Source organism: Setaria viridis, chromosome 3 (genome assembly GCF_005286985.2).
Source record: "Setaria viridis chromosome 3, Setaria_viridis_v4.0, whole genome shotgun sequence".
In the NCBI taxonomy this organism is placed as follows: Eukaryota; Viridiplantae; Streptophyta; class Magnoliopsida; order Poales; family Poaceae; genus Setaria; species Setaria viridis.
The window spans coordinates 33,095,591-33,167,679 of record NC_048265.2 but is presented as its reverse complement, the minus strand read 5'-3'; the positions used below and the strand labels follow the sequence as shown (position 1 = coordinate 33,167,679).

General features: G+C 43.5%; 2 protein-coding genes across 6 annotated transcripts; both read left to right on the top strand.

Annotated features, from left to right (window-relative positions):
• The first annotated feature begins 12,365 nt into the window (after positions 1-12,365).
• On the top strand, positions 12,366-23,612 carry LOC117849943 (DNA-(apurinic or apyrimidinic site) endonuclease). 5 transcript variants are annotated; one of them, XM_034731691.2, is made up of 10 exons: positions 12,371-12,698; positions 14,917-15,009; positions 15,582-15,726; positions 16,368-16,566; positions 16,966-17,088; positions 17,229-17,307; positions 20,038-20,099; positions 21,143-21,229; positions 22,003-22,106; positions 23,075-23,612. In XM_034731691.2, the coding sequence occupies exons 1-10, from the start codon at positions 12,453-12,455 to the stop codon at positions 23,161-23,163; spliced, it is 1,227 nt and encodes a 408-aa protein (XP_034587582.1). In that variant the 5' UTR covers positions 12,371-12,452; the 3' UTR covers positions 23,164-23,612. The 5 variants fall into 5 exon arrangements, 2 of the variants coding, with proteins under 2 accessions (XP_034587582.1, XP_034587583.1); XR_004639127.2 differs by lacking the exon at positions 23,075-23,612 and having other exon boundaries at positions 12,366-12,698; positions 20,038-20,103; positions 22,003-22,056; XR_004639128.2 differs by lacking the exon at positions 23,075-23,612 and having other exon boundaries at positions 12,366-12,698; positions 16,966-17,102; positions 20,038-20,103; positions 22,003-22,056.
• Positions 23,613-29,166: 5,554 nt separating this feature from the next.
• On the top strand, positions 29,167-39,845 carry LOC117848306 (lysine-specific demethylase JMJ705). Its single transcript, XM_034729654.2, has 7 exons — positions 29,167-30,208; positions 33,207-33,285; positions 33,385-33,452; positions 34,181-34,331; positions 34,639-35,315; positions 36,405-37,055; positions 37,791-39,845. The coding sequence occupies exons 1-7, from the start codon at positions 29,362-29,364 to the stop codon at positions 39,560-39,562; spliced, it is 4,245 nt and encodes a 1,414-aa protein (XP_034585545.1). The 5' UTR covers positions 29,167-29,361; the 3' UTR covers positions 39,563-39,845.
• Positions 39,846-72,089: the final 32,244 nt, after the last annotated feature.

Below are 72,089 nucleotides of genomic sequence, written 5' to 3'. Positions count from 1 at the left end.
ACAGCTTTGGATGATTCGTACCTTAGGTCAAACTCTGACAGAGCTAGGATCCACTTTCCAATCCTCCCTTTCAAAATTGGTAATGACAGCATGTATTTTACCACATCATCCTTGCATACGACTATGCACTTCGCCGATAACATGTAGTCCCTAAGCTTGGTACATGAGAAATACAGACACAGGCACAACCGTTCTAATGGCGAATATCTTGTTTCGGCATCCAGGAGTCTTCTGCTGACATAATATATTACTCAATCCTTTCCTTCGAACTCCTGTACCAGCACCGATCCGATAGCTTGTTCATCGGTCGATTAGTATAGTGTGAACGGCTTGTCAGCCTGTGGCAGGACCAACACAGGTGGCGAAATCAGATATTGCTTGATGTCTTCCAACACTTTTTGCTGTTCTTCTCCCCACACGAATTCCTAGTCGGGTTTCAACTTCAACAAAGGAGTGAAACCTTGAATGTGCCCGGACAAGTTGGATATGAATCTTCTGATAAAGTTGACCTTGCCGATTTGGGACTGCAGCTCAGTTTTGTTCTGCGAGGCCACAACCTTGTTGATGGCAGCTATGATCTTCCGATTGACTTCTATCCCGCGCTCATGGACCATGAATCCTAGAAATTGTCCGGTCGACACACCGAATGCACACTTGTTTGGGTTCATTTTCAACCCATGCTTCCTTGTGCACTCCAACACTTCTCGCAAATTGGCCAGATGTTCCTGATGTCCTTTTGACTTGACCACGACGTCGTCGATGTAGATTTCCACTAGGACACCAATGAGCTTATGGAAGATATAATTCACAGCTCGTTTATATGTAGCCCCGGCATTTTTTAGGCCGAAGGTCATCACCACCCACTCGAACACACCGAGGTGGCCCGGACACCTGAAAGCCGTCTTCGAAATGTCCTCTTCGACCATTAATATTTGATTGTACCTAGCATTACCGTCCATAAAACTGATGACTTTATGTCCTGCGGCGGCATCTATCAAAACATCGACTGTCGGCATCGGATACCCATCCATCGACGTAGCCTGATTAAGAATCCTAAAGTCAATGCACACGCGCAGCTTTCCATTTTTCTTGTATACGGGTACGATATTAGAAATCCACTCGGCATAACGGCACTGCCGGATAAATCCTGCTTCTATCAATCTCGTAATCTCGGCCTTTATATCAGGAAGGATTTTAGGGTTGCATCGTCGTGCGGGTTATTGATATGGCCGATATTCTGGTTTTATAAGCAACCGGTGTTCGACAATGGACCGGTCTAGACCAGGCATTTCATGGTATTCCCAAGCAAAACAATCTTTAAGTTCTTTTAACAAACTTGTCAATTCACGCTTGTACTCAGGGTCTAAACTAGCACTAATATATGTCGGCCTTGGCTTGCTACCATCTCCTAAATCCACCATCTCCAAAGAATCGGCCGACGTAAACCCATGCCCCAGCTTTCCGTCTTCTCGGACGAACTGATCCATCTAGTCTGATTCTTCAGAACCGACTGCTCGGATCGGCTGTAGGCCAAAATCAGACACCTTTAGGAAATTGGTATCCCAGGTTCAGCCAGATATGCACTTGACGTGTTCGCAGCTCCACTGTTGCGCATCGGTCGCAGCAACACTGTAGGCGGAATCTGCGGTGACTATCTTGATGCTGTCGTCGACCCACTATACGAGGCACTGGTGCATTGTAGACAGGATGCAGCAATTCGTGTGTATCCAATCGTGACCGAGCAACATGTTATAGGACCCTTTGTTATTAATGACAAAGAAAGTAGTGGGTAGGGTCTTCTACCGATGGTGAGGTCGACGCAGAGCGCTCCGCGGGCGGGGGATACGTTGCCTTCGAAGTCCTTGAGCATCATGTCCGTCTTGGTCAGATCTTCGTCACTTTTGCCCAATTTTTGGAACATGGCATACGGCATGATATTGACTGCAGCGCCTCCATCTACCAGTAGCTTGGTGACAGGTCACCCGTTGACGTATCCTTTGAGAAATAGGGCTTTGAGATGTTGTCATTTTTCATCCTCGGGTTTCTCAAAAGTGGCTGTCATTGGCTCCAAATCCAATTGCGCCATTTGCTCCTCTATCCTCGTTGTGTCGTCCTGATCGGCGGGAGCCATGAACTCCATCAGCAAGATGAACACCATGCTAACGTCAGCTGCCGATTCCTGATTGTCGTCTGCCTCATCGTTTCTTCTTTTGGGGCACCAGACCCGAGACCTGTCGTCCTTCTTATCCGTCATCTGCCTCTGTTCTTCTTCTTGTTGTTCCCATTGGCGCAGACGCTGGATTCTTCATTTTTGGGATTTGGTCAAGCCATCAGGGCACCATCTAGGGTTCACCGGTTTGACCGGCGATTTTGCACGCTCCCAGTCTGGTTCTCGTCCTAGGGGGTGTTCATCCGACACCCTGGCGTCGGCCATCCTCTCTAGCCGATCATGTGCGCTGGTTCTGCCCCCCAGTCGTTCGCGCTAGTCAACTCTATCACTCGGTCGATCATACTGGTCAACTCTGCCCCCTAGCTGATCACGCACTGAAAAGCGCCGATCCTCTTGTTCGCGCCAATTTCTGCTGATCGGCTCTGATCCTCGATCCTTGGATCGTGACCTTCTGAATGGGCAACTGCTTCGATACTGACCGCTGCGCTTGGGGCAGTTATTGGCTGATGGTAACTTGAGATTGTTTTCCCAGCAGTGGATGAAGAACGGGCACCGCCAGTGATCTTCGTGTCGACGCATCATTTCTTCGCGGTGTCTGGAATTTTCTTGCTGCCGCTGGTACTTGTTGAGTAAGAATTGGGAGCTGACGGGTCTACGCGATCTCTTTGATCTTTCACCCTCATCTTCAACCCGTCTTTTCCCTTTGACATCATCAACCGTAGCCTGATTTCTAGGGTCTACGGCGCCGCTTATTTTGGCCGATTCCGACGTCAGCACCTTGGTCTGGAGCGCGTTTCTTCCCGTCTCAACCATGTTAGTCGGGAAAGGATGATGATCGATCTTCATTGGCTTTACTAGCTTTACCGGAACTTCGAACTTGAGCCTGTCTTGCTCAATGGCCGATTGTATCTGCTGTTGGAAGATCTTGCACTTGTTCGTGTCGTGGGACGTGGCATTGTGCCATTTGCAATATTTCATCTTTTTGAGCTGTTCGGCTGATGGAATCGTGCGATAAGGTGAAAGCTTGATCTGCCCTTCTTGGAGAAGTAAATCGAAGATTTTGTCAGCCTTTGACGTGTTAAAACCGAACGCTTCTAGTTCTTTCTTTCCAAACGGGCATGATATCGGCTTTTTCCCCAATACCCATTCTGCCATGCCAATTTTCGCCTCCTCTTCTGATTCAGATGCCTCCAAGTATGCCACCTTCTTCTGAAAATTTCTCCATTGGTTGAAAGGGCGCACCTCTTGACCGGACAGTCAGTGGACGATCTGGCTTAAGCTTTCGAACTCCTTAGAGGCGTACTTCTCTTTGATGTGCGGCAGGAGACCTTGGAAGGCGATATCAACCCGCTGAGCATCGGTAAGGACTAAGGTGTAGCACTTGTTTTTGATCTCCCTGAACCTTTCTACGTAACTGGTCATTGGTTCGTCGCTCCTCTGCCTGATGCTGGTCAAATCTGAGAGCTTCATCTCGAGAACTCCCGCACAGAAGTATTTATGGAACTGCTTCATAAGATCGGCCCAAGTAACGATGGAATTGGGCGGCAGCGTAGTGAACCATTGGAAGGCCGATCCCGATAGGGACGAGGAGAATAAACGTACTCGCAGAGCATCTTGTGTGGCAGCTTCTATGCACTGGATAATGAACCTGTTCACGTGCTCCACAGTTGACGTGTCATCCAGTCCCAAAAATTTGGTGAAGTCAGGAACCTTGTACCGATGGGGAAACGGCAGTAGATCGTAGGCAGGCGGGTATGGCATCTTGTACATGTAGGTTTGCAGCTTTGGTTTCAACCCGAATTGATCTTGAATCACCTCTGCTATCCTTGCGGTCCAATCCACTTGCTATTGATGACCGACTGGTTGAGGAATCGGCACATGTTACTGGACCAGCAGTGCGATGGCTGGGTGGTGAACCAGAGTGTGCTGCAGATTCTGCGGTTGCATAGTCAGCTGAACAACCGATAGTTGATGGCGCAAGGGGTCTGCCGCTCCGTCATATAGTATCATTGGCGTCGCACCCCTGAGTGTCTCTGTAGTGTCTGCCCCCCTGCCAATTTCTGACGAAGCCGGCTGATGTTGTGGAACCGTCGGCTGACTGGCCGACTAGAAAGATGCTTGGATCAGAGAGTGTCTGTAACTAGTTGACTGATCTGGTCCGGCTGCTGTTGTTGGTGCCCCCCAAGGCATTGAGTGGGACGGTGTATGCGATTGGTAGCATGGCGTACCGTTATACCCTAGGGGCATTGAAGCATTGTATCCTCCATGTTGGGTCGGTATCGGCTGAGGAGCCGAGTGAGATGTGCCTGGTAAGCCTCTGGCTGGAACTACGATGGGTGGGGTGTACGCTGGTCCCTGATACCCCTGAGCTACTCCGCTGACCAAGGAACTGATGACGACATTGTATACCGTGTTGGTCATCACTGAGGATTGGTCGATGAAAGCCTGGTATACGGACTGTTAAACCATATCGGACATCTTGCCTGAGTCCTCAACGATGGTGATGTGGCGGGGAGTTGGAAGAGGAGCTTTGTTGACGGTCTCCTCGCTTCTGGTACGACTGAAGGATTGCAAGCATGTCTTCTTGTAGTCTTCTAGGTGTCTTGCCAACTCTTCCTTCTGGTCATTCTTGAGATTTGCTTCCGTAATTTCGATGACGTTGTCTTTGGAGATTTCGGCAGCTTTCGACATGTTGGATGTTGTTTAGGTCCCACCAGGCGTGCCAAAAGTGTGTTGGCGCTAAAAATCGACCGATCATCTTCAGCGTCGGACACACAACCCGGGAGAATCTACTTAACTCCTGTTCGGGTTATCGCCCTGGTGTGGTTCGCGCGACGTGCCAGTCAATCTAACCTGTTGATTGACAAGGAAAGAAACGTATTAAATTACAGAGGTTTCGATCGGCTAAAGTTCCAATCTATCTCGAAAAGCGTATCAGCGAATGTGCCGATTTACTGTAAAGATAATCGGCTATAAAGCAGCCGATGATCGTGTGGCGATTGCAAAGAAATTACTAGAACGAATTAAATAACGCTACAGGTGCAACACTTGAAATAGATCGAATCGGCTATATGACGATAAATGAGAATAACAACGACGAAGCCGACAGTTCGAATTTCAAGCTGGATAACTAGTGATAAAAGTAGAGCAATAGATAAAACCTATAATTCTAGTAAATATCGATAATTGGTGAATAAATCTAAACGAAACGACAACGATGCGCCCGAAGTTAAAGCTTAGATATTACTCGATAAACGGAACTTATAGAATCGGCCGGAGATCGTGTCGATGCAATCCTGCCAACCCGTACGAACTCGTGAAAGAAAAAGATGTATTGGCGAAGTCACCGACTAGAAAGTAAAGTACGATGAAAAAGTAGATTGTTTGTATTGATTGATGTGTTGTTTTACAAATCTCTAGAGATGGCTATTTATAGCCTATTACAACTGATTTCCTAACCGACTAGGATCTATCTCTAATTTTAAATGATAACAAATATTTATAAACACAACTCGTATCGGAGTTGGTTATCATACTCCCACAGGCCAATCTCTTTCTATCTTCTTCTCTAGCCCACCTTAAGCCCATATTGGCCCAACTGCCCCAACCTTCCAATCGGCCAACCTTTATCAACTCCGTTCACCAACCGGCTGAAATACTGTAGCACCAATTGGCCGATTCCCAACTGTAGCTTTTAATCCACCGCATCAGCCAATCTTTTCCTTCCCTGACGCCGATTCAAACACGTGTCAAAATCTAGCTTCAACATAACTCTAGATGGCAGTTTCATAAGGTAGGTTTCTGCATGAAGCATGATGAGAAAGTACGCTTGAACTTCAACCTGATGCATCATCTTTACCCGGGATTTTGTGGAATTTACTCTTTTTAAATAGCCTTCGTAAAATGATCAACTTTTCCTTAAGTGAAAAAAGTTCACGTGCTTTATAAAACTCCTTTTATAAATAATGTTTATAAATAAGAAGAGGTGTATCGGATTCACCTTTTTATTCTAGGGGTAGATGAAGAGAGGTGCTTCATAGAGGAAAATAAAAGTTTTTCAACCAAGTAATATTTTATTTCCTAATTACTTTGTGATATACTTTGTCATCTGCATTTTTAAGGAATATTTATGATATTGACGGATTGATGGAAAAGGTGGCGGACAAAGCACCAAGCAGTAACTATCAGAAAGTGCAGATTTTTTGTAGCTTTATTCGAGTTAAGGACTCAACATTCTATGGATCATAGGCATCTCTGCATCTGCAATCTATTTTAGGACATGGTGGTTAGGATTTAGAAGTGTGGAACCTCTTGCTGTGACCTGACTGTGTGAATGACAAGGGAAGAGTAATTGTGTCAAAGTTTGGATATATGTATGTGTGCATCTAAACTTCTTTGCTGTTTCAATCTTGTGTTTATATAGATAACGAAATTTGTATTGTTTTATTCTTATGTTTTTCAGGTAAGAATTATTGCTTACTAGAATTTTTGAAATCACGTGTGCTACATTTGAGGATCTATATAAATCATAAGTTAAGTTTAAAAAAGATACCTGCAAAATGGTATGGATTAAGTTTTTGATAATGTGGTTTCTAAATATAAAATTCTTTCTATAAAGTTTTTTGAAAATATATTCTCACTGCATGTACATATTTGCTAAAGATATAAAATTATTGTTTACTAGAGTTTTTATAAATATAAATTCTTGTTTATTGATTCCAATAGAGGTAGAGTTTTATTTTGAATTGCTATATCTTATAATTTTCAATGATACAGTAAACATCCAATAAATGGTTGGAACCAGGTCTTGTATCCTGATAAGTCTTGTAATGGTTTAAGTGAAAGGATGCAAATATGACGGGGATGTTGATATATCAATAATTATGATGTATTATAGCTATATAAATATTTTGTATGTAATCCTTTTTTATATCACGTGCGTCCCCAATGTGCACTTCCACTAGTGGTGGCAAGTTGCTAGTATTATTTGTTACAAGTATTTGAGTATGAGTGTTTCCAATAAAGAAAGTCACACAAATGTAGCTAGAAATATCCAAAATTGCTACAAGTATTTCTTTCCTTGTTTCCTTTTATTATTATATATTTACTATAATTACTCCTGTTACTCCAATATGTAAGAAACCTTAACCCGGCACAAATCACATGGACTGAACTTTGACTCATCATACATCATTGATTAAAGCAATATAGAACCATAATTATATGATAAAATACATTATTATTTCAAATATGATATCCGTTTTTATCACAAACACTTTTCCTATCTTTTTAATCAATTCTTGTTCATAGTTTTCAAAGTTTAAATCTTAAGATATATACGTGGCTTAAAAATAAAAGGACATACCTAAATTTGAATAGATGAAATCAGGTGAGACTAAAGTCCTAGCCTAAATTCGTCAAGAATATATGTTAGTAGGTACTAACATACTACATAGTAGCAAATGTGCACTTAAAATTGTGAACTAACTCAGTTGGTAAGGTTTTTATGGTGGAGGTGGATCCTGCCCACCAGAGTTCGAGTTCTCGACTCAGCACTGTGCTGGCATTTTGCTAGATTTATTCTTGGGTTTAACCAATGCTAATCTTAAGTGGCACATGACATGCCCATCAATAGTGAGGTGCTAGTGGTGACTTCGTCAATCTCGAATATTTGTCGGCTCATTCTCTCGGAGGTGCTCATAGGGGTAGGGTTATGTGTGTATATCCATTGGGTTGAGTGTGCGTGCGTTTATGTTAGCGTCTGCGTATGCACTGTGTTTCGAAAAGAAAGAGCACTTAAAATTTTAGTATGGCTCGTTGAGTACAAAAGACATATTGTCTTAGCAGCTTTCTTTTTCTATTTTTCGTGGGTGGCTTAGAATCTTTCCAAGAACTGAATTTCTAAATAATAGCTAGCTAATAACTTTTGTTTACTTTATTATTTGTAGCCTTCGAGTCTGCTGGCTAATGCGCTTACCTACCTCTCTACTGTGTTGTGGCTATTGTTGGAGTTTTAGGAGGTGTTTGGATACATATACTAAAAGGGTCACATCGGATATTCGGACGCTAATTAGGAGGACTAAACATGAGCTAATTATAAAACTAGCTGCAGAACCCCTATACTAATTCGCGAGACGAATCTATTAAGCCTAATTAATCCATCATTAGCAAATGGTTACTGTAGCACCACATTGTCAAATCATGGACTAATTAGGCTTAATAGATTCATCTCGCGAATTAGATTCCATCTATGCAATTATTTTTATAATTAGACTATATTTAATACTCCTAATTAGTATCCAAACATCTGATGTGACCGGTACTAAAATTTAGGATCCATACAACCCTAAGCTGATTTGCTAGTGGATGACGCCATGGGAGACAGAGCAGAGGCGAGGGTGGACGGTCGGTGGTGGCCCTTGTGTGCCGTGCCATCATGGGCTTTATCAAAATAGTAGGCTATATGTTCATTAGGGGGTGATTGCTGCCTTGCTGGTGTGCCGGATTGGAGTCATTTTTGGAAGATTTTGGAAATAGGAGCATCGAGAGGTGTCTTAGCATGGGATATCCCAAAATATTGGAACAACTGAATTATACATAAATTTTATAGGACCTTAAATATAGCACTCCTTTTTTCCAATGTGGGCACAACATGAAGGACAACAATTATTTCCATAAATCCTTGTAAAATAGCATTTAGATTTAGAGTGAGAATGATATCCTTGTTTGAGGGCTTTGTAACTAATTTTGAAAAATTTCAAACATTTTGGCTGTTAAATACATGTCTTTATTCTCTCACCCTCCTGGGTAGCTTTCAGATATGCTAGTTGGTGTCATAGTTTGGAGCTGATTTGTTTGTTTTTGTGGGTTTTGTTTTCAGATTCGGCCATACATCATGGGTGTCTTTGCTTTGAGGGTGTGTGTGTTTTCGACCCGTTCAGCTAGTTGGGCTTCTTTTTGTTTTTTTAGTTGGTAGGTAAATTTTCTTATAGGGTGATTTGAGTTTTGTGTCTCGGAGGAAGAAAGTATATTCATGTTTCCTTTTGGGAATCAGGACACATTTCTTCTATCTAAAATAAAATAATTTTTTATGCATGAGATGTTAGCTAAAAGTTGAGTGTGTGTTATGCATGCGTGCACAAAGGAAAGGGTTCAATGAAAGATTCAGAGGCAATGCTAATTAATTTCAATTATTTTTGTTGTCTTAATTGTTGTACAAAGTTTGGCTACAATATATAGAAGAAAAATCAATCAGGTTTTGCTTTGGGCAAAAATGAAGGTATATTGTATATCACTTTCTCATTAGTTCAATAATTCGACTACATAGCCAAAATGAGATATAGCCGGATGATATCAAGATGCTCACTTTTTCTTTCTTATTGTTTTTTATTGATTTTGTTGCTGTTTTTTCATTTTAATGGACAAAATGTCTACTGATAGTAAGTTAGACAATTAGCTGTTTTTTCCATGGGCTCATATCAATCTTGTGCAAGGTGGCTAGCCTTTGTATCTTTAAACCCAACATGCAACCAAACAAAACCTAAAAGCCCAAGACAGCCCATTAGCTTGACTATGCACATCATTGGGCTGGCGCGCATGCTATTTCCACACAGCCCAACACAAAATGCAGGGCATCATGAGAGTGCATCATATGACGTTCTAGCTTTTGTTCATTTTATTTGTTCTTCTAATGATCTTAAAGTGTATGATATGATGTTCTAGCTTTCAATATGATAGAAGAGTTATTCAACTTTCGTAAAAAACACAACTCAACATTGCAGTTACATAATTTTGGCATTTTCACATTAAAAAAATTGAACCGTCATATTAAAAATGTCAAAATAATAGTCAATATTTTAAAATACTAGTTTCAACATTTCCTTAAAAAATTTGTTCAACAATGTCATTTTATACCTAAATTTTGACATAGCATATTCAAATGTAGAAATGGTGTATTGAGATAAATAATTAAAAAACAATTTTTGGTTGATGGTCAATTTGCATCGAGCAACAAAGTATAAATAAATGTCATATATGTTGGTAGTAATTTAAAGTCTAACAACCTAAACATTAAAAAAAACTAAAGAACAAAGAGGACAATCAAAGGAGTACAAGTATCATCAGTCACGGCCTAGCAGTGAAAAGGAATTTTTTTTTTTCTTAGAAAAAGGGAAGAGAGGGCAGAGGGGATAAAAAAAATCAGGCACGGATTTGCAAACTTCATCTACTACTAGCAAATATGCCCATGTGTTGCCACGGGATCAAAATAAATCCCCACGCCCCTAGCCGAAGAAACATACATAAGTTACTCCCAGAATAGGTTATAACTTTATACACAAACTGGGCTCATTAATTTTAAGAAATAACCATTGAACAAATTTAAATCTCTTATAAAATTCATCTCAACCCACAGTTGGAAGTAACATATGATTCAATGGAATTTCATACAAACCTGCTAGAGGAGAGGATCGCCTCGCCGTAGTTGTATACTTGTATGGCCACCAGGCGCCACGTCGCTAGGGAAGAAGCCCCCCGAGCACATGGACTGATGGACATGGATATAGGCACATAGCAGTGGCTCAACGTCTGGGTAGAAACCGGCACGCCTAGCGATCCTTTGCGCTCGCGTGTCAGGCACTCAGGCAAGGCCCACATGGTGACTACAGCCGAGCCCAGGTGAGCGACTCTAGACTCTTGCATCCCGCCACCGCTCCCCGTGGGCACCGTGGGTCCGTGGCGATGTAGACGGACGTTGCCTTACCTTGTGCTGCCACCAGAGGAGGATCGGAGGGCCATCTGCATGACTGCATGTGCCACTCGCCTCACTGGGGAGGCTGTGGAGCAGAGCACCTGAGCCGGTGTGCCCCGAACTCAATCTCCCAGTCCTCGTGCAACGCGATCTACATGTCACCGGACGAGGAGAAGAATGCAGGCTACCGTGGCGAGGGTGAGCATGCTGGCTACTACCGGAAGAGCAATTACTAAGGCCTTGGACAGAGATTTGGAGCTTTGGTGAGGTAGCTTGGGGCCTTGGGCAGCCACCTACCCATGTCGATGGCCGGAGCCGGGTCGCCCACAACGAAGCTCTAGCCGAGACGTATGTTAGCTGATCAGCTGGCCGTGGACGATGAGAAGCCGATGTACTCTTCATCTCCGATCCCGTCGAGAGGTTGACCTCGGCCACGATCAGCGGCTTCCTCGGTTTCCCTATTCTGATCGGAGCCAGCCTCATGTCGACCTATCGACCCGGTTAGTAACGCCATCGTAATCCACCCATGCTTGTATGGCGTCACTGCTAGCCAGGGTCAGGCTCTTGAATTTGTTGGTCCTATCATCGTAGTAGCTGGCACTAGCGGCGGCGGCAGGCATGAGAGTTTCGACGTGGAAGCCAACGTGGTTGTTGTCCTCGTCGTGGAACTTGGGGCTCATAACGGTATCGAGCTTCACGGCAAAGATCTGGGTGTCGTTGAGGAGACCCAAGTAGGAAGTGGGCACCCCGGAGGAAAGGTCCTTAGTCGGGGAGACCACAAGCGCGAGGCTGTGGCTGGCGCCAATGGCCTCGGCAGCCGACACGATACCGAACACGAAGGAGGCCGAGAAGGACCGGATCGCTGTCGGCGCCGCCAACACCAGCTTTTCTTATCACTGTCGTCGCCATTCGTGTCCAGCGGTGGCTCGTGAAGGTGCAGCGGCGTCGAGTGGAACGCATGGCCTTTGCTATGCGCCGTGCCATTTGTCAGCTCGACCAGGGCGGCCGGCGTGACCATGGCCGTCTGCAGCGAAGCCAGAGTAGATGAACTCATCATCGCTGCCGTTGCTATCGCCGAAGATAGCGACATGCGCGAGGTGGATGAGGAGGATAAGACCGCCGCAGCCGTGGTTTATTATGAGGGTCCGGCACCGAGGAAGGTGCAGGTTGGAAGAGGGAGCGGATTCTGTTTGGTTTCGTGGTGACCGAAAAAACAATCGGAACAGGATAGGTGAAGTGATGAAGTTGGACCAAACAAAAATTAGGGTAGAAGCGTTGCTCACTAAGATAAGATATGGTATGTGGGCCAATAGAAAAAAGTTATGTGCCACATAGTATTCGGCCCGTTTATTTCGCAAAAATTCGGCCCGTTTGGATCATGTACTGTTAGAGATTGTGGATTTTTAGCTTTACGCCATCGACCTTCGTTAGCGTTAACAAATCTGCCTTCCCGCTTTCTCTGGTTTCTCCATCGTAGGAGAGGACTCGAGTGAGCCGCGGGGAGCTGCCGCCGCGCCACAGCCACCGCAGGCGATGAAGCGCTTCTTCCAGCCCGTGCCCAAGGACGGCTCCTCGGCCAAGAAGAGGCCCGCAGTCGCTACCGACTCGTGCGATGGCCCCGCCGCGACCGGCGCCGGTGGGGAGGAGGGGAGCCCCGGCGAGGAGCCGTGCAAGTTCCTGACGTGGAACGCCAACAGCCTGCTCCTTCGGATGAAGAGCGACTGGCCCGCTTTCTCGCAGTTCGTCGCCCGCCTCGATCCCGACGTCATCTGCGTGCAGGTGAGGGATTTGGGGTTTCGATTCGGCCCTATTCCTTTTTTCTGGTTTTAAACTGCAAAATGTTACCCATTGTTGGGAACGATCTGTGGGCGGGGGCGTGTGTGTTGCAATGTAGGCACCCCACAACAACCGTGGGTTCTCGCAGGCATTTCGTCGAGCAGGTTGGGGCTGTACGATTTGGTGCATTTTTATTTAGGCCTTGTTTAGTTGGCAAAATTTGGAGGTGCCAAATTACTGTTACAGCACTGTAGCATACTGTAGCGTTTCGTTTGTATTTGTGAATTATTGTCCAAACATTGACTAATTAGGCTCAAAAGATTCGTCTCGCAAAGTACAACAAAACTGTGCAATTAGTTTTTAATTTCGTCTACATTTAGTACTCCATGCATGTACCGCAAGTTTGATGTGATGGGGGATCTTCTTTTTGCATAGTGCTAAAGTTGGGAGTTGGGGGTGAACTAAACAAGGGCTTAGGTGGAGATTGGTCTGATGCTTATGGCCGGCCAGGGTTTTAGATGTTATCATAATGCTTATGGTGGGTGTCATCATCCCTGCACTGTATTCACTGGCAAAGCAAAAGCAATTGATTGCATTTGTTGCAAGTGATGGCACTGGCATGCTGGTGCTTTCTGTAGTGCCATGTAATTGAATATGCTCTTTTGGGGAATTCGGTTGGGCATTTTTCAAGTACCAGCGTGCTATGCAGTTGTTGGAACATGCACTTTTAAGGTTCTACTCCGTAGATGCTATGGTGGTGTTTTTGGATATACCAGTGGGGGTATTTTATATAACCAACTGGACAATCATTTGTTGAGTCGGCAATGGTTAAGGAAAAAAAAGATCAGTTCACTTTGGACAATCATTTGTTTGGTCCTTCTCATCATGAAATACTAGCTCGAAACATTCTACTTACAACACGTTAGCATGTGTGCTGCTTTTGTCATACTGTATTCACATCTGACATCCCAATTGTTTCTTTGCTGCATTAGACGAGAAGGGGATGTATTTCTCTAGATAAAATATTATGGGTAGACCTGTGATATTCCTTACTCATTAAGCATTGTTTATATCATTCTTCCCACTGGATATGTTGTTACCTCTATTTTTATTCAGGATGTCTGGCTCCAGACGTCATTATATTATTGTCACGGTGCTAGATTAGTTTTCCTTACACATTTAGTGCATGAAAATCGTGTCTCTTTTTCAACTCGTATGCTGCGCTTAAATTTTTTGAAGACCAGTACATCCGTATAAAAACAACAATTTACTAATTTGTTAGATGGATAAAGTAGGCCTAATCCCATTAGAACCTGTACTCAAATAATTGAAGACAGATCTACGTCAGGGGCTTGTTTGAGAGCAGGCAAAGAGGACGTGAGGTCCTAAACCTACAACTTCTTAACAATAGTTCATAGGATGTCGCTTTATCTTATCCCAGTTTGGAACAAATGGAAAAAGGTAATGGAAAAGGTGGATATTTCAGGTTTATTTTTTTTCTTTTCCTATGATATGACATCTCAAATAACAATAACAATGGAGTTCACCAGTTTTTGAGCAAGAAACTTAGTCAGACAAAAGATAACTTACATAGAGTCAGTCCCGAACATACAAAACTTTGACCTCCTACTGTTATTTGTGTCATTAGATTCTATCTTTTAAGTTAATAGTTTGCTAAATAGATAACTGTTGCTGCTGTTAGTGCTTGCCCATGGGCCATATGTCTGGCCTTGTTCTGCTCATCTGAACTTCTCCCCTCCTTATGAAGCAGCTCATTTTGGAGCTGTGGTTATGACCATTGTTGCTGCCTGTGACAGCTGCATGTTGCCAAGAAGTCTTTACTTGACTTATGCGAGCAGCATTTGTTATGCTTTAACTTGTTTGTCTTTGCAATTTATTATCTTTATTAGGAGAAGGATCTTATCCCTAGTAAGTTGAAGGTTTAAGTTGGTCTGCTAAATGGAAGTTCTCTGTCCTTTCTATCTCTCCTGTCTTTTGGGCATTGTTCTAAGTCTATCTGTAAAATGGTACTAGCCTTCTTCTGTTCTTCAAGTTTTGGCTGTCTGGGTTTATCATGCCAGCATTTAACCCCCATTAACATATCGTCCTTTTCATTGCTCAGTAGGCCACATTTTGTTTTGGCCAGGCTTCAGAAATGCATCTTTAATTATATATGATTAATATAAATCCGTTAAGGATATTAATTGTACATCTTTTCCAGGAAGTGCGGATGCCGGCGGCTGGTTCCAAAGGGGCACCTAAAAATCCTAGTGAACTGAAAGATGACACAAACTCATCACGGGATGAAAAGCAGGTTTCAGAAGATTTGCAAAGATTTATGTACTTTCTGCCAATATGTTGAACTGTATCTATTATGTTCTTTTGGATTATTATCTAAAGCTAGAATTTCTATCACTTGCATCCATTAAAATGGATTTTATCATCTTGATCTTTAGAGGATACTAGATTATTTGAGATTGGCTCTATTTTTTATCATACGCTACCAGTTGAACCTATTATGGACACTACACCACTTACATCAGTAGTCAGTACTCAGTAGTCACAGGAATTTCTGTATCGTCACTTTACCTATGTGGATGTGGAAACTTCAATTTTTCAAGCCACGCAGTATGGCCTGTCCTCTGAACTGTAGTTATATTTGTCAATTGCGCATTTGGAATGTGTTTCATTCTCAATTAAGAGATCAAAACATAAGAAATTTAGTGAACTGTGCGAGCAGAAAAGTATTTTGAACTAATATGAAGTTATGTTTGGATAACACTAGCAAGTTGCTGGACTACTACTTTTTTTTTTCAGCTTTGTTACATTGCAATCAGTGGGCTCGATTGCAAAGTTGTCACAGTCACACTTCTTGATGTCATGCAGGTAGTTCTGCGTGCTTTATCGAGTTCACCTTTCAAAGACTACCGTGTCTGGTGGTCTCTTTCAGATTCAAAATATGCAGGAACAGCTATGTTTATAAAGAAAAAGTTTGAACCTAAGAAGGTGTCTTTTAACTTGGATAAAACATGTAAGTATGGATATGACTTCAGATTATTCTTTCATAATTATATCTTCTGTTGCCAGCATATTCACATGCTCCATGCATAATGTTCCCTGCCCTGCTTTAAAGGATCTGGTTTAGTTTACCACTTGTGAATTGGTAAGCTAGTTATATGACACAACATTCTCATCCAAACTTGTTGATGTTTTTAATTAAAAAATAGAAAAATCTCAGAACAAGAACACTTACTAGTTCTGTAGTTGAAAGTCATAGCAAAACAAATCACCTTGCAAACCATGACAGCGAATACTCGTGTTCTTATGTTAGGGGCTAGGGAGCATGTGGCTGTATTCAATCAGTGTTAAACAAGTCCTAAGAGAAAGCATTATGGTCACTTTGACTTGAAGGTGTAACTAGTCTAGAACTAGGATAGTCATTGCAAGAATAATTGTGGGGAAAAAACTCATGGCATGTCTTTTTGACTGTGTACCTGTTCATCTTCTCTAGATGTATGTTTATGCACATTTTTGTGTATGAAAACTTAAACAAAGGGATGACATGGTCCAGGCCAGCAAGCTTCTTTAACAAACGGGCATCTTGCCTTTACATAATTAAATTTCACATGTGATACTATTCTTCCTTAGATTTCAGTTTCCCATATTTTTCAGCTTCAAAGCATGAAACGGATGGGCGTGTTATAATTGTGGAATTTGAATCGTTTCTCTTACTGAACACTTATGCTCCAAACAATGGATGGAAGGAGGAGGAAAATTCATTTCAAAGAAGACGTAAGTGGGACAAGAGAATGCTGGAATTTGTTCAATGTGTAGACAAACCCTTAATCTGGTGTGGGGACTTGAATGTCAGGTAATCAAGAGAAGGATTTCTCATTGAAAAAAGTCCTTACCTACATAAATATTTTACATTCTGCTTCTTGTACCATGCAATGAATCTTCATGCAACGCTTTTCATAGTATCTAAATTCATCCCCAGAAAAAGGATTGTCTGGTTTATAACATAGCATTAATAATTTAATACCCAGAAAACCTTGAGAGTCCTTTTGGATCCTTAGAATTAGTCTGAATTAGAATATGATTGTTGGGTCATCTGTTTGGGGTCCATGTGGAATTAGAATCTGCAAATCTGGTTAAATCCAGTGAAGCCTAGTTATAGCTACCTAACTTTCCTGGGTTAAAAAGGGAAAGGCTAATTCCATCTTGCTTCGTGTGCTCGGGCGTGACTCCATCGTTTCCCATGCCACCGCAGAGAGCATCCTGTGCTGCCTCTGCTGAGGGCTTCTGTGAGATGTCCACCGCGGCACCAGAAAACTGCACAGATCTACGTCCTTTTCTGCTTCAACACACGACGCCGAACTCCAATTCATGAAATGTGGATGAGCCCAGGAACTCACGATGATTCCATATTGTTTTGATTGATTTTAATTTGAACATTCGTGTTTGCTATGCCAATAAGACATTTCCACTAATGAATTTTAGCTCTTATACTTCACTTGTATTTGAATATTCCAGTCATGAAGAAATCGATGTCAGCCATCCTGATTTTTTTAGTAGTGCTAAGCAGAATGGATATACCCCACCAAATAAAGAGGTAATGTTTTCTTTACACATGCAACCCTCGGACATCTTTACATGAATCCAGTTTAGCTAGTGCGTGCTGTTATCATGCATCGGTGGTCGGTTTCTTGTAATGCGGTGAAATCCATCATCTATTTTTACCTGCTAGCTAAGTGCAACCGCTTGGAAATTCTAGAAAATAGGCTAAGCATAGTTCATTATATATTGACTCATAGATCACATAAGTTTTGTTTTGTTACATACACTTTTCTTGTTCTGGGTTTTAGTAGTGAAGTCCGCACTCTAAAGCACAAATCCTATGCGTGAAAAGGTCAAAATCGATAATTTTATACCCTGTGAGATCACATTCCTGTCTCTGCCCTCCTCCTGTCTTTAAGATCCGTGTCGTTGCTTTATTTTGGTTTTCTGTTGTTTATGGGTGTGTTTGGTTGCATGCACCACATGATGTATGGATGGATGATCCTAGATGGTGGGGTTCAACCAATTTGCTTGTACCATATGGTTCACTTCTATTAGTAGAATAATGTATTAAGTGGGATAGCTTCATCATGGATGAGTTGGTACAATTCACCCACCCAAACAAAAAGATCATTATTATTTTGAACCATTTCATACATGAACCAAACGATACAAGCAACCAAACACATTCTATGTAAATCCATCATGTGGCTTGGGGGCAGAGTAGGTCTTGCGCTTTATATCTTGTGAGTCTGACTCCACTATGGTAGTATTCGTTGATCCCTAACCCCTTCTCTGAATTCCTGTAGGATTGTCTTAATCACAATAACCATAAGAGTTCTATCTTCGATTGAGACTTTCAACCGAAACTTGTTTCGTTAGGATTCCAATCTGAAATGGCCTATTATCCATCTTTAAAGCATATTGTAGCTTCTTTGTTTCTACTTCATGACTCCAGATTATACTAAATGTTGAGGCGAAAAAATGAGAGCATAAGTATTAGCTTTGCAAAGGTCTGAGAAATCCAGTCTACCCCCACAAATGAAAATAATACTGATATATCCATTTTATTACATATCCAAAAGCTTATAAACCTTTGCTAGTGCTTGTAGGTCTTTTGTGACAAAAAGGTTTTTTGCTAGGACTGGATGTTCAGTGGCACTTACCTGATCAAAACACTATCTCACAATCACCTGTCAGAACCTAAAATAGCATTTCTACTTGACTGCATCAATTAGAAGCTTAATGGATTGAAACTAGAATTTAACCCTTACATTGAGTGGTAATTCTATCCTTTTTCGATTTAGTAGACATGCATTTGTGCTCATTGGATGGGCTCGAGACATGAAGATCAGCTGATGTGGAACTGTCTTGAACCTCTTCTGTTGTTGCCTACTGTCTAGAAGTATATTAATAGGTTCTATATTCTGTAATCTTCTTTGGTGGATTTGTTCCTTGGATTGGAATTTTAAGGTACACAATAGGGAGCAAATGTGCTGATTTGTCATTCAGCTTTTATAGAGACTAAAATTATCACTTCCGTTCATGGTCTTACAGAAACCCAGCTTTGATAGAGTAAAATTGTCACTTCTGCTTTTGTTCTTACAGAAGGCTGTAAATTATCATCAGCAATTTGCTTGCTGCAACTTTTTTGGGCAACACAAAAGGCCTACAGTACTACTAGCAGACTCCATAGGTTTCTGCTAGATTGATGGGCCATTTGGCTGATGAGTGTTATGTCTTATTGCTGGTGTGGTATGCCATGTCCCTTGTCATGGTTACTTCGTCTATGCATTGCTGGCCATGAGCTTTCTTTCTACAGATGTTTTTTTTCTCGAACAACGCTGGAGAATTCTACAGATGATTCTTTGGTGTATTAATGTTTCTCTGTTCCTGTAGGAAGAGCTTTCGCTCCGCTTCCTGGTTATGAGTACCGTATTTATTATTTTTTAGTTATAGACTTGGCCTCTAATGAGGTCATGTTTGTGTTCTTTCTGTTCAACCTTAGTGGACAAGCTTGTGCACAACAAACCAATTTGGTTCTTCCTCAAAAACAAGGAAATTGTTGTCCCTGGCCCCTGGGCAGGATGTTTAGGTATTTTCAGGTCAAGGTCGCGTCCTAGTGTCTCTCAAAGACGCGAACATAAATTGACAAGCTGTGTGTGTGGGATGTGTTTGTAAGGGTTCTTATACCCTCTTTTTTTCTTTAATATAATGATGCACAGCTCTTCTGCTTGTTCGAGAAAAAAAAAGGGGGGATCCAAACCAGTCCCTAAGTTTTACACAAAAAATTGTGTAAATATAACAAACTTATGCACCACAATAGGACATCAACATAATAAGGTCTCAGTTGACTAAAAAAACACTACATTGATGTTAAAGAGATTCAAGATGCGAAAGGGCCTCTAGCCTAGTGGTTAGAGCACCTGAGTAGCACCCAGCAGGCCCGGGTTCAACTCCCCGTGGGAGCGAATTAAATGGGTCGGGAATAAAAAAATTATAAAAAAAATAGGTAGGGGCTTCCCCTGCTGACTTCGGTAAAAAAAAGAGATTCAAGATAATTTACTATTTGATCCTATAATTTGATTGTCTTAACATCTCAGATTCAGTTCAAAATTTAGTTCATGACAATGATGTACTAGACTTTCAGAGGACGTCATATTCTCAAATTGTGTAATTTCACATTTGACTGCTTCTTCTAGTTCTATTGGACTTCCTGTATCATTTTAGTGGTGTATAGGTTGGATATTCCATTAGTACAATGAAGTCTCTTTGTAATCTGCAGGACTGTGGACAGCCAGGATTCACCCTAGCAGAGAGGCGTCGCTTTGGCAACATATTGTCCCAGTAGGTGAAAACTAATGCATTGTATTATTGAACACTGTTTTCTTCTATTATCTTTGGGCAATTATAACTAGTTACGTTGGCAATGCTTTTGAAATTAGTTGTCGATTCAAGAAAGAAAAGAACTTGATGTCAAATTTTTATGTTCTGATCCATCCGGTCTCGTAAAAATAAAATTTCATGTTTGTTGTAGTTACCACTGTGCACCAACTAATATGGATGCTTAAGAAAAGATGCATAACAGTATTGATCAGTCTCCCATATAGAAATGAGCTATATTTTGTTCTGGAACTCATTCTACCTCAGCCAGACGTTTGTGGATTAGCTCAGGCTGTTAAATTGATATGAGCTTGAACATACTAGCATATCTGTGTCTATACCAATATCAATATGAACGGTGATACAAGCATAAACATATGATGTTTTTTCAATGTACAAAATAGCGGGCTATGGGATTTAGCGTAGAGCTGTGCTCAACCGCTGTAGCTCCGCTATAGCCCACTATAGCGCCGCTATAGCCCGCTAATTAGTACAACGCTGTTGTAGCGGCAGCTAGCATCAACCGCTATAGCCTTGCTATAGCCCGCTATTTTGTACATTGTGTTTTTTGAATATTTGAGTAGTTCAAGTTCAGCAAGACTTGAAAAGTCGGTTATTCTTGTGTAGAAGCATGTCACTTGCCATTATATTTGAGAATCTATGATTTTATAAGATCTTATTTTTAGCAAGGTGGGTTGTGGTACCTTACTCGAGCTAAAACCCTGAAAAAGACAGACGCAGCTCTCCGTGAACTTTTCCCGAAGTTCAGTTGCAGTTTAAACACCACATTTGTAAACCAAACAGAGCATCACATAGCATATGGCTTTCTTGAGGAAAACTGTTTTCAAGCTGATGAAAGTTTTAGCAATGATATTTTAACAAGAAATTCAGAGCAGCACTTAAATCAAGAAGGGCTTTGCTTGATTTCGGGGAGGCATTACTTTAGTGTTATATTAGTTGTTTCTTTGAAGTTTAATAACTTATAGAAGAACAACCTGGATATGCAGGGGAAAGCTGGTAGATGCTTACAGACACCTGCATAAAGAAAAAGACATGGACAGTGGCTTCTCTTGGTCCGGTCATCCAATTGGCAAGTAAGGAACATTTGTTTTTATTGTGCTGGTCTTCATTTGTTCCTTGAGATATTCTCTAGGTATTGTAGCATGTAATCTTCTCACATGTCTGCTGTTCTCTTTTACATCTTTGAGCAACCCTAATCCCTTACATATGGTTTCTTCATACTTAAATCTTAATTTACAGTTTGCTACCTCTGTTCTAAATGTAAGTCCATTTAGGTTTGTCCTAAGTCAAGCACTCAAGCCTTCTTAGCTTTGACCATTAAATAGCTAAAAAGATCACATAGGTTGACAACATAAGGTTGATGTTACTATGTTCATCATGAAATATACTTGCATAATTCATAATTCGTGCTATTTGAAATGGTATACTTTTATGGATATATGTAATTGAAGATTGAAAGTACTGTGTTGTTGACTGTTCCAATGTTCTAATGGACTTATTTTTAGAATCAAAGGAGGTAGCAATTTGTGAAAAGAACTAACATCTATGTTGAACAGATATGCAATAGGGATTCAGCTATCTTGAATTCTTGTGTATGTTTCAATGCAAAAAATCAATTATAATATTATTTATGTGCCCACAGTACTGTCCATAAGATTGTTATTTTTCTTCATTTTATTATTCACATAATTGGTCCAGAAACTAAGGTGTCGAACAAAAATGATCTTTGAAATTATCTTTATTATGTAATAATTAATGGATATCTGTTCCACTATTCAACTGCTAATACAGTATCTTTTTTCTTTGTCTTTTTCTCAGTGAAATTAACTTGACTATATTCCTCCAGGTACCGGGGAAAGAGAATGAGGATCGACTATTTCATTGTTTCAGAACAATTGAAGGGCAGAGTAATTTCATGTGAAATGCATGGCCGTGGAATTGAATTAGAAGGTAAGAAGTTAAAATATTGCCTAGCTTTTTTTGCGTCGTGATATGGTACATGAAACTCTGGAGATTCTCATTCAAATCAATTTTCTGTCACCTGTAGTTGATATGTGGCAAAGTACAAAAAGTGACACTTCCTTTTCTTTTTGTAAGGCGCATGCAACCGATTCAAACTTGTAATCTTTGACTATCAATTAGTCAACGAATTTGTAATAGTACCCTACAAATTTTGTATCATTGGAGACATATTTGAAAACACTTACATATAATGACAGTTTCATGATCATGAACATTATAATATATGAGATATGAATGGTTAAAGTGTCACGTTGGAGACTGCACCGGTCAAACTGTGCCTTATATTTTAAAAAGGAGGGAGTAGTAAATTGGCTAATGAAGAAAACCTATATACTAAACTATGAAACTGTCAAGATATGTCGGTAAGATTGGTTGAGTGCTTGGTTTTGTCATTTTTGTTAAGCCATATCAAATCAGCATTCTAGGTAGAATGAAATTGTTTGCTAGAATTAAAATATTACTGTTAATGGAGCATCTCTAGTGTGATTGTGTATGGGGTGCCAAGAGGAGAAATACTGGGCTTGGATCTGATTCCAATCATTGGACCTGATGGAAGTGGTGCCAGGCTTCAATTGGCTCCACAAATTCCAAGCTATGTTTGGTGGGTGTAAAGGGAGCGAGAGGGAAGGGAGACAATTTTCCTTTACTCCTCATAATGCAAATGATAGATGTTTTGCAAATACTTGTTCTGTTTTTTTCTCCAGAAACATATAGAAGTGCTTGTTTTTTTTTCCAAATCCCAATGACACTGTTTTCAATCTAATGTCTCAAACAAATGCTTATTGTTTCTGTGATATATGAGTATATAATTATTAGAGAAAAGCATTTCAAGAAAATTGAAGTAGCAACATTTTTAACTATCATGTCAAAAAATAATTTTTCTTTCATTCTTGCAGGATTCTATGGTAGTGATCACTGCCCTGTTTCACTTGAGCTCTCCAAAGCAGCAACAGAAGTACCAGAACCCCCCAAGCCGTCCAGCTAAAACTTGTGTGCTGCTCTCTTGACCTGTCACTCATCATGGTAGTTATTAGGGTTGTTGAGTAGACTAGTGTTGGGCCCAGGCATGGCCATTGTTTGACATTTTCCTGCGGTATCTGAACATGCCATTCCATGCAAATGTGCAATGCTTGCTCAGATGCTCTAGCTGGGATCTGATTGTATTTATGATCCAGCAGGCTACAAGTACTAGGTCCGACACTATGAGTTCAGGGCTCCATTGCCATTTAAGCAATGCAACTTCGACATCTCTCCTAGAGCCATCCCATTGTCTTGCAGATGTTTGTCTAAGTTGTAGCGAATGTTTGCGTGGCAAATTATGGAAACCAATTTGGCATGCTATAAAACATCTGCGCTTCTTTAGGTGTTGACATTGCTTTATTAGAATTCAAAGGAAGGAAAGAGATGCAAGAACTTGATTCCTTTCTTGCGAAATTGCACCCGCTATATATACACGTGAAAAAGGAGTTTTTTTAGTTCAAAAGGATCTTCCAAAATTACTGGAGACAGGAAATATATATTGCTTGTATCATGTGAAATTATTAGAGATAATTTAAGATTTGTTATACGGTAACATGTGCTACTCCATCTGATCATGTAGTTTTAGGTTTACTGTAAGTTAAAACCTTTTTAGCTTTGGTCATAAGTAACAAAAAATGCAACCCGTTTTTTGATGCAAGGTTGTGCTGCTAGATAAATCATGAAAAGTGTTTTTATATTATATAGCCTTGTCCATTTCAAATAATGTCTATTGGTAGTCAAATTTTCACTTTATAAACAGCATTAAACTGCTTATATTTGTTATAGTATAAAAGCTTTGTTATGTAAACCAAGATTCACCTTGTAGACCATGTTGAGGCCAATAAGTATATGAAAGCAAATTTTATGCACCGTCGGAACTAACTCAGTTACGGGTGCGTGTACTACGGGTACCCTCCCTACCCCCATGGGAGCAACTCTCCAATACCTCCAACGGCCCACGCGACCCAAGCCATACAAAGCATGGGGACAGCCCACAAAGCATGGGGACAGCCCACTCTCTGATCAGGAAATCCTATCCATCTTCGGGGGATAGATAACTAAACATCTATAATCGAGGAGTAGCCCAATAATTGGCTCACAACGACCCAATAAGCTATCTCAACATTTTAGATGAATTATCTAAATATTTTTCTACATAAAAGAGTTGGTAAATGTCAAAAAAATGTTGAGAAAAAATGTTGGTGAGTGAAAAAAATTGGTGCACATAAAAAATTAGTGAGCAATAATGTTGGTGAATGTAAAAATGTTAAATCAGATTTTTCTTAAAAAAATATTGATGAATATCGACAAATGCTGATGGATGTTAAAAAAAATATTGTATATGGGCTTTAAAGACGATGAGTCTACCTTCCGGAAGACATATAGGACTGCCCCTCTCTAACCTTCTGACCTCGGGGTCGGGCGGGGGAATGCGGTACTTCTCCGACTTCCCCGTGTGGGGCCCAGAGGGGCAGGAGCCGCGCCGTATCAGGGATAGCCGCCGGCCTCCCCTAGTGAGAGGAGCAGGCGAGGGCCAGCGCATGCGGAGCATTAAATGCGCGCCACACCGATGCGACGCGCACGCTCCTCCACCCACGCCCGACGCTGTGCAGGGGGCAGGGGCGACGGCTATGGACCAATGGGTCGTCCCGATAAGCCTCACCCAAGAAGCCACCTTTTCATCGCCTCAGCCAGCGGAGCCATCATGACCCGCACAGCACGCCATGGTGCACCCCCTTGCTACCTGCCCGCTGTCACATCCTAGGCACAAGATAGGGCCGTATGACCTCACCATTCCGATGCCGGCCTGCACCTAGAGGGCATGCCCTAATGAAGAGGGCTCCCAACCACTCGGCATATGGTCGGGGTGCTGGCGCGGTCGTTCAGCAGCAGCCTCTAGCTGGGCCCCCACGCGCCCCGGCGACAGGCGCCATGCTCCGCCCCTCCCCCCTACAGGAGTTGTTGGATGGGATGGCTGCCATGACTAGCACAGTGCCTACCTCATCGAGTATCACTCGCCTCACCGTGCACTGTGTGGCGCCGCCCCTCGACATACCACAAGAGCAAGGATGGGACGGGAGACTGTGTCACGGAGGGCCGGAGGGCCCACCTCATTCGGCCACGACCTGGGCTCAGACCACTCATGCTCCCCGACCACTGGGGTTGTGGGTCCCTACTTTCTCGCTGTAGCCTAGCCCCAAGCCTATATAAGGGGAGTTGGGCTTTCTCTTCACTCTCTCTAACACTTTAACACACGAACAACACACCCAACCGCTTGCTTACATGCACCCCGTTGTAAGCCTACCGCACACTCTGACTTAAGGAACACGAACTCTCATCACGAACTGAGTATAAACCCTTTTCTCTGAGTGTGAGCCATCGATTTGTGAGGTGAGCGCGGCGTGATTCACTAGTCGGCAGTATGAAACACCGACACTCGGTGTCTAGATTGATTTTATTTTTCACTCTTGACTTGTTAACACATACTTCCTCCATCCCAAATTATTAGCCGTTTAGATTCATATAGATTTTACTATGCACCTAAATATGTCTAGATATGTATAGTAAAAGGTATAAATCTAAAAAAAATTCAAAACAACTAATAATTTGGGATGAAGTGCGTACATAGCAATGTATAGAGAAAAATGATGGTGGGATATTTCTAATTCATGCGGGATGAATATTGTCGTGGTGAACAAACAACTGTATGGGTGTTCAAATACATAATGAGAAGCCACGAAATAATGAGTGACAAAGACTTGCCGTTTCAAAGGCCTCATGTTCCTAATTTAAAGATAGGCTCAAGAAGAGATTTGAAAGAACAAGCGACAAGCGCTAATTAAAATTTTAAACTAGATAAATGGCATGTTCTAATTAGTAGAGGGGTGGATTATGCTAGAAATGCTTACATCTCGAGCTTGTAATTCGTGACTAGTGTAGGAGGCAACACCGGGGACAGGAGAGGAGCCGGTCTGCCAGGGTCTCGGGAGCGCGCGAGGGATGGGTCCCTCAGGCCTGTTCGCTTCAGCTTATAAGCCGACTGAAAAGCTGAAACGGCTGATTTGTTGTGAGAGGAAAATACTGTTTGGTGGCTGATAAGCCGACTGAATAAGCTGAAGCGAACAGGCCGCTCGCGTCTTGGAGGGTGGAAGCTCAGGCACGAACGTACCACGGTGCTTCTTGCACCAGAGGGCGGCGGCACCCAGCCCGGGCCGTCCACCCACTACATGTCCGGACGTGGTTAGCGAAAATTAGATAAAAGAAATTCGGATCGACCTAAACCCGTCTACACAATTAATTTTATTTATTTTTCTATAAAAAAGAATGGGAAGTCAAGCCACCCCAGGCTTAACCCAGCCAAAAGCTCGGCACACAAATTTTCAACCCGAGGAGGGACGCTAGCATCTCATGAGAGAGATTAGGGAAGGGGAAGAGAAAGATCAAGAGGTGGGACCCACCTCTTAGGATCGGCTCGGTCATATACAGGACAGGCCTGATCTCGTCCCACCCTGAGACCCACCTTAGGACCAGTTGGGCATCATGCACTTTGGGTGCCCTTATCAATACATAGCATTCATTACATGCTTATCATTTATTAGAAATAGAATCACTCTACATGTGTCCCGACTAGTCTCTAAACTATAGCCATCACCATCGCCTTCTTCGAGCCCCTGCCTTTCCTTCTTTTTGCTGTGATTGCATCTCTTCCTTCCTCAAACTTAACATTTCATTGCATGATCTCCACCCGTACCATAGAGGGGCGCTGGCATCTCATGAGAGAGATGAGGGAAGGGGAAGAGAAAGATCAAGAGGTGGGACCCACCTCTCCAGACCGGTTTGGTCATATCCAGGTAGGGATGTTAAAGGGTCCTCTAATTTAGCCTAGCAAATTTATGGATCGGGCTCAATAAGAGTCGGACCATAATATTATATGATTTTGAACTAAAAGTAGATAGGGCTGAGTTGGATTGTGAAGGAGGCATGAGGACCATGATCCATTACCACCTTTATATACAGGACAAGCCTGACCTCATCCCACCATGAGGCTCATCTTAAGGGCAAGTACATTACTACACGTCAGCGGTCTTATAGGTCTTCTCATGCAGTGCCACGTAGGATTTTTGATGATGTGGAGGAGAGAGAGCGAGGAGAGAGAAAGAGGTCGTTGCTTCGCGAAACAACCACCTCATGAGCTAAATTGTAGGACTACGAGACAACTTAACAACCATTGTACGAGTTATTGTTGCCATGCAACTCATAATATTTTATTTTTCTTATGCACAAATTAAGGAATTATATACCACTACCAGACAACTTATAGGATAACCTATTGTACAGGTTGCCTGTTAAATCGTCTCAACTTATAGGATAACCTATTGTACAGGTTGCCTGTTAAATCGTCTCAAGATTACATGTCAATGCTAAATCGTCTCAAAATTACGTGTCAATGCATAGACCGCCTATTAGACGACACCAATGTACTTACCCTAAGCCTGGTTGGGCGTCATGCACATTTAGGTGCGCTTATTAATGCATATCATCAATTACGCTCTTTCTAAACCTGGTTTCTAAAAGCGTGTGCCTGACTTCATTTTAGAAATGCTTATCATTTATTATATCAATAACTCATAGCATATCACCCTATATCACTCAAAAAATCAGAATAGCTTGTTATTGAACATATTATTTTTGTGGAGACAAACTATCACTTTAAATGATAGGAATTAGAATCACTCTACCTCTATTAAAATATGTGCCCCGAACAGTCTCTAAACTATAGCCATCACCATTGTCTTTTCCGAGCCCTGGCCTTTCCTTCTTTTTGATGGGATTGCATCTCTTCCTTCCACAAACTTAACATTTTATCGCATGGTCTCCTCCACCTGTACCATACATCTACTAGCATAATCGTTTCATGCGAGCTTAGAATCGAGATCTCTCTATAGATTCACCACGATACCATTTTCTATTCAATATATTACTTCTCCATATCTCTTGTAGCCGAATCACACTCTACTATTGATATCGCTGCCAATTTCTCAATGTTACATTAAGATACCATCTTCTTTTCAACATACTCCCTTCATCCCAAATTATAGGTTGTTTTAGCTTTATTAGATACAAAACGACCTATAATTTGGAACGGAGGAAGTATTATTTCTCCGCATCCTTTTGAAGCCAAATCACACTCTACTATTGATATCGTCGCAAATTTCCGCCGCATCACTTCGCCATCTCCCCTTAACAATCTATACTTTTAGCACATCCTCTTATAGCTAAATCATACTTTTCTAGTAATTCCGGTGCCGATTCCTCTAACTTGCTATGCTATTCATCCGCGGCACTTCGTAGCCTCTTGCTCTTCAATAAAAGATTCTTAGTCGCAGCATTAAAAAGTAGCCCCCATAATAGGGTGTTTGGGAGGAGGGGGCTAAATTTTAGCCCCCGTCACATCGAATGTTTGGACACTGATTAGGAGTATTAAACCTAGACTAATTACAAAACTAATTACACAACCCCTAGGCTAAATCGCGAGACGAATCTATTAAACCTAATTAGTCCATGATTTGACAATGTGGTGCTACAGTAACCATTCACTAATGATGGATTAATTAGGCTTAATAGATTCGTCTCGCGATTTAGCCCAGGGGTTCTGCAATTAGTTTTGTAATTAGTTTATATTTAGTCCTCCTAATTAGTATCCGAACATCCGATGTGACAGGGCTAAAGTTTAGCCCCCTCCTCCCAAACACCCCCGTCTTGCACTACAGATCTACAAAGTGAGTACTATCCACTCATTTTTTGGATGAAAGTTTTCAAAACTTGCAAAATCGCAGGTCCCATTTGCAGCTTTCCTCTATTTTTCTGTCAAAAATAGTAAAAAGAAGAAATTCCATTTCTACCCCTCCAAAGTCCAAAGAGAAAAAACAACAAAATCCCCACCCTCTCGTCTTCCCCTGTCTTTCTCTCTCCTCCGTCAGTCCCCCCTCTCTCTCCTCACTACCCCAAAGCAGCAGCGGCAGCAGGAACAGGGCAGCAGCCGCTGCAGCAAGCTCGAAGCAGTAGTCAGCGAGAGCCAATTCCCCAAATCGCCCCTCCCAAATGCGAGTCCTCGCCTGAGGAAGGCCCCCCTGACCTCTTCGTGCTCCCCGCCGCCGCCGCCATGTCGCCGCCGGCGGTGGAGACGCCGGAGTGGTTGCGCAACCTGCCCGTGGCGCCGGAGTACCACCCCACCGCCGCCGAGTTCGTGGACCCCATCGCCTACATCCTCAAGATCGAGGCCGAGGCCTCCCGCTACGGCATCTGCAAGATCGTGCCCCCGCTCGCGCCGCCGCCGCGGGAGGCCACGGTCGAGCGCCTCAAGGCCTCCTTCGCCGCCAATGCGGCCGCCGCCGCCGGCGTCGACGGCGCGGCCCCGGCGCCCACCTTCCCGACCCGGCTCCAGCAGGTGGGCTTTTCCACCAAGAATCGCCGCCCCGCGAGCCGCCGCGTCTGGGAGAGCGGCGAGCGCTACACGCTGGAGGCCTTCCGCGCCAAGGCGCGCGACATCGAGCTCCCGAGGCACGCGGTGCCGCCCAAGCACGCGACGCAGCTCCAGCTGGAGGCGCTCTTCTGGGGCGCCTGCGCCGCGAGGCCGTTCAACGTCGAGTACGGCAACGACATGCCGGGCTCCGGCTTCGCGGCGCCGAAAGAGGGCGGCGGCGGCAATGCAGCCCTGGCGGCGAGGGACGTCGGGGAGACGGAGTGGAACATGCGGCTGGCCCCCCGCGCCCGCGGTTCGCTGCTGCGGGCGATGGGCCGGGACGTGGCCGGCGTGACGACGCCGATGCTGTACGTGGCGATGCTCTACAGCTGGTTCGCGTGGCACGTGGAGGACCACGAGCTGCACAGCCTCAACTACCTCCACTTCGGCAAGCCCAAGACCTGGTACGGCGTGCCCCGAGACGCCATGCTCGCCTTCGAGGACGCCGTCCGTGTGCACGGCTACGCCGACGACCTCAACGCCATCAGTGCGTGCCCTCCCTCTTTTGCCCCTTTTACGCTTTGGTTTCTTGCATAGATGCGTAGCATTTCTATTTGAGTCTTTTCTGCTTTCTTCTTACTGGCAAAGTGAAAACCTTTTCCTCCATGGTGCCGTTGTCTATGTGACTGCACGTCCAATATGACTATACAGCACTGTGCCAAAACATGTTTCTTCAAAAGGAAAGATAAACTGAAATGGTGTCAGTGACTCCAATTGAGTCATCTTACATTTCCAATGCCGTGTAAATTAAGCAGAAACCAGTGCCCTTTAGTAATGCAAGTTTATGACTTGAGGAAATCAATGCCCTTTAGTAGGAATCGATCAATAAGCTATTTTCAGTACTGGAGGTTCTGATTGGAGTGCTGATTGAAGCTGAAAATTAAAAACTGAATTGAGCTGTGGCAGACTTGATCAGGATAGGGCACTACTTCCTGACCACATGGAGGCAGGGATGCCAGGGAAGGGTTCATACATCAGGGAAGAGTTTGGGCGTAGAAATGGGGAGACAGGAGTAGCATGTAACAGGTTTTAGGGAGGATATTTTGGCAAGAGAAGTAAACGCTGTTTGCTTACCTAACTGATCTTTACTTCAGAATGACTTGATTGAATCTTATGTCAGAGTATACTGCATGTACACGGATGTGTCCTTCAATGAGTGTCCTGTTTCTCCATGCTTTTGCAAATTGCAATGCTTTGGTTTCTTGCAAAAGAAGGGAACTTAGAAGAAGGTGAACTGTCTGTTAGCATGTCTGAACCTCTGCACCAAATGAGACATTCTGACATTACAATGGGATGTAAACCAAGCAGACATCAGTACCTTTTAGTAAAATCTATGGTTGGAGAAAGCTTATGAACTTTTGGCTTTTCTCTTTGACCAGCAAAGTCTAAGGTCAACTTTTTCTTCAGGGTACCTCTGTTTATGTAGCAGTGTGCCGAATCCTTCCAATTCAAAAGGAAAATCTGGAACGGTTAAGTGATACAATTCAATAAGGCATATCATCCTGAAGTTTGTGAACTTTGTTTCTGTTTTGTTTACTTACCAAAACATCTAACTGTTTTGTGGATGGGGTTTAGGCAGCTGCAGCTGCACAGCAATTACTGTAATGCAAGGCAGTAGCAGCACACTAGATTGCCTATTATGTATTAGTTCGTTCAAGTTTTGATATGTCGATTTGATTTGGCAGTTGAACTTTAGAGGTTGAGGTGACTCAGGAGTCAGGATCTTATCTGTGGTAGTCCATTTGTTTAGGTTAACTTGTTACAGATAAAGTTGAAATCTGTCGGTTTAAGGCAACCTAGCCCTGTAAAAAGCTACAAGTTGAAGATTCCAGCAAAACTGAATTTGTATTTGTTAGTCCAAATTCCTAATCTCAACCTTTAGTTGGTATCTCTTTGTAAATAGGAATTGGAGTTACGATGAAGGACTCCAGAATTGGAAGGATTTAGACTTAGCAGAACTACACTTAGTATGCGAGGTGTGACTTCAGTGATACTAGACATGAGGAAAGATATGTTGGTTTGGAAGGTCAGGTACTGCAAGATGGATGCCTTTAAATGTTTGGATACAGAGAGATGATGAAATCATTGAAGATGTTAGCCATACAATTAGAACAGGGTGGATGACATAGTGCCAGACATCTGGCATTCTCTATAATGAGAAGGTGCCATAGAAACTAAAGAGTGAGTTCTATAGAAGGGTGATTTAATGTTGTATGTATAGAGTATTAGGAGCCTACTAAAGCGCGACATGTTTAACGGAAATGCATATGTTATATTGTTATGTTGGATTTGTAATCACACAAAAAGAACCGAGTTCAAAACAACAATATACGTGATAGGGTAGGGGTAGCACCAATTGAAGAAAATCTTAACAAAAACACCAGTTTAGATGGTTTGAACATATCCAACGGAGGCCTCCAGAGGCACCTGTGCATAGCAAGATCCTAAGGGATGACAATTATGTAAGGAGAGGCTGGGTCAACCGAACCTGAAATGGGAGGAGGTGGTAGAAAAGGAACTTGAAAGGGTGGAATACACCCAGAGAATTGTCCTTGGATAGAAGCCCATGGAAATCAGATATCCATGTGCCTAAACCATGAGCTGGTGCATAGCAGGATCCTAAGGGACGACAATAATTTAAAGAGAGGCAGGGTCAACTGAACCTGATATGGGAGGAGGTGGTAAAAAAGATACTTGAAAGTGTGGAATACACCCAGAGAATTGTCCTTGGATAAAAGCGCGTGGAAAACCGCTATCCATGTTCCAAAATCATGAACAAGGTTTCACATCCCCTGATAATTTTACTATTATTCACGCCTTTTGTACTTTTTATATAAGTTCTTTTTCCCACAGGTGGTTCATGTTGGCCATTATCTCTAGCCTACCCCAACTTGCTCGGGACTGATAGACTTTGTTGTTAGTTGATCCCGCTTTCTAATGCCCTAATTCCCTTCGAGCATGGTGTTTGGCCCTCTTCTCTCTGTTAGCTAACCAGATTTACAATTAATTCCATCACCCCTCTTGCCATGCCATTCTTTCATGACCTTTACTGACAGATGAAACCAAGTGGCACCTACCATACTGAAACTAAAATTTCAGAAGATTAAGTGAGGCAATTGAACATTTTTAAGAACTTAGAGCACTTTTATTTTCTGTTTGACATGAGAAACTGTTTACTTTGGGCTGAGGCATTTTGATTTAGACATAAAGATGTACTAGTTTTAGGTCTCCCTGTATGGTGATTGATCGTAGGACTTATATTTCTTCTTCAGATTGTGTAGTGGGCATGTGATTATAAGAATTCTTGACGGCTGTAATTCTTAATTCTTTTTTCACATGATTCTGTTGTGTAAAATTGATGTTTAACTGAAATAACGATTACGCTTTTTAAAGTAACTAGTTTAGGTATTACTTTTTGTATGAATGCTTCAATTTTCTTAACTCTGCAGAGAAAAATATGCTGATGGCTTGCTTATCTCGTGCAGTGGCCTTTCAAACACTAAATGAGAAGACAACTGTCTTGTCTCCTGAAGTTCTTCTTTCTGCTGGAGTTCCTTGCTGCAGGTGTTACTATGTTTCTTAACATTATTTTCTTTGGCATTCATTCTTGGCCATTATTTTGAGTACTGGGTATAATGATTGATAGATACTTCTCCAAAGCAGATTGGTACAAAACCCTGGTGAATTTATTATCACGTTCCCTGGAGCTTATCATTCTGGTTTTAGCCATGGTAAACCATCTAACATGTCCATATTCATATAATGCACTTATCGGGTTACTATGATCTTCCTTGGACTAGCTATCTGTTTGCTCCTATATGTCAGTGTGATCCAGTCCTTTCACTGACTATTGTGAGGAAGAGTTACAATTTTCAGTTAACCTAAGAAGCCTTGCAATTCCAGGTCTATGATACAAAGTGTTCATGGGTAGTTGTGTTTTTTTAATTATAGTGGAAAATAGCAGTTTCATTTTCTAACTTAAAGGGTTAAATCTCTCACATTTGCACATGGTACATCAATTTTACAGAAGAGAATCACTCTATATTGTTGAAAGGATTGTGCAAGGGCTCATTGCTAAGGTGTACTATTTCATTACTGCAAGTTAACGCTATCCATTCAAACTACCAGATCTAATTTGAATAGTTTTTTTTGTTAATTATAGTGGAAATAGTAGATTCTCTTTCTAATGGAAAACACTCACATTTGCACATGGTACATCTGTTGTAATAGATAATTGCTCAAAATTGTTGAAAAGAATGAGAGAGAGCTCATTGGTAAGTTGTACCATTCATTCTGCAAGTTGATATCCATTCAAACTGCCAGATAACTGTTGCGCTTAATAGTTTGCCATTTCATGTGCGTTCTTCTGAACAGTTAGGAGTCGTAGTTCTTGTTTTGGAGTTAAAGATCACTCCTCTGAATGCAACGATGAATTTATTTCACTATCCCTGTTGCACAGGATTTAATTGTGGAGAAGCAACAAATATTGCAACGCCTCGCTGGTTGCAAGTGGCTAAAGAAGCTGCGATCAGGAGGGCTTCCACAAATTGTGGTCCACTGGTGTCTCATTATCAGCTGCTCTATGAGCTAGCACTATCATTACGTCCAAGGTGTGCCTGCAATAAATATAAGCTCAATTGTTGCTGTTTTAAAACATTTTGATTTTATAAGAACATTGGGGAGGGTGGCATCCTCTTTATATATTTTACATAGTTAATTCAGAAGTAACTATATATTTTGTCATACTTTATAATTCAGGATGTATGCATTTTGATTTAATCTATTTAAACTAGACCCATTAGTTTCAGCACAGCCTGTAAAAACTGGATATCAAATAGCAATTCTGTTTGTGTGATTCCCAGAATTATCATGTAAGTGGAAATGAATTTATTTTGAAATGACATTTGCCTTTTATAGGGAACTTAAGGATTCTCATGGTGTGCCCAGAAGCTCTCGTCTAAGGGACAAGAAGAAGAATGAAGGTGAAATAATGATCAAAGAAACATTTGTTGGAAGTGTGATCGAAAACAACAATTTTCTTAGCATCCTTCTTGATAAGAGTTCTTGTGTAATTATCCCGGAGATTAAATTTCCCCTTCCATCATTTCCTACAAGTATGGCACCTGAAGTCACTGTTAAGCAAGGGTTGATTGCTGGTACCTGTAGTATTAGCCAGAAAAAGGCTGAAGATATGCTTGCTTATGGCAATGCAATAGATGAAATCAAAGGGTTTGAAAAAATGAGCGAGTCACAATCATCAAGTGCAACCACATCCTCTGCATGTAACGGAAGAAAGCTCTATGAAACAAAATTTGGAATGGTTAACAGCAGCGCTCTCTTATTGAATTCAGAGATTCAGAGTGGAGTAATTGAAAAAGGTGGATCACATCAAGGATGTGGGCTCTTAGATCAAGGGCGGTTGCCATGTGTTCAGTGTGGCATATTAAGCTATGCTTGTGTAGCCATCATTCAACCTAAAGAAGCAGCAGTCCAATATGTAATTTCTCAGGAGTGCATGTCATCAAGTGCAAAACATGGAGAAATTATGAAATCAAATGATACCTCAAATTGGATAACGACTGTTCCTCCACAAGGTTAGGGAGCCTTGGATCTTACCTGTACTATTAATACCCTGTTCTCAACATATCCCTTTTACCTTCTATCATTATCCACCCTTCCCTGTTTCACATATTTGTTTTGAATAGTGAAATTGGTGGTACTACTTTTTGATCTGGTATATATCACTTGTCCTCTTTTATTCTTTTGGTCAAATGGTATGTAAAAACAGAAAATTCATACATGAATTGCTATTGCTGTCATTCACTTCTTGCATTATGAAAGGAGATGGATCTGCCAATTTTTCTAGTTCAATAACCCCCTCCAATAAAACTCAGATTAGAAATTTTAGAGTGCTTGAAAAAAATGAGAGCCGTCAATCCGGAATGGTGGAAACAAAGGAAGTACCATGAAGTACCTAAAAAGAAGTACCAATTTGGTGGGACCAAGTACCAAAAATAGTGAGAAATTACTATGATGCCCTTTTAATATGTGTAAATCTATTTAATTCTTTTTTGGTAAGAAGGAAGAAAGGAAAGTACCTGCAAGTACCACTGGTACTTTAAAAGCATTGTAACAAAGCTCCAGAAGAGAGTCATTTTTTGACAGTGGCACTGTTGTCAAAATATCATTGACCACCGGCTCTATTGTATTCATAAAACCCAATAATTTAGTGTATTGTTAAAGTAGTTTCCTAGACAAACCTACCAGATACGCATATCATTTTCATATAGACGATGTTAATATTCATAAAATATTATCGGTTAAACTTAAAATTGTTTGGTTGATGCATATTTTTCTTGCACCTTATTATAAATAGGATTTTCTTTTGGGGAATGAATTGTAGGGTGAATGTTTCAGTGAATTATGTTACTTGTTTCTGAGTTATTTATCTTTTTAAGTAGTTTAATTCAGTTGTAAATTTGTAATCACTTTCCTCTTATGCTTTAAGATTCAATAGATTGCAATGGTGTTTCTCTAAGGTTTTTAGGTGTTGTCTTCATACTTTGTTTGACCGAAGGCATCAGATTGCAATGCTCATGAGAATTTTTATTGTAATGATGAAGTCATTTTTCTTCTGTATACTTTGGGGGCCATGGTGTAAATATAATGGCTTTTTTCAACAGGGCATTCTTCTGAAACAGATGATAATAGAATACACAACATGAGTTCAGCCCGAGTTTCCGATCGGTGTAGACAGCTGTACACCAGCAGCACCCATGGATGCGCTTCTGCTCTTGGGCTCCTGGCTTCTGCTTATGAATCATCAGATTCTGATGAGGAAGCGGAAGCACCTGATAATATATCAAACAATAGTGCAAACAATGATGCAGTAAATGGAATTACAAATATTCAGTCCTCAGGAACATCAGTTCAGTATCAAAATACAAATTTGCACTTGTATGAAGAGGGATGTGATTCCAGAGCAACAGTATCTCCAATGAAACCAGTAGAGAATATGAGTATTGCTATGACTCAGGCTAGTATTGAAACAGATATGACCCATCTTGCAGATCTGGGAGAGTCACTAACTGCATATGATCAGTGGTCAACATATCTTGATTTGGATGATGATCCAACTGCGCCAGGTGTAAAAGCTTCTTTAAGTACTAGTTTTAGCAGAGCTAAAGGTGCAATGGAACCAGATGCCCTGACTTTGCTCAAGTACAGCAAAGATTCTTGCAGAATGCATGTGTTTTGTCTAGAACATGCTTTGGAGACTTGGACACGACTTCAACAATTTGGTGGTGCTAATATCGTGCTTTTGTGCCATCCAGGTATTTGCACTGTTTCTCTAGTTTCTGCAAAGTTCCTTGGGCATTTCCTCTCTTATTTACCCTTAAGGCCTTGTTTGGTTAATCTCCCCCCCCCCCCCCCCCCCCCCCCCCACAAAGGGGATTGAGGGGGATTTTGACTTGTAAGGGATTTAATCCCTCCCAACCTCCTCCAATCCTCTTCCAACCGAACAAGCCCCAAGTGTTTCATCATGTTAGACTGATTGGTTGCATACAGGTTTGATGATTCTGACAATGAAAAAGTATTGATGTTACTAATATATGGTGGTAATATCAGTATCAGCAAACATGAACTGCATGAAATAATTATGAAGGACAATATTTCAGTGAAAGAATTATTTGTGATAACTGATATCTTATTTTGTTTAATCATTCCAGTAGTTATCATATCATAATATTATTGACAACAAAGAAAATTAGATCAATGGAACCCAGCAAATGAGACTGAGGTCTAGGTCCCTTTTTAGGGGTTCCGTATAGTGCAAGGAGGCGGTACATCAAAATTCTCTGTGCTTCCAGATCTTGTTTTGAAATAGACCACATTTATCTTTGTTTGTGGGAATATGGGTTACACGTAAAAATAATGTTCCCATTCTTTGAGTTATCGCTGTTGATGCCTTGTTAGAGTGGACAGTAATATTTTTAAAGGGATGTCTTAATCCTGCAATCATTTACAGCATGGAATTTCTTCATTGCTAATTCACAATGCATTTGCAGAATACCCTAAAGCGGAGTCAGCAGCAAAAGTTATAGCAGAAGAACTTGGTATGAAGCATGCTTGGAAAGATATCACTTTCAAAAATGCAACAGATGAAGACATTGGAAGAATTCGATTGGCTCTGCAGGATGAAGATGCTGAACCCACAAGCAGTGACTGGGCAGTAAAAATGGGTATCAACATATATTACAGTGCCAAACAGAGCAAATCTCCACTTTACAGCAAGCAAGTACCATACAACTCCATCATTTACAAGGCATTTGCCCAGGAAAATCCAGACAGCTTGACAGATGAACGACAGCGATCAGGCACAACAAAGAAAAAAGTGGCTGGATCGTGGTGTGGCAAAATTTGGATGTCAAACCAGGTTCATCCACTTTTAGATCGTGAGCGGGAAGAACAGGATCATGACATGGTTTACAGCAAAGCGATGGTCTCTGTTAATTCCTATGACAGAATACAAGAACCATCAGCAAGATCTACTAGCCTGATCAACCGAAGCCTATCTAAAAGAGTATCGAGAAGAAAAGAGGGGGACTCTGTTGAGAGAGCCAAAAAGAAGAGATACACTGCTTCCGATGTAGCTACTTTTGACCAGCCTAGAAATTTTGATGATCATGGAAAACATGAATCAGATGGAGATGAAAATGAAAATGAGGATGCACAGAAAACTCTGCAACATCAACATGAATCAGAAAAGACCAACAAGAACTCAAGTTCTAAAAGGAGAAAGGATGATAAGAGAAACAACAACTTTTATGAGCGACACAATGACAGTGATGACCATGACTACAGGCTTGGTATAGATAGCACAGAAAACACCACAGTAGGCGACTGTGATAACAGTCCGCCACAAGGACTTGATGTTGTAAAAGTGAAATCTGATACTCAACTGCAAGGTAGTAAGAAAAAATCCAGCAAGTGCAAGGCAAGTGATGATTTGTCAAATGTAGAAAAGAGATTGCAAAAGATGGTTAAGAAAGTTAGTACTAAGAAGCACAAGAATGATAAGACAAATCGGCAGTTTCAAGAAAAGCACAGCAAAGATAACAATGTAGATTTGCTTCATGAAGATAATGGAGATGAAGCCACACAAGAAAACTGGGATGGAGTTCAACAGAAAACAAATGATGTGAAAGTAAAATCTAGAGGCAAAATGCATAGTGGTAAGAAAAAGGCCAGCAAATGCCAGACAAGTGATGGTTTGCACAATGGAGATAATGAAGCAAAATTTTCTTGTGACACAGATGTGTGCCATAGAGACAAAGCCACAATAGATAAATGGGAAGAAATTCCAAAAGAAAAGGCTGATGATGTTAAAGTGAAATCCAAGATGCAAAGCGGTAAGAAAAAAGCTAGTAAACATCCAGCAAGTGATGGTTTGCGCAATGGAGATAAAGGAGCAAAATTTTCTTGTGATATAGAAGGGTGTGATATGAGCTTCAGCACCCAGCAGGACTTGGCGTTACATAAGCGAGACATTTGTCCTGTAAAGGGATGCAAGAAGAAATTCTTCTGCCACAAATATTTGCTTCAGCACCGCAAAGTCCACCTGGATGAGAGGCCGCTCATGTGTTCATTCACAGGCTGCAAGAAGACATTCAAGTGGCCATGGGCGAGGACAGAGCACATGAGGGTGCATACGGGGGTGCGCCCATATGCATGCACAGAACCTGGCTGCACTCAGACATTCCGGTTTGTGTCGGATTTCAGTCGTCACAAGAGGAAGACTGGCCATTCCTGTGATAAGAAAAAGAAGAACAGTACATAACTTCTAACTGCTTATGCACAAGTACAGGTTTCTTCTCTGACGGCAATTTGAAGGGGATGCTAATCGAATAATTGCATCAGATTCCATTGGTTGCGGAATTAGTCGGCATTAGGAGTCTAATTCATTTCATTGTTTACTGCCTCTGTATAACAGCTGATTTTCTGTCGCTTTAGGTCGAACTGACCTGATGTTGACTGGGATTATTCCATGTCAATTGTATCGTTCTTTCGTTGGTCTGAGAAATTGGGAAGTTTCTGTTGTCAACAAGGTTAAATTTGGTGTACTTCTGTCGTTCGAAGGCATGTTAATCTATGATCAATTTCTCCTGAAAAACAAAATTGGGTAAGAATCATGTGCTGAAACCTGTGGCCTTTTCTTGACCCTTGAATTGATTATCCTAATCACTAAGGCTGGGGGGCTGCTCCAATATGGAGGGCGTCTTATGACTCCCTCTATACCCCTTCTGAAGATGCAGATGGTTCGGTTCAAGATGGACTTTTTGACCCTCGATTTGTTTATTCTAAGCAACTCGAGTCTTGGTGGGCTAGTGTCAACGGGTGCGGTCAGGAGTGCTTCCGTTGCAATCCAAGGATGATTTTTTGGAGCACTGCGCAGCCTCTTGGCAGCATGATGACAGAGTAACTTCAACCGACAATAGAGGTTTTGTTTGTCTGAGGTTATCTGAGAATCATCTGAAAATCTGAATTTAATGAGAATCTGTTGTCGAGAGAATCCGCTGGTTGGATAAGTTGGGAGTTTGGCAACCTCATTATTTGTAGTTAATTATGTGTTCTGAGTGTAAAATGACATATGTGCCCTTGTGGCTAATGATAGCTCATTTGATTCATGAGTATGAGCAAAAGATGATTTTGACAATATTTATGAAGTTTGTAAAATACAAATTTTGATAAAATAATTAGTAGTCAAGACAATCAATAGTAGTGTTTTACGCCACTTCAAACAATACCCATTAGTTGCCACATCGCCTCCCTCCCTCCTTGCCGCGTCTCGGCATCACCCGCCTGCCCACCCACAGTGTTGCGCCTCCCTCTCTCCATGCTGGTCGCGCTGCCCTGTTGGCAGGCCGGCGCCTACGCCTGCGGTCCCCTAGCCTCCATCTTGGCTGGCGTTGGTTGTGTGGTGGACAGAGGCACCGGATTTGCGATGGGAGCGACAGTAGACCTCGGTGAGGGCGTAGCCCGGGGGGGGGGGAGGGGGGGCGGGCAGGGGCGAACCCTAGCGCGAGCGAGAGGTGAATGGGAGGGAGACACAAGGCATCAGTGGAAAAGCGAAAGGGGCAGGGGAGCACGTTTCGATCCAAGGCAACTCGCGGTGGGGCACGGGTCTCACGGGGAGGTACCACTGTGACCGTGACCTGTTCGGCAGGATTATTCGTGGTCGTCCCCTCTCCCTCCCCGCACTGCATGATGACTGTGGTTCCAAACGAGGCTAGAGTAACTTCAATTGGGGATCTCTTTGGCCTCGTCCCTCATCAAGCCACTGTTCAGCTCCACATTGCTCGGGGGCTTGACAGAGGTATGTACCTAGGTACCTACCGAAGGGACCATGATACCCTAAGAGAAGGTGAGCTGGGTGTTCTAAAAACTAAGGCTCCAAACACATATAAAAACTTATTCCAATTTCTATCTAGATGTGCATCCTAGGTTCCAATCCTATAACCTACACATGGCAATTTTAGGAAAGGTAAACGAGGAATGTAAGTGCAAAAAGAAATACGGATGGTAAATGAGGTAGAGAAGGCAAACTCTCGGCACGACGAAACAGCTCATCATCACTCTCTTCTTCTTCATCACTTGAACTTGAAGCTTCACTTGACCTTAAGCTTGAACTTGATGCTTGCTCTTGAGCTTTCTTGCTCTTCATCTTCCGCCTCATCGTCCCTCTCTTCTTCTTTATCACTTTGAACTTGAAGCTTCACTTGAGCTTGAGCTTGAACTTGATGCTTGAGCTTTCTTGCTTGATGTGGAAGATTCTTGCTTATCTTCACTTTTCTTTTCCTTGTCCTTCTCTTTTTTGCTTGATGCACCAACATCTTGATTTGAGGGAGAAGGAATTTTGCTAATCTTCATGGATAGCTCTTGAGCAATGATCTTGTTCAAGACTTTTGTTGGCCTCCATTTGTTCATATCTTCAAACAAGTGGAAGTAGGTGATGATGGATGTGTACTTGTCCTTGGGAAGAATGTGGATGATCTTTCTTGTGACGTCCGCATTGGTTAGCTTGGTCAAACCTATTGCATTTATCTCATTGATAATAACATTCAAGCGTGAGTACATGTCATAGCTAATTCATTAGGTAGCATTTCAAAAGAATCGAAAGCTTCTTTGATCAAGCTATTTTTTCTCTTTAACGTCACTCGCGTCGTTGCGGAGCTCTATGAGCGTGGTCCAAATTTTGTGTGCACTTTGAAACTCATAAACTCTATTGAACACAACAATGCTAAGAGATTCAAAAATTAAATTCCGAGCAATATCATTGAGGTGCAACTTTTTTTCACCAGCCTTGGTGGGGTTATTTGACCTAGCTAGTGGTTTCATTCCTTGTTTCATCGCTCTCCAAACTCTTCAAATGAGCTAGTGGTTTCATTCCTTTCACCTCTAGGAAACATGACATGCGAACATGCCAATAGGGTAAGTTAGTGCCATTGAAGTGTGGAGGCCTACCGATATCACTCCTAACCTCTTTGGATGTCACTTTGCTCAATGGCAGTCAAGCCAAGGGTCCAAATATGAGCCACCGGCTATGATATCAATTGAAGGGACCGTGACACCCTAAGAGGGGGTGAATTTGGTGTTCTAAAAAGTAAGGCTCCAAGTACATATAAAAAACTATTTCTATTTCTATCTAGATGTGCACTAGGTTTTTCTATGTGTTGATATCTCTACCTCAAAAGAGTTTTGCACCCTAGGTTCTAATCCTATAAACTACATATACAAATTCTAGGAAAGGTAAACGCAAAATGTAAGTGTAATAAAATTTGCAGAAGGAAAATGAGGTAGAGAAGGCAAACTCCTGGCATAGCGACACGGGGATTTTTATCAAGGTATCAGAAAGCAAAGCTTTCCACTAGTCCTCATTGTTGGAGCCTCTCTCAAGGGAATACCCACGCAAGGGCATAAGCTTCTTGGTCAAGTAACTCCATAGGATAGCTGACGTGCCTTCCACACGCACAAGTGGGTCTCCATCTAGCCTCTCCTGAATGCTCCTTGCCGCTTTTCAGTTGGTTGAGCTTCGGCAAAACACCTAGGGCCTCTCCTCCCTATCACATGCACCAGCAGCCACTCCATAAATGCGGTTGGAGGATCTCGCAAGACTTACAAGCCCTGAATTTACAACTCTTGGTGCGCACAAGCATTGATAACAAAGAGCTGTGCATTGCACACTCGCCTAATTCTAGTCTAATCCCTAAAGCAATGCGCTATTAGGCCTAAACTAGCACGAATCAGACCTAAAATTATGTTAATTACCTTAATCTTCTCTTTAACACTTTGGTGGATAGAGCACTTGTGTTTATGTGAGAACTAAGCCTATAGCTTCTCCAAGATCTAACACACTTTAAATGGTCAGGCAAAGTGGTATTTATAGCCCCATCTCCAAGAACTTGTCGTTGTAACTTTTGCGTATCACCGACTGATTCGGTGGTGCGCAAGGGTAGAACCGAATGAATCGGTGCTTGCCACCTCAGCTAGCTATTGGGAAACTAATGTCTGGTCCCCACATGCATCGTCCACTGGTTCGGTGGCATGTGCAGGGCATGAATGAGTCAATGACCCCTAAGCCACAGTCTTATTCCGCCTTCCTTCATCGACTGATTCACCGCTCTGGTTACTACTTCCGCCATATGAATTGGTGAGGCCATAAATAAGCTTCGAAACTTCTAGAGCCGATTCTGAGATGAGCCGATCCTCACCAATATATTTGGTGAAGCTCACTATCATCACTGAATAGATCGATGCACATGGTGCATGTCCTTCCTTAGCCCTGCTACTATTCCTATGGTGACCCACTGATTCGGTGACTTCGCTAGTCATCACCATTTGAATCACTGAATTGTGTCGATGCACAATTCCAGCAGAATTCGCTTGAAGTCTTTGTGTGTCTTTATCTCAGCTTCAATACCATCATTTGTATGCCTTAGAATTTTTAATATCATTTAGATGCCATAGAATTTTTCTAAGTCTTTCTTCTTCTTCTCATTTTGATGGCTTTTGGAATTCATCCTCGGGACCTATAAAACACCTACAAAGGTACATCTTGCAAACACATTAGTCCCAATGACTATGTTGATATTAATCACCAAAATCATTGGCCTAGGGCTATTTTCCTTACACCTGTTAGTATAAATAATAATCATGAATAAATCTGCAACCGTATGGATATCGCTGTAGCTTTCACCCAGAAGGATTCAAGGTATTGAACCCACAAGGAATGCATGTATACTAGTTTCAACACTAATTCGTCCAAGGACAACAAGATAAAGGTTGGTGAGGGTAGAGACGATTCCTATGGTAGAGGTTCTTAGATAGGATAGCTTCTGAATCTAGCTTGCTTACTTTAGGCACCAGGTTACCCCTGGTCTACCAGGAGACTCCGACCAACGGCTTTTGAAGGACCGAAAAGGCGACCAGAGGGGGGGGGGGGGGTGAATGGGAGCCTCAAATATTTCTTTTGAAATCTTAGGCTTCTGTCCCAAAATCAAACCCCAAAACTGAAGCGAACGGAAGATGAGAGATCCACGAGCCAACTGGATGGCTGGGTGTCTATGGTGATGACCGATAACACAGTGGGACTCTCAAGAAACAACTGGAAGCAAAACCCAAAGATCCGGAAAGCAAACTCCAAAGATCTGAGTCAAAACAGGACTCAAAATGCTCCTGTCAGAAGTTCCGACCCCCTATCGGAAGTTCCGATACCTATCGGAAGTACCGGGGATCTCCCGACAGGAGTTCTCTGTCGTTTCAGCAATTTTCCCTTTGGAACTTCTGACACAGTTTCGGAACTTCCAACAGCACAGAAATCAGCCTTCGTGAGGAGAGAAGAAAAATCCAAAACTCAATCAAACGACCTCCAACAATCACAAAATTTTAACCATAGTTTCCCAACAACATAACAAACATGTTCCCAAAAGATCTCCTCAAAAAGATCAGCCAATCAAAGGGAATTAAATATCTTGTGAGGAATGCCGATTTTTCAACCCTAGAGCTTGAATCGTCCCGATCGATGAACTCGTGAGGAGTTAGATGTATTCCTTTGGTGGAAAGGCTTCACTCACGTCCTAGTTCATTTCCCAATGATTGGTTTGAGCCAAGACTCCTCAGAAATCATGAATTGAACAAAAACGTGAGAAGGGAAAAACGGGAGAAACTAAGAACGCGAAGAACTCGAGCGAGAGTTGCACAAATCGTCATCCCCCAACACAAGGAGGACACGAGGAGGTTAGGGCCTCCATTCCTGCAACTAAAACTTGGTTCAATACAATGACTCGGTGCTCAAAACATCCACGGACCTCTAGAGAGATAAACTAGAGAGAGAGAGACTAGACTAATGAACTACTAAAACCCTAGATAGATGAAGTGCTTAGAGAGGTACTGAAACAACCAGCCCCCCATCTCTATTTATAGTTCCAAACTAGTTACTAAAGTAACCCTACTACTACTACTAGGATAACTACCCAGGTAGGGGCATTTTGGTCCATCTGTGTGTTCGGTCGATCGGACGGCCATGCTTCCTGCACAGACTTGTTTCGTCTCGACGCAACCTCTGTGTTTCCGCCACATGCCTCTGTGTTCCTACTCGGAACCTCCGCCCGGGTTTTGCAGCCCAAACTTGGAAACCATCCGCCTGTGGTTTTTTCGGCCCAAACCACCAAACCCGCTCCTTGACACATGTCACCACCGTCCTCGACCGTCTGGCCGCCAAGTCTTCTAGCGTCCTTGCTTTGCACGTCCACCATCTTGACTTGGTCAACACGGTCACTCCTCCATGTACACTTGCACTTGTCGATGTCCCCAAGTGTCAGCCACTGCGGCTGATCCTCCGGCGCTCTGGTCCCTTAGTCCAAGCCTCACGTCCGTCCTTCATCGCTCCCGGTCCATCGGCACGGCCCGTTTCTACTTGACCTTCACCTCGCCATTGATCACCGCCTCTGAGCTCCACACCTGCACATCACAAACCAAGAGCACATCAATCCAACACAACGTTGTCAATCACTCATCATCCAAGGGTGACCATCCATTGGTCCTCAGCTTTAAACTATACCCGAACGTGGAGGATTACGAAGGACGGACATGGCTGTCATCACCTGGCACCTAGACACCACATCTATGCTATTGATTACTACCTTAGTCTATGTACCACACTCATGAAAGACTAAAGCACTATCTAAATACAATGAGGAACCCGCAAGCAATAAGAAATAAAACTAACTTAACTAAGAACTTACCCCATAAGTAATCATGATGAACACTTACTAAGATAGAAGCATCCACCGAGGTACAAGCTTAGGGAAGAGTGCCAATAGCTCTAGCACTTCCCCGAATTACCCCTCACTCTCTCCCTATTCTAAGCACTAGCCCAAGTAGGGCTTCACCTTTGTAGTAGAGCTCTAGACTTCTTCTTTTGTGTTGTTGTGTGGAGTGTGGAGTCTCTCTCTCCTTATATATATAGGCTTCCCAAGGCAGTTCTGTGAGGGTATCTGTAGGGAATCCTATGCAACCACCATAGGAGAGTTAGTCAAGACTGCCACATGTCGGCTGGAGGTGAGAGGAGCGAGTGCGGTTTGACCGAACTAAGGATTCGACCAATCCCTGGTTGCCACCTCTTCCACTTCCCTTTGGTTGTCTCACTACCCTGTGAGCCCTTAGGTGGGTATGGGGTGGTTCCCGTGGAATTGTGTCGGTTTACCCCCTAATGTGGGCCCCTTGGATCCATGTGATTTCACCTTGAAAGGATCAAGATGTCACCTAGAGAGAGGTAGATAGGCATGTTGACCAATTTACAAAATTCATTCAACTTAGCAGTACTACCTAGGCCAAACCGGTTAGACCGGTTTACCAGACTGGTCAGACCGGTCCAAGGCAGAGGGCACACCAACGTGCTGTCTGAGCCCCTCCTTGACTTCTAGAACCAAACCAACTTGGTGAATGGCTCCTTCAGAAGTTTTTGGCAGGTTCAAGTAGCTCCCACACACAAGATAAGCACACCCAAGTAGATCGAAGCGGAAGCACAAGTAATTTGCTAGAAATCAACAAGTGAAGCAAACCAAATGTAGACATGGGAAAATTTGTTTATCCGAAGTAGAGATTCACCGCAATGAATCCTACATCTCTGTTGTGGAGCCTATTGGAATACGAGTCTATTTCAACTTGCTTCCAACAAGCTGGGTCCATTTCAACCACTTTCCTCATCTCCACTAGATGATCTTTTTCCTTGCGGAGGCAAGATGGTAGCCCTCACAATCTTACCACTGCTCTCCACACCTTGAGAGCTAGTTGGCTATGCCTAGCCATCTAGGAGGCACACCTTCAAGAGTACAAATGCTTCGAAGGCTTTGTTGTCACGAACCACAAGTGCTCAAGCTATGGATTCCTCTTCTTAGCTCACAAATGCTCACAAAAGATCACTCTCTCAACCCAACTTAAAGATTTCTCAAGAATCACTCAAGTCTCACAAAGAGAGGTTGGGGAGAGCTTCTCTGGTCACTAGATGATGTCAAATGCGTGTGTAACCAGCAGCCCACCAAGGAGGGAGCCAAGGGGTACAAATACCCCACACACCAGAAACTAGCCGTTACACACTTGCTCAAACCGGTTAGATCGGTTGCCAGACCGGTCTGGTTTGAAAACTAGCCATTAATGCTCATAACCTCCAGACCGGTCAGACCGGTCTGGTTTGAAAAACTAGCCGTTAGTGCTCATAACCCCCCTAAACTGGTCAGACCGGTTTGGCTGAGTTAGTCCCAAAACCTCCAGAGACACCTTCTTGGTCCACCTACTAGCTGAACCGACCTTAGTTAGCTGAGTCAGGATAGTTAGCACATTCAAGGGTTTTCTTAAGGCCAGTCTCACATAGGTCAACTAAGAGCACTTTTAGTGTTGTTAATTTGCTAATGTTGCATCCCTCTTGATAGTGCGACATACCTATACTCAAGAATAAATATAAACACAATGTCATCCGCTTGAGCTTGTAAGTCTTCATCCATGCGGTACTTTGATCAATATTCACTTGAGGGCTCTCAACATTGCTATCATCTTGAGCACATCCAACTTGATCTAGGGACTTAGGATTTTCCATTAATCATGATAAGGTATACTTGAATCCTTAAGTCATTCCAATTTATCAACCACAACAGATTAGATGCATTGCATTGTTTCGCTCGGTAAGGCTTAGATATGAGACTTCGAAACCCCCTGATTTCTAGCCACTTCACCTTAGCAAAATGCACATGGTCCAAGTCGTCGCTTAACCAAAGCTTGCTTAGTCCCTCGCTCTAGTATCTCGCTTGATTTCTTCACCTATTCTTACCACATTGAGTTTAGCTTTACTTTGGACTTCAACAATGAAATCCCATTCTGAAATCCTCTTCAAATGCTTGTTCTTGATCAATAATAGAATATCCCATGGATTTGTGAGCTTTAAATAATGAGACCTATATGTAAATCATAAGCCCATGTCAATTTATCATACACACAAGAGTGTTGCAATATCCATTTGTGAATCTTACTATTCTTTACTTAATGATCCCATCACTTGTCAATCAAGCTATCACATGGTTTTGAGACTTATAGATCAATCATGATTACATATCCCAAATTTCACTTTACTCTTGCTTGTCATTGATCATACATTTGCATCACAGGATTATATACTTGCTTGCTTTCTTCATTGTGAGCCATATAATGCATATTCAACTTAGGAGACAATATTACATCATAAATATGAGAATAAAACACTGCTCATAATCTTAAGTAAATAAGTTAGTCCTTTAATCATTTTGTCATTCAATTCACCAAAACTCACTTAGGGGCCTAGATGCACTTTCAATCTCCCCCTTTTTGGTGATTGATGACAACCCGATTAAAGCTTACAAATATATCGATAAAGCACATTTTAGATTCTTAGATATATCATGAACTCTCCCTTAATATGTGCTTCGAGTGGAATTTCAAAAATTTGGCCTCACATGCCAAATGCACATAGACAAGAATATCATGGGAGCTCCCTTTATATCTCAGAATCCGTGGGGTGCAACAAGTGTGTGTAACAAATAAAATACGTGATGCATATGGCATGTAATCAACGCTCATAAGAGATAAGTGTGTGTGCTGTCAAAGGCCAGATTGGTCAGACCGGTTTGCACCAGTCAGCACACACACAAAACAATCATCAACCATACATGCATATCAAACTAACACAAAGTCACTTAAGTGCATAAAAAGGTTCTGCACACTATGTCACACATTACAAGTTCTCAAGTCCACAAAGGAATTAAATTTGGATTATTACAGAACTATCTCTCAGCCAACAATACAGGCCGATCAGACTGGTCCATCAAACCGGTGAGGCCGGTCGCTATTGCCTAGATACACTAAGTCCTGAAGATGAAGTTTTAATCCATGTTCTTCTCCCTCTTTGTCATCAAACAACCATAAAAGGGCCTTGGGAAGATGAACCGATCCTCATGTCCACTCCCATTGCCTCCCGGTGAGTGCTCTACCCAATGAGCGCCTTCATGCATCCAATGCATAGGAGACATAAGATAAATAGAGTCTAATACTGTGATTTCAGAGAGGGAATCAAGAGTGCTGTTAGACATGCCCTGAGTAGATGGATGATGATGAGGTGGATGTCCAAAGAGAGCCTGAACTACAATCTCAGCTGTGTTCGGGGGAGGTGGAGGAGTTGCTGCATAAGAAGTGTTTGGAATGCTGCCACTAACTACTGCTGATGAAGCTCCTATGAATAGCCCAACGGTGGATCTCGGATAGAAAGGATATGCACCTCCATAAAAGCTTGGACCAAGGTCTATGACAAACACATCAAATCATCCTACTGTGTGTGGCTGAAAAGGTGAAGGAGCTGAGGATGAACCTCCCACATTCGGATAGAACTACCAGGTTGGTCAAAGTAGCCGGATGACATGAACTCTCCAATTCTTGCCTCAACTGATGGGATTTCTACTTTTGGAGGTGAAAGAGAAATTGGAGAGCGAGGGGGCTAAAGGTTCATGTGAGTGTGCATCATCTTGATCAAGTCATGCTCCTTCTTGCTAGCCCTCCACTATCGCTGTTGTTCCACCTCAATGTCCCTCTGACTCTTGCACATGCCAACCAGAAAATTTATGAACTTCTTTATTGGAGAGGAGGGCTTCTCATGCTGCCTCTGTGAGTGGCTGCGCTACCCAAGCACAAACTGGTCAGACTGGTTAGGTGAACCGGTCAGACCGATCCCTACCTAGGTGCCAGTCGGCTGCTAAAACTACTGCTGATCAAGCCCTTCTTCCCTTTGTCCTTGCTGCTCAGGCACTATTTCTACTAGAGGAGATGGAACTCTAGGTGTCTTCCTCACTGGAGGTCTCAATGGCTTGTGCTTCACATCCCTAGGATATTTTGTCCTTTTCACCTTCTCAATCATGTAAATAATGTAGGGACTATAGCTGCAAATCTTCTAAGGATTCTCTGATAAGTTCTTGATTTCTTGCCAATTAAAGTCACCCACACTAAATTGAGGTTCTCCTGATTTCAAAGCCACCAATGAGAGATATATCAAAGGTGTTTCCATCTCTAGGAGTCAGGGTCTTTCTAAACAGATGGTTTAGAATGGCCTAGTATGTGTATAGATTCTTTACCTTTCCCCAATCTCCTTTCTTATTCTTAGGATACATGAAGTGCATATTTGATGTATCAAGAACACCTTTATCATGGAGCTTAATATGAGTGTGATCATCATCCCCAACGTTGAACAATGATGCAAATCCAGAATAGGTGATATGATTTTTATCACCCTCAGTCATCCAAAACATAGCTCTCTCATTTGCAACATGTCCAAAGTATTCGGTAGCAAAGAACTGTGCAATGAGATGCTTAATTTTTTTATTGGTACAAGTATCTATGACTTCATTGAATATTGGATTATTGCTCCTCCTTATATACTCCCAATCCACCCATTGTGCCTCATGTGTGATTTTGGACTTTCTAAGAATAAAAGTGGAGTAGAAGTCCTGCTGAAAAGTAGTCCAAAATCTATAGTCTTAAGCACTTTTAGGAACATTGTGTGGATCCTCTTTCCTCAACCTCCTTACTGTATTAGTCATTCCACCTCCAAAATAATTTGTAGGTCCTTTATGAGTTGGATATGTTGGCATACGAATGGTGGACATAGCAATGTTACCCACTCCCTCATCCTCACAATCCTCATCATTGTCACCCTCTTCATCACCATCATCACTATCATCCCTATTATTACCATTTCCATCATCATCTCCATCACCATTGCCATCATCACTGCTAGCTGGTCCCTTGCCACTGCAGTGCTCAATCATGAATTCTTCTTCCTCATCATCATGACTACTTGTCTCTCTCTCTCTCATCAACTTCTTCAATCTCATCATCAAAAGGGACTCTCTTCTGTCCTCTCGGCCTCAAGGATCTGCGATAAACCATAGTAGGCTTGCTAGAGCCGCTTCCATGAACGTGGGCTCTTCTTCTCTTCTCTTCTTGACCCTTTTAGCGTGGGCTCCCTTAGGCATAGATGCTAGTACTGGGTCATAAAAATATGACAAAGAGTGCATAAGACACCAGGAGAAAGATTGGATAGATAAAGAGTTGATAAGATCATTAACTAGAATAATTGGGGTAGCTCAAGGTCAAAGTGCTCAGACCTGTTTGAGCAACCAGTCAGACTGGTTGCACCCAAAATTGGTCCAATTATCCTACACAACAACCAGAGCAGCTAGATTTAACAAAATTTGGACAAATAGGCTCTTGAAATATTCCTATGAAGATAACTATTGAAAACATGAAAGAAATCATGATTTAGTGTTGGACTGTTCAGACCGGTCTGCCCGTACGATCCGACCAGTCCAGGCAGTCCACCCCCAAATCTTGAATCCCAACAATGTAGCCAATGGAATGGAATGATACTCTTGGAATAGCTTCTAAGGGTTGCCAGGAGATGATTCACCAAGGGAAATTCAAATCTACTCATGGAGTTGATAGATCGGGAAAAAACAAGATTTGAATACCTTTGGAGAGAGGAACTTGATTTGAATCCAAACAACCGGTTAGGGAACCGGTTAGGCCACCTTGGATGACTTGAATCCTTCAAAGGGATGGGCAAAACTTTGGTAGGACTGTCTAAGATGTCTCGGTGTACAACCCCGTACTGTAGGACCGTCCAAACCTTCTGATGGGCCCATAGATGTATGGCCGACAAGCCCTTGAGTACTTTTTAGTCAAATGTAGCAGTTCCAAGTAGTTTTGTAGGCTTCTCCGACTAGTTAGGCTCTGAACATCCTAAGTCTTTAGGTAACTCTTCTTCTATGTCATTTTCCTTATCTTCCTTGGTTTCTGTTTCAGAGGAGCAGCTGTAGGTTCTTGATGATGAGGAGCTCGCCTTGATCACGAGGCGGTTCATGTGCTTCAACGACAACTACAAGAACCGGTGAAGGAACAACAACAATTACTTCGATTGTGGCAAGCCATGTCACTTCGCCATCGACTGCCCTGACAAGAACAAGTCCAAGAGTGGGTACGACTACAACAAGCACAAGAACAAGAACAGCACCAAGAAGAAGAAGAAGTACACTGATCGTGAGAAGAAGGAGTACCGCAAGAAGGCTAAAGCGCGCGCCTTCATTGCCTCCCTCAGTGACATCGACTCCGACACCGACGACCACACCGACTCAAGCTCAAGTGAGGAGGACGACAACCGCAAGGAGAAGAAGAAGGATGGCAAGAACTTCAACGGCCTTTGTTTCTACTCCGGCAAGAACCGCGACGGGTACTGCATCATGGCCCTCAACACCGACAACAAGAAGGATAACAAAGAAAGCGACTCCAACACATAAACAAAGGTAAGGCCTACTCTAGTACAACTTGCCTTAGAAGTAGAAGAAGTGAATGTTTGCCTGTTCAATCAAGATAAGTTGATTAAGAAGGCCACTCATGAACGAGTTGAGCTTAAGGCTAAGTTGGAAAGTGCCTTGATTGAGATAGATATGCTTAAATCTGCTCCTACTATTTCTGATGTTGTTAAGTGTGATGAATATGCTGTTCACATGGCTAGTATAGCTTCTTTGCAATCTAAGTATGCCTTGCTTGTAGATGAACTTGATTTGACTAGGGCTGCTCCAGATGAAGTTAAGACTAGACCTATTTTACTTGGTGCTTGCAAATCTTGCCCTGCTCTACAGATTCAATTTGATGATGCATGTGCTAAGATTAAAGCTCTTGAGACATCTTATTTAATTGCTAAATCTAAAGTTCCTGAATGCACAAAGTGTCTTGAACTTAGTTGTTCTTTGCGAAATACTGAGGATGAAAATCACTACTTGCGCACAATTCTCAGTTAGGTGTCAAGTAGGGAACCTCAGTTAGGTATGATGATTCAGGAGTTTAAAAGGGTTGATGGTTTTGGGCTTGGGAATATTATCAAGAAGTGTAGATTTGATGGGTAGTATGAAAAGATTTTTGATGGGTTGGATGAGAAGATTGATCAATAAAGTGGTGAGAGAGAGAAAGTAACCTCCACCCCTAGTGATCCATTTAAACTGAGTGAAGAGCAACCCAGCGCAAAATGTGAGAAAAACCTCTCTGAGTGTGTTCGAGATGGAGTGTTCATTGAGACACTACCCAAAGTCCCAAAGAAAGCCATCTGGGTGGAAAAACCCAATCACCTCAGAAACAAGCTTGACACACTCCCTGATATGCCTTTGAAGCAACCTCCACCAAAACCCCAAGCCAGACCACAACCAAGAATGAACACTCAACCCAAAGCTAACCCACAACTGAAAGTTAACCCTCAATCCAAAGCTAACCCACAGCCAAAACAACTTGTTTCATTCCACTGTGAGTATTGTAAAAGGAAGGGTCATCTTGAGGAGTTTTGTTTTTGAAGAAAGAAAGCTTTGAGGTGTGAGCGTGCGTGAGGCAACTAGGACATGTACCACCCTTCTCATGGTATACGTGCACCTAGAACAACTCCACCTCGTCGTGTGGATAGTGTGCGTTCAGCTCCTTCTTGCAAGTTTGCCAGGCATGCTTCTCATCATGATCAATATGACTTAGGACAACATGGCCGTGGCTTTGAGTCTCAGAGGTACAACGGACCACATTTTCCCACTCGTGGTGGCCGTAGTCCTCCAATGAGTCGAGAGATGGTTAATTTTGCTAACCCCACTCTTATGCAAGTGGTTCAACACTGGTATTCTACTTGTTTTACTAGCCCCAATGTTGAGACATTTGCTCATCCTTGGTCTCCTCTTTGTTGTGCAGGTCGGAGGCCTAGAGAACACGTGGCTCATTGATTCCGGTTGCTCTCGACACTTGACCGGTGATCACAGATGGTTCTCCAACCTCACCCCAGTGATGACCAGGGAGTACATTACTTTCGAGGATAATAGAAAGGGAAAGGTATTGTCTGAGGGTGCTATTAAGGTAAGTGAGAATTTCATGCTCAAGCGAGTTGCTCTTGTGGATTCTCTTGATTTCAATTTGCTTTCAGTTTTGCAACTGCTTGAAGATGGTTTCGAGGTCCGTTTCAAGTAGGGGGCTTCACGGATTTTAGACTGTCGAGGTGATGTTGTGTGTATGATCGTCCCCGAGGGTCAAGTGTTTCAAGTTGATTTTTCCAAGTCATTTGGTCTCTCTCGGTGTTTAGTGGCTGGCTCTTCTTCTTAACTTTGGAAATGGCGTAGAAGCTTGGGTCATTTGAGCTTTGATTTGCTTTCCCGGTTGAGTGCTCTTGATCTTATTTGAGGTTTGCCCAAGCTAAAATTTGAGAGAAAGATCTTGTTTGTGCTTTATGTCATCATGGCAAAATGGTTGCCACTTCTCACCCACCTGTGAATCAAGTGATGACTAAGCATCCAGGGGAGCTGATGCACATGGATACTGTTGGTCCTACTCGTGTTTGCTCAGTTGGTGGGAAGTGGTATGTGCTTGTGATCGTTGATGAATTTTTGAGGTATTCATGGGTTTTCTTCATGGAATCTAAGGATGAGGCATTTTCTTTTGTTTGAGATTTGATCTTGAGGTTGAAAAATGAGCGACCAAAAGATTCCATGAGAGCTATTCGTAGTGACAATGGCACAGAATTCAAGAATGCTCGTTTTAAAGCCTTTTGCAATGATCTTGGTCTTGAACACCAGTTTTCATCGCCTTATATCCCTCCTTAGAATGGTGTTGTTGAACGGAAGAATCGGACCCTTTGTGAAATGGCTAGGACGATGCTTAATGAGCATAGGACTCCTAGAAAATATTGGACCGAAGCCATTAACACTGCTTGTTATGTTTCCAATCGGATCTTCTTGTGAGCTTTCTTGAAGAAAACTTCTTAGGAGTTGATACATCGACGTTTGCCCAAAGTGAGTCACCTGAGGGTGTTTGGCTGCAAGTGTTTCATTCTCAAGCAAGGGAATTCGGACAAATTTGAGTCTCGTTCTACGGATGGTATCTTTCTTGGTTATGCTTCTCATAGTCATGCTTGTCGTGTGCTTAATCTTGAAACTAATCGGATCGTAGAAACTTGTGAGATTACATTTGATGAAACTATGCCTTGCACAACCCCGGTCTTTAAAGTTGCAGGTGAACATGAAATGGGATAAAGCATTTTTGAGGAAGAGGAAGAGCATGTGGATAGTGGTGATGAAGGAGATGATGAGATTGATCGTGCTGCTGCTGCTACTTCTGCACTTCTACTTCAACTACAATGGTTGATGGCCCTACTTCCACTCCCACTACTACAAGCCATCAACATGTACCACTACAAGATGATGAAGAAGAAGATCAGAGTGAGCCAGTTGCTGTTGAGGGGAAGGCGACTTCAGAGCGAGTGGCTCCACGACTTATTCAACGTCACCATCCTCCACAACAGATGATCGGTAATTTGCATGAACACACCACTAGGCATAGGTCTAGGCTGATTTCACACTTTGCACATTCTGCATTTGTAGCCTCTTTTGAACCCCAAGATATTGGACATGCTTTATCTGATTCAAACTAGGTCAATGCCATGCATGAGGAATTAGAAAACTTTGAGAGAAACAGGGTTTGGGTTTTAGTTGAACCACCTCCAAATTGCCACCCTATAGGAACAAAATGGGTTTTAAAAAACAAACAGGGTGAAAATGGGTTGGTTGGGAACAAAGCGAGGTTGGTTGCCCAAGGTTTTAGCCAAAAAGAGGGAATTGATTATGAGGACACCTTTGCCCCTGTTGCCCATTTGGAAGCGATTAGAATTCTTGTAGCCTTTTCTATGGCTAAAGGTTTTAAGCTCTTCCAAATGGATGTGAAAAGTGCCTTCCTAAATGGTTTTATTGTGGAGAAAGTGTATGTGAAACAACCCCCTAGTTTTGAGAGTCCTAAGTATCCTGACCGTGTTTTCAAACTCGAGAAAGCTCTCTACGGCCTAAAACAAGTACCCCGAGTGTGGTATGCTAGGTTGAAATCCTTTTTGCTTGGGAATGGGTTTGAAATGGGGTCAGTTGATAAAACTCTCTTTCTCCTCAGGCAAGGGAATGACTTGTTGGTTATTCATATTTACATGGATGATATTATCTTTGGTGGTTCCTCTCATGCTTTGGTTGCTAAGTTTGCAGATGACATGAGCAGGGAATTCGAGATGTCAATGATGAGTGAACTAACCTTCTTCCTCAGGCTACAAATCAAGCAAAGCAAGGAGGGAACCTTCATGCACCAAGGGAAGTACACGAAGGATGTGTTGAGGAAGTTTGACATGGCAAATGCCAAGCCACTGTCAACACCCATGGTGATGACGACGGTGCTGGATGCGGATGAAGATGGAGAACAAGTGGACCAGAAGGAGTACCGGAGCATGATCGGCTCCCTCTTGTACCTGACAGCGACGAGACCGGACATACACTTCGCAGTGTGTCTGTGCGATCGTTTTCAGGCTTCACCGAGGACATCTCACCGTCAGGCAGTGAAAAGAATCATGAGGTACCTTCGCTTCACACCTGAATTTGGTTTGTGGTATTCTGCCTCCTCGATACTCATGCTCCGCGGATACTCCGATGCGGACTTTGCTGGGTGTCGATTGGATCGCAAATCTACCTCTGGCACTTGCCAATTTCTTGGTTCATCTTTGGTCTCTTGGTCTTCTCGCAAATAGTCTAGTGTTGCTCAGTCTACCACCGAAGCCAAGTATGTTGCTGTTGCTAGTTGTTGTTCTCAGCTGTTGTGGATGATTTCCACTTTGAGAGATTTTGTTTGGACTTTACTTGTGTATCCCTTCTTTGTGATAGCACGAGTGCCATTAGTGTAGCCAAGAACCCTGTCCTCCACTCAAAAACCAAACACATTGATGTGAGATATCATTTTTTGAGAGATCATGTTGAGAGAGGAGACATTGACCTTGGATATGTTGCTACCCAAAACCAACTCACTGATATCTTCACCAAACCCCTGGATCAAGCCACTTTTGCTCGTTTGTGGGGGGAGTTGGGTGTTTGCTTTCCTTTCTGAGTTGGGTTTTGGCGCTTCTCTTGTATTATACCTATATAGCCATTTTCTTGTTAGCATTTTTGTAGTATGCTAGTTCGGCTTTCATTGCATCTGTATCATAATGCATTTTGTATCATATTGCACTAGATGACTTCTCTTATATGCCCTAACTACTATCTTATGCTACTTATGAGCTAGTACTTGGTTGGTGATGTTTGATGCAATGTGCACTTATGCTCTTGATGATATTGTACACATGTTGAGATAACTGTTTTTTGAAATCCAATGCTAAATCCTACTCTATTAACTTGCTTATAACCCATGAGTAGATGCTTGGTTTTGATTTGCCCTTGTATGAATGCTGGTTCCATATTTAGCTTGTGATTGGATTTCATGATCTTTTAAATTGGGTCAAAGATCTAGGTATCATTGCAAATGATTAGCTCATGATGCACCCCTTGGGGAAGCATTGCTTCTTTGTGCCATAAAGGCACTTCATGTATTTTGCTTTGTGTGAATAATGAAAAGAAAAATTCTAAAAAGAAAAATTCATAAATTCACCAAGTTTTTATGCTTAATGTTCATATTCTAGATTGCTTAGTTGTTACATGTTGTCTACCAAAAAGAAGCAGGCACATGGTTTCAACAAGCTCAGACATGACATGTGATGCATATGTGGGTGTTTGCAATGATATCTTGGTTAGAATGTGTCTTCCTTGTATGAGCTCTTGATGGACTAGTTTGTTCTTACTTGGGTGATTCTTAACTAGGTGCTTGCTCATGTGGTGATCTTTTTACACATTGCTAAAACCTGACATCTGCTTCACCTTTTGACTGTAACATGGTATCATCTTGCTGGTGACGTTATTGCTCCTATCTGATCCACCAAGTGTTTTCTCTCTTGTAGCCTTTGAAAGTATTCTGTGGTATATCTGTGAAGATTGATAGATTCTGCCTTTCATGCATTCTTTTTTTATGCTCTCATGCTTGTCTTGATGGTTGCATTGTCAACAAGGGGGAGATATTTGGAGAATTTTGGGAGAATTGCACACAAATTCATGCTTTGGTTTCACAAGGGGGAGAACTTTGCCTTTGCATGTCTTGGTTTCAGGGGGAGTGCATTTGTTCAGGGGGAGTCTCTATGAGTTTTTATGCTCCTGTGTCTTTTGCCAGTCGCGTTGAGCTGCTTACCTCTTCTTGAGGAGCCGGTGTGTGATTTGAGTTTGGATTTTCATGTGATTGGTGTTGAGCTCGTTTTCTGTCTCTTCTTGAGGGATCACATGATTTTATCTCAGTCGTGTAGAGCTGTTGCCCTTATCTTAGGGGACTGAGATTTTCTTTTCGAGATTCTTGTTTTCTTTTTCAAACTATAAATTTGTGGGGTGTTGTTAATGCACTCATCAAGGGGGAGATTGAGGACCAATGGTGGTCACCCTGGAATGATGAGTGATTGATAACGTTGTGTTGGTTTGATGTTGCTCTTGGCTTGTGATGTGCAGGTGTTGGATGCGGTGTGGCGGCCGATGGTGCGCGGTGAAGGTCAAATGAAAGGTTCATGCCGATGGACCAAGGGCGATGAAGGATGAACGCGAGTAGGCTTGGACCGATGGACCTGAAGAAACCAGGCGGAGTCATGGGAGGTCCACATGGTGCACGAAAAAGCAAGAGGACATGGCGGGATGGAGACAATATTGGACGAGTCAGGCAGGAGGCTTGGCGGAGGCTGGGCACGCATCAACATCGAGGAGGTCGCGTGGTAGCCAAGCGAAGATGGATGGTTTGGGTAGTTTGGCCTCAAAACCACCGCGCAAGCAGGTTTGCCGATTTTGGCCTCAAACTTGGGGATGAGCCCGGTGTAGCCGGAGCTTCGAGAAGGAGGGCACGTGGCATCATCACGAAGGTTGCATCGAGACGAAGCAAAGATGTGAAGGCGGCATGTCCGTCCGATGAGCGCAGAAAAACTAGGACCAAAATACCCCTGCGTGGGTAGTTATCCTAGTAGTAGTTGTAGGGGTAGTTTAGTAACTAGTCCGAGACTATAAATAGGGATGGGGGGCTGGTTGTTTTAGCACCTCTCTAAGCACCTCTTCCACTTCTAGTTTAGCACTTCATTATCATTAGATTAGTCTCTCTCTAGTTTATCTCTCTAGAGGTCCTCAAATGTTTTGAGCATCGTATCTGTGTATTTGAACTGAATATTTTCGTTGGAATGGAGGCCCTAACCTCCTCTTGCCCTCCGGGAGTTGGGGGATGAAATCTTTGTGCAATTCCCGTTTGTGTTCTTCACATTCTTCACGTCTTCTCCTTCACGTTTTGGTTCGATTTGTGATTTATAAGGGGCATTGAGTCAAATCAATTGTTTTGCAATGAACTAGGATGAGAGTTGAGTCTTTCCACCGAAGGAATTCGATTGAAACCTCACGAGTTCATAGATCGGGGCAATTCAATTTTCAGGGTTGAAAAAGTGGTGTTCTTCATGGGATTTAGATTTCCTATTGATTGACAAATCTTTTGAGGATGAAATTTTAGGAGAAGCTTCTCTAATGTCTTGTGATGCTTTGGTTAAATTTTCGTGGCATTTGGCTTTGATTTGTCTAATTTTCAGGCGATTTGGTGCACGTGCATCCGTTTTCGGGGAATTCTGGAATTATGTGGTGGTAGGGGCAGAAAGTTCGCCCCCTAGGGGCCGACCGTCCGCTTGGGCCTGACCGTCCACCCCTGGGGTGCAGATCGTCCACCTGGAGCTCACAAATTTGGCCTGGCTTGAGCTGTTTCTCATCCTTGAGGTGTTTTTCATTGAAGGCTTCGCTTGGGTTGTTTCTCGAGGATCACACTATGTTTATTGGTCATTACCATAGACACCCAGCCACCTAGTTGGCTTGTGGATCTCTCATCTTTCACTTGCTTGAATTTGGGGTTGAATTTGGGACAATAGCCTAAGATTTTGGAAGAAATATTTGAGGCTCCCATTCACCCCCCTCTGGTCGCCGTTTCGGTCCTTCACATTCAGCTCCACTTCCAGTTGTTTAAGAAGTTCTTTAGAGTCAAGCCCCAGCCCAGAATGGATCACATCGAAGTAGTTGGGGGGGGGGGAAGGGATGGATCCAACTGCGGGAGCAAGTAAAAGGCCTGTACTTGGATTATGAATTGATAGACTCCCATTCGGGCCTAGAAGCAACGGTGGTTCTATATTGGAAACCATGAGCCCCGTCTTCCCAATGTGACTGGCCATCGTCTAGTCTGGAACAGCCGGTGGTTGGACGAACCAAGTACCGCAGATAGCTTCCAGCTACCAGAGCTGCTGGAGAATATTGCCGTGCTCAAGAGGGAAGGTCTGACCGGCATCGCGTGGCCTTTAGCTTCATGCGGAGGAAAGTCCAACCCTTGTAGCTACGCTGCACATGGGGTATGACTACTCGGGTCCCAATGACCCATCACAGATGATGTCAGAAGACTTCTCCATAGATGAAGTGATGATGTGGCTTAAGCGCTTCTTGAAGCACGCCAGGGGCATCTCGACGATCGTGCGAGAACACTGCGTCGCCAACCCACCAAACCAAGTAAGTACCTATGGCCTACAACCCCCAAGTACTAATTATACACTTGGTAATTTGCTAACTTGTCATCTGTTTGCTGGATGAAGTTCACTTGTTGAGGGATATGGGTACCCCATGGGTCCCCACCGACCAGGATACTGGCCAGTCCTGACAAGTGGGCCCACTTGACCATAACGTGCAAGCCAAGGACATGAAGATACTTGGAGCACAAGTCAAGGAGGTCGGGCGATTCAAATCAGCCCGGATATTGTGGGATACGTGTTGTAATCCGACTCAAATCGCTTTCCATGTAACAACCGACTAGATTAGATTTAAACTGACTTGTAACCCTATGTCGTCAGCCTATATAAGGCGGCTAAGAGTGCCTCCCGAGGGCACCTCATCTCATACCAGCAATACAATCCACCAGAATACAGGACGTAGGGTATTACTCTCTGGAGGCCCGAACCTATCTAAACCCTCGTGTTCTCGTGATCACCTTTGAGTTTTTGGTCTCGCGATCCTCCCTGCCTACAAATCACCACTTTGGTAACCCCCTGGTGGACTAGTGGGCTACTAAATCCGACACTTGTACTACTCCATCCCTCCTCCACTTGGAGCGGTTGGCTCTAATGCCGCTCCACGTGTATAGACCCTTGTGGCTGTACAGAAGGCAATTGAGAAGGAGGAGGAGGGAGAGGAGTCGGAGGATTGGTGCCTCCTTCAGTAGCTATGATTCAGAGGCTGCTAAAAAGTTGGTCATCAAGCCCCATCCGTTAGACAAGGTGGGGTCATCTTCTGGTACATCCAAGCGTGAAGCCAAGGATGATCTGAAAGCTGGATTGGCACCACCCCCGAAGAGGGCGAGCACTATCGTTGTGAAGCAGGTGGTAAAGAAGTCATCATCTGCCGAAGAAGTCCCACCTCCGATAATCACATTCGAAGAAGGACAAGATCCTGAGGATCGAGTACTCGTAAGTTGTTTTCCTTTCTGCCATGCCTAACTTGTTTATGACATTTGGCAAATTGTAGGTAGTCGAGGAGGAGATAGAGGCGAAGAAGATGACTACTGAAGTCATGCAGCAGGAGCTGCCGGCGATAAAAGAGGTCGAGGAGCCTCTTGTTGCCAGGGCGGACCTTGTGGTGGCGCAGACTATTAAGGAGTGGAGACGGCAGCCAAGGCTGGTGAGGATCAAGCTGCGATCCAGCGAGCCGCACCGAAGAAACTGTCACCCAGGGTCAAGTCCCTACGCCTGAGGCCAGAGCCTGCCTTGAAGATAAGGAAGTCCAAAAAGTAAGTACTCGAGTACTAATTGTGAATCGTTGTTGTCTTATGTTGTGTCATGACACTTGTCTTGTTTCAGGTAATTCGCCAGTATGGACATTGGAGGTACAAGCTCGAAGTCTGGAGCTGGTGGCAGCAGCCACTCAGCCCCATAACTCGTCTTGGTGCCTTCAATTCCACCGCCAGAGGAGCAATCCGCACCTGAGATCGCTCTAGGTGCGGTATCCATTGTTGATGCCCTTATGCAAGATGTTATAGCATCGCTTAATGTTTGCTGTAGTGCCAGCCCCCAAGCTGCCGGTGGCTGAACCCGTCGAGGCGACTACGTCTGCTGTGGTGGCTACACTTGTGGCCCCTGAGCTAGAGGCGGAGATCGAGGCAGATGTGGTGGCTGCTGGTGGAGTCGGGGCCACACTTGTAGCCCCCTGAGCTAGAAGCTGAAGTCGAAACTACCAGCGTGTTGCAAGTGTTAGCCGTCATCCCGCCGTTCAAGGTGGGGCCATCGACTAGTTGCAGCACGACCTCCCTCTTGCCTATGGAGGCTGGTCTGTCAACTAGCCGGGCACTAGTCCCACTTGGTGCGCCGAATGCCAAAGAGCAAGAGGAGTCGAGGATTGCTGAAGGGGTGGATCTAGAGAAGATCCAGTTGCTAGCCGACCCCCGGACCACCATGTGGGAGATGCACCGTTGTGTGGGTGAGTATACACTTGTAAATTTCACCTCTTCATTAGTCCTTTAACTTGAAATTAGTACTCGTTGCTTACACGGGCACTTGCTCTATTTTGCAGAAACTGATCGAGCGCTCCCGCCAGAAGTCAGAGATGATCCATGGTTATGGGGACACCATCATGCAGGCTGAAGCGCTTGAGTGGGAGCTAGCCAAGCTGCCGAGTACCGGAATCGTGTGCAGAAAGCCACGACCAAGCGCTTGGAAATTTGATTGGAAGGTAAGTTGTCACCTCCCGCTGGTCTTTGAGTACCAATTTGCACTTGATGTTATTGACTTGCTCTTTGTGTTGCTCTTGTAGTGCTCACCAAAGAAAAAGAAGATCTCGAGGGTCGCGTCATGGATTGGTAGAACTCGTATTACCAAGTCACAGATCAACACGACAAGTTGTCCGTCATGTACGAGACTCTAGAGCACAAGCTTGAGAAAAAAAGAAGTTGCGTGTCGACGGAGAAGTCCAACTGGTAGACATTATGACGAAACTCTGAGAGCAGGAGGCTGAGTTGGCACAACCAAGCTTGCTCTGTAGGAATTGACAGAAGCCACTCAGCCTGTTGCTGATATGGTGGAGCCCCTGACAGAAGGCGTGGAGCCCCATCCTTTGGCGGAGATACTCATGGATGTACCCGAAAAGATCACCGGCTACGTCTAGAAGATGGCAGAGTCCGTTTCTAAGAAACTGCTGGCAATGGTTAAGTCTTTCTACCCGCAAGCCAACTTGGCTCTTATTGCGGAGGGAATTGTGGAGGACTACTCTGATGAGTAGTTCCAACAGTATCTGGAAGAAATAGCTCCCATCACTAAGGAAGTAGCTGGTCAAATAGATCTAAAGTAGCTGTGATGTAAAAAACATGAAGTTATTGTAATATAAACAAGTCATGAAATGAAATGCAAATTATTCGCAATTTTCATTGCTTGTCGATTTGTTTAAATTTTGGTTTTAGTGTATCTCTCAAACTACCCTGATAGTTGCTCGTGCGGTAGTCGTGATGTCTGCGCACAAGGCTACTCTTGCGAGCCTCTTCAGATACGCGATGTAGAGTATGCTTTAGGATGCAACCCCTTTCTACGGAGTGCAAGTACTCGGGTATCTGGGTAGTCAAAACTCTTTAAATGAGTAGACTCTTCAGGACTTCATCAAGTGGACCTAACTTTGCAACCTCTTTGGATTGTTTGGGTGTTGTGCTTCGAAGTCTTGGAACTACAGCCTTGTTATTACAAGCTGCGACTAGACAGAATTATCTAAATAAGATCTCGGGTAGTATAGGTAACTCCCAAGTTTGCTAATGGTTTCTTTTGTGAAGACCATCGATGGATAGACTTGTCCAAGGAGCTGACTAACTCGGGAATTTTGTGTGCAGGCTTGCTTTTTGCAAATTGCAGCTACCAAATGAGTTGAATAACCCGAAAAGATACATCTGAAGACTTATTTGTACAAGCCATATATGGACAATTTTGTCCAATGAGTTGAATAACTGAAGAATATCTATGTGCAGACTTGTGAATACAAGCCGTGAGTTGGGTTATGGTACCCTGGGAGCTGAATAGCTTGACGATCTTGATTTTGCAAGTGGTAGACAAGTAGAGACTAGTCGTTTTACGACAAAAAATAACTCTGCTTTATTGAAATATATTTATACAACTGAGGCCGATGCCCAATTTACATGAATATGTAAACTATGGGTAGAATCGACACAGGTGTTCGATGTTCCACGAGTTGATGACTTCTTCGCCAGTGAGAGTTTGGAGCCTATATGATCCAAATCTAGTGACCTTGGAGACGATGAAAGGACTCTCCCAAGGTGAATTTAACTTGTGCAGCCCCTTGGTGTCTTGGATACGCTTGAGGACTGTAACACCCAAAATTTCAATAATTCAAATTAATTAAAATATGCTCAAAGTAGGGTGTTATTTAAATTTTAGGCATTTAATTTCATTTTATTTAATTAAATTAATTCATCATAGGAATTATTTGTGCATTCATGCTGGTGCATTAATTTTGATTGCTTGAGTTTGATTCAAATTTTGAACTTCCAAATTTAAATTCAAATTCCAAACCATTTTCCTTTTCTCTTTCTTTTTCTTCTTCTTCTTCTTTCCCTGGGCCGAAACTTCCTTCTCCCTCCCTTTCTTCTTCTCCTTTCGGCCCGCTCCCCCTCCTCTTTTCCTTCTGCGCCCGCGCGGCCCGTCGCTCTTTCCCCGCGGCCCAGCACCCTGCCCCCACCTCCGCTCGGCCTGCTCCGCAGCTCGCCCACTCGCGCTTCCTCCGCGGCCCGCGAAGCGCCGGCCCACTGCTCCGCCCCGGCCTGCCGCTCACCCCCGCCTCGCGGCCCACGAGCGCGCGCCGGCCCGCGACCCCGCTCCGGCCTGCCTCCGCCCGCGTCCGCTGACGGGTGGACCCCACCCGTCATCTCCCTCCTCCGGCCGAATTCGGCCGGACTCCCGCAACCGTCGCCCGCCTTCTTCGCCCCGGACTCCATCCGCTCCGACTCCTCCGGGGGTTTAAACCCGCGCCGCCTCTATCTCTAGCGCCCTATATAAGCCGCCGCCTCCTCCCGGCCTAGCGCAACCGCACCCGAAGCTCGAAACCCTAGCGCCCCCAAGCTCCAGCGCCGCCGCCGTTTCCCCGCCGTCGTTTGCCCCCTCCGGTGAGCTTCCGTCGTCAAGGACACCCAAAACGGGATCCCCGTGTTCTCCTCTCTCTTTTGGTGCAAGCCGCGCGCCAAACCGTGCACCAGAGCGCTATTTCGGTCGACTCCGGCGACCCGCCGCCGCTCGCCGTCGCGGGCCGCCGCTCGCCGCCGCCGCCGCCGCCCGCGAGTCATCGACGATCGTGGCCGTCCGATCTCGATCCGGCGGTCGATCGCGGGTCAAATCAGACCGCGTACCGGTCAACTTTGCCGCGCCGCGCCGCTTTTGCTCTTAAGCCCCCGCCTTTTCCAGAAATCAACCCGCCGTCCGGGTTTGATGTTTTTACGCGTCAGACCCTCGGTTTAGACGCATAATTACGTATAAGCCCTCGGTTTTCGCGGATAGGCCCTAAAAGTTTTGTTTTTCTCACAGAAAAGTCCCTGGATCTTGTTTTAATCATATCTTTTGCATCTTAACTCCGTTTTTCGCGTTCTTTATATCCACGTGTTCGTTTTAAAGCGTGGATTATATTTTCAAGCTTTTTTTCTCTGTTTGGCTATGTTTGGTGTACTGTTTTCTTACCTTTTGCCCATGTTTGCTTGTATGTGCTCGTGTGACGCGTGTAGACGCCCCGCAGTTCGAGGGAGTTGCAGATCAAGCCTTCGAGGGGTACGAACAGCAGGAGCAAGGCCAAGAAGGCAAGTTGTGTCCTTGATCACTACCTTGTTGTCCTATACACCTTTACTTTCTCGTACTCAACATTTATGCTATGCACATGTTAAGATTAAATTGATGGGTCCCAATTAAGGTTCGCCTAGATTGATTTACCTTTGCCTTGACCAACCGGTTTACTTATTGTTGGGTAGCTCATGCTTAGTGCTTACTTGGTACATGGTGGTTTAACTACACACAATGCTTAATCTTGATTTACTTCTGTTATACCTTTCATTAAGACAAGATCATTATTTGTTAATCGGAACATGGAGCGACCACCCAGGAAAACAGTGCTACCACAAGACTAAATGGCTCTGGTCTTGGCTGATTAATTAGAAACCTTAGTCTGGGGTGACCTTACTCGTGATGAGGCAAGAGGGGGGACTGAGTCGTTGCATTTTACCTGGGATGGGTGGTGCACGCCAGACACTGAAACCTTAGCGGGTTACCACTGACTAATGAATCTTTGTAAAGGTCTCGTAGCGTCCCTATGCAATCACACCTCGGAAGTGTGGTATGGTGCCTTGCAAACACCGCATGGTTGGGTCCAAAGTTCTTTTGAACTTTTACGCGACTTGTGGGTAAAGATGTGCCACCTCTGCAGAGTGTTAAACTGATCGATCAGCTGTGCTCACGGTTAAGAGCGGCCTGGACCCTCACATGATAATATTATCGGAAGATGGATTTAACTTGTTATCATTTCATGAAATTGTTGTTTACTTTATTTATGCTCATGTTTAATTTCGGGCGGTATGAACTTATACATAGTTAATTGCTAATAAAACTTGACCAACTTAATTAAAAGCGAATGCTATTTATGCCTTAGCCATACCTTGAATTGGCCTTACACTACACTATTCCCCACGACTTGTTGAGTACCAACCATAAGTGTACTCACCCTTGCAAAACCGCTGTTCAGACCAAGCTAATTGGGAAGAAGAGTATCTACACGACTTCGAGGAGTTCTAGGCGTACGTTTCTTCAGTCAGCTGCCTGTGGAGTCGTCGTCGTCTTTGGAGTTCCGCTGCGTAATAATTAGACTTTGTGGTTTATTTGAGACCTTCGGTCATGTAATAATGGTTAATACTCTCTTTATTCGATTTAGCACTGTCTTTGTTATTCACTATTGTCGTACATGTGTGTAACTTGATCCTGGCGCACATGTATTTAATGCACTCGATTTTGTCCTTAAAATCGGGTGTGACAAGGACCATGTTGCCTGTGTTGAACGAATGTTCTTTGATGCTGCGATCATGATAGCGGCGAATTCCTTTAAGGTACCTTGCTGACCAGATGAGTGCTGCACAACGAGCTTCTTTGAGGCTGTCTAAGTCTAGACGCCTTGTTTCTTCTGCCGCACCCTCCTCGTGTTGCTCAACTATTGGAGATTTCCACATGACTTTAGCAGGAAGGACGGAATCTGATCCATAGACCAGGAAGTAGGGTGAGTACCCCATAGGCTTGCATGGCTATGTGCAAAGCCCCTAGAGGATATTGGGTAGCTCCTTGAGCCACTTGCCCACTTTGGTGTTGCCAATGTTGTGTAGTCTTTTCTTCAGAGCTTCCAACAACATCCCGTTGGCGCACTCAACCTGGCTGTTGGCCCACGGATGAGCAACAGAGATGTATAGGACATCGATCCCGTTGTTCTCAAAGTACTCCCATAACTCGTGGTTGTTGAAATTTGAGCCCAGGTCTATGAAAATGCGATTGGAGAAGCCGTAGCGATGAACAATTTCATCAAGGAAGTTGAGTACTCTATCTACCTTCGAGGAAGTCACTGGCTTCACCTCGATCCATTTAGTGAACTTGTCGATCGCCATGAGTACTTGGTTGAAGCCCCTGGGCACCGTAGGCAAAGGGCCAATCATGTCTAGCCCCTAGCATGCGAAGGGCCACGAGGGTGGTATAGTGATTAACTTGTAGGAAGGGACGTGCTATTGCTTGGTGAAGAATTGACACACCTGGCATCAACGGACTAGTTCTTTGGCGTTAGCAAGAGCTATAGGCTAATAGAAACCTACTCTAAAAGATTTGCCCACGATCGTTCTTTAAGATGCGTGGTTACCGCAGATGCCCTTGTGTATTTCCTCCAGTATGTCCTTGCCATCTTGTTGCGTGATGCACTTCATGAGTACTCCTGATGATGCACATTGTGTGTAGAGTTTGTCCCCGACTAGAACATAGTTCTTGCCTCGCCGTGAGACTTGCTCTGATTCTGTCTGGTCCAGAGGCAACTTGTGCTCCTTCATGTAGTCGATGAAAGGGATTCTCCAGTCTACATCGATCATCATAACCTCCCCGTCTGGCGCATCGTGGCCTCAATTGGTGGTTTTTGAAGGTGCCTGCTCCACTATGGATGGCTTGTGTAGTTCGTGGATGAAGACCCTAGCTAGAACTTGAGTATGAGTAGATCCAAGTTTGGATGAGATGTCTGTATCTATGTTGTTGTCACGAGCCACGTGATGGAATTCTAGACCAGAGAACTTGTTCTCTAGTTTGCGTACTTCGAGGCAGTACGCATACATATTATCCTTGTGGCATTCCCACTCATCGCTAACTTGAGTAAGGACCACCAGTGAGTCATCGTAGACCAACAATCGCTTTATTCCCAGCGAGACTGCCAGGTGGAGCCCATGCAGAAGCGGTTCATATTCAGCTTCATTGTTGGATAGCTCCCAGAAGATCTGCACAACATATTTGAGTTGTTCGCCTTTGGGAGAAATTAGGATTACTTCTGCACAGGCACGCTCGAGCTTGAGTGATCCATCAAAGTACATGACCCAATGCTCTGGGCATTCTGCCGGTGTGGGTACTTGATTTTCCCGCCACTCTACCATGAAATTGACTAGTGCTTGTGACTTGATGGCAGTCCTTGATTTAAATTGCAAGGATAGAGCTCCGAGTTCTACCGTCCACTTGGAGATTCTTCCTATCATGTCTTTATTATGGAGGATTTCTCCCAAGGGGATGTCCGTGACGATGGAGATGTTGTGCTCCTAGAAGTAGTGTCGTAGCTTCCGTGAGGTGAGTAGTATTGCGTATAGCAACTTTTGAACTGGCGATAGATAGGCCTTTGTAGTATACGTGGCTTGGTTCTGGTCTTTCAACCATGATCACCGTGCTGATGACATTAGTAGTTGTGGCGATCTAGAGCAACAAGTCTTCATTGGGGGTAGGCGCTGTGAGGACCGGTGGCCTTGATAAGAAGTCCTTGAGCTGTTGAAGGGCTTGTTCTGCCTCCTCGGTCTACTAGAATTTAACTTGCCGCTTGAGTAGTTTGAAGAAGGGTAGTCCTCGTTCCCCAAGTCTTGAAATGAATGTTGAGGGCCGCCATGCATCCAATCAGCTTCTAGACGTCCTTGATGCACGATAGGGAGTGCAAAGTTGTAGTGGTGGCGATCTTCTCGGGATTAGCCTTGATTCCTCGATGGCTGATGATGAACCCGAGTAGTTTTCCAGAGGGTACACCGAACACACATTTTATTGGGTTCAATTTCCACAGGTATGCTCGCAAGCTTGCGAAGGTTTCTTCCAAATCCGCAATCAAGTTATCGGGATTTCTAGTTTTTATGACTAAGTCATCCACGTACACCTCTACGTTGCGGTGTAGTTGTTTCTTGAAGCACTCTTGGATGACTCGTTGATATGTGGCGCCTGTGTTCTTCAACCTGAACGACATTAAAGCTCCATACGGGGTAATGAACATGGTCTTGATCTGGTCTTCTTCTTTGGGCCCCGAGTAGCAATCAAGGAAATAGAGTAGAACACATCCAACTGTCGAGTCGATGACTTGATCAATCCTAGGGAGCCCAAAGGGATCCTTTGGATAGTGCTTGTTGAGGTCCTTGTAGTCGACACTCATGCTCCACTCGTTGTTGTTCTTCTTTCGCACCAAGATAGGATTGTCCAGCCACTCTGTATGATAGACTTCTTTTATGAAGCCAACCGCGAATAGTTTGGCCAACTCTTTTTTGATAGCTTCTCTTCTGTCTTGGGTGAATCGACATAGTTGTTATCGCTTTGGCGTGGCTTTAGGATCCACATTGAGTGAGTGCTCGATCAACTCTCTGGGCACCCCCGGCATGTCTGATGACTTCCATGCAAAGATGTCTCGGTTGGCCCGGAGGAAGCTGACGAGCGCGTCTTCCTATTTGGGGTCCAACCCTGAGCAAATCAGGGCTGTCTTGGAGCTATCACCAGTCTCAAGGTCAATAGCTTTGATATCGACTTCACTTGCCGGCTGGACCTTAGTTGTCCCCGACTTCTTTTCTGGTATTTCGAGTTCTGCCGGGGATAATTTCTTGGAGGTGGCGAAGACTTGCATCATGAAATTTGGCACTTGACTAGTCGCTGCCAACTCCACAACTTCTGTGTCGTAGTTGTAGGATCTTTTCAAGTCTCCACGTAGGGAGAGTACTCCCTTGGGTCCCGACATTTTGAGTACTAGGTACACATAATGCAGGATGGCCATGAATTTGGCCACTGCAGATCTTCCGAGGATAGCGTGATACAAAGTTTTGAAATCAGCTACCTCAAACCGGGTACTCGGTCCGGTAGTGGTCCTTGGTCCCGAAGGTAACTGGCAAAACCACCTGACCAAGTGGTACAGCCGCGTTGCCTGGGACAATCCCGTAGAATGGATAGTTTGTGGGAGTGAGCATATCTGAAACATTTAGGCCCATCTTTCTCAAAGTCTTGGCAAAGAGTACATTGAGACCACTACCGCCATCGATGAGGACCTTGGTGAGTCGAGAGCCCGCGATGACTTGATCCAGGATCAGAGGGTAGCATCCCGGGTCTAAGAAATTAGTCCATTGATCATTTCTTGAGAAAGTGATTGGCACCTCGGACCACTTGAGGAACGTAGGCGTTGCTGGTTCAATGGACATGATCTCCCGGAGGGCTAGTTTTTGGGACCGCTTTGTGGCAGTACCCGGTGTGCCACCGAAGATGACGTTGACGGTGTTGGACGGGTTTTGAAACTTGCCGTTGTTGTCATCATTTTCATCTTCTTTGTCTTTGCTCTTATCCTTTGCTCCGGAAGGTTCTAGCAGATCTTTCATGACTCTGTGTAGGCTATAGCAATCCATCACAAAGTGTTTGTAGTGTGGGTGCCATGGGCACTACTTTTCAAGAGCTTCTTGAATGGAGTCCTTTCTTGATTGCCACCACCTTTCTTGGAAGACTGGGACATCAATGCAACAGTGTTGTCTAGCTTTCTCTTGTGATTCTGACCACCTAAGTAGTTGCCTCGGTTGTCATTGTTGGGATGATCGTTGTGGTTCTTATCATTGCACTGGCCATAACTTTGATTGTTATTGTTCTGGCCTTTGTTGTGATTAGACTTGAACCACTCGATCTCCTTATCTTCTTCATCTTCCCAGACTTGTATCATGATCTTGAGAGACTTGATATCTTTCGAGCGTCTCCTGCCTAAGTCTTGGAACATCCAGCGATCATAGAGACCATTCTGGAAGCAATCTATGGCGTCCTGCTCCATGATGTCCATGATAGTTGCCTTCTTGTCGAAGAAACGGTGTAGATAACTACGCAGGGTCTCATCTTGTTGCTATTTGATTTAAGACAAGTCGATCCTATTACCACGATGTTGCATTGCTCCTGCGAAGTTATTTGTGAATGCTGCCTTGAGTTGACTCCACATGTCAATGGAGTTCCCCTCTAGAGATTTGAGCCATGTGGGTGGCCTTGCCTCCATGCAGATGGGGAAGTAGATGACTTTGGTGTTGTCATTTCCTCCCGCCGCCTGGACTGACAATGAGTAGCACCGCAACCATTAGATTGGGTCTTGCTTGCCATCGTACTTGGTGATACCCAGAGGTTTAAACTTGTCGGGTAGGACCGTCTTTCGTACTCATTTAGTGAAGGCGGGAAACCCGTCAGAATCTTCTCCCGAGTACTCAACTTCCTA

Bases quoted from the DNA above. Each gene is read 5' to 3' on its own strand.
- LOC117849943 (XM_034731691.2), top strand. From the start codon at position 12,453: ATGAAGCGCTTCTTCCAGCCCGTGCCCAAGGACGGCTCCTCGGCCAAG. The intron at 12,699-14,916 runs GTGAGGGATTTG...CATCTTTTCCAG, and splicing joins CCGACGTCATCTGCGTGCAG to GAAGTGCGGATGCCGGCGGC. The intron at 21,230-22,002 runs GTAAGGAACATT...ATATTCCTCCAG, and splicing joins TCCGGTCATCCAATTGGCAA to GTACCGGGGAAAGAGAATGA.
- LOC117848306 (XM_034729654.2), top strand. From the start codon at position 29,362: ATGTCGCCGCCGGCGGTGGAGACGCCGGAGTGGTTGCGCAACCTGCCC. The intron at 35,316-36,404 runs GTTAGGGAGCCT...TTTTTTCAACAG, and splicing joins AACGACTGTTCCTCCACAAG to GGCATTCTTCTGAAACAGAT. The intron at 37,056-37,790 runs GTATTTGCACTG...ATGCATTTGCAG, and splicing joins CGTGCTTTTGTGCCATCCAG to AATACCCTAAAGCGGAGTCA.